General features: G+C 25.5%; 1 protein-coding gene and 2 long non-coding RNA genes across 3 annotated transcripts; 2 read left to right on the forward strand and 1 right to left on the reverse strand.

The window, feature by feature from the left end:
• Positions 1-20,538: 20,538 nt before the first annotated feature.
• On the forward strand, positions 20,539-56,112 carry LOC135925867 (transcriptional repressor CTCFL-like). Its single transcript, XM_065461407.1, has 10 exons — positions 20,539-20,694; positions 20,934-21,051; positions 40,744-40,958; positions 43,221-43,538; positions 44,004-44,240; positions 50,542-50,737; positions 54,261-54,458; positions 55,479-55,657; positions 55,706-55,777; positions 55,826-56,112. Exons 1-10 carry the CDS (start codon positions 20,680-20,682, stop codon positions 56,003-56,005), a joined length of 1,728 nt encoding a protein of 575 aa, XP_065317479.1. The 5' UTR covers positions 20,539-20,679; the 3' UTR covers positions 56,006-56,112.
• Positions 37,985-38,688, forward strand: LOC135926722 (uncharacterized). Its single transcript, XR_010571942.1, has 3 exons — positions 37,985-38,038; positions 38,087-38,293; positions 38,487-38,688. It is a non-coding gene; the product is annotated as an uncharacterized LOC135926722 (long non-coding RNA).
• Positions 56,113-69,449: 13,337 nt separating the features above from the next.
• Positions 69,450-70,020, reverse strand: LOC135927340 (uncharacterized). Its single transcript, XR_010572048.1, has 3 exons — positions 69,944-70,020; positions 69,791-69,895; positions 69,450-69,745 (listed from the first exon to the last, which is right to left on the reverse strand). It is a non-coding gene; the product is annotated as an uncharacterized LOC135927340 (long non-coding RNA).
• Positions 70,021-72,089: the final 2,069 nt, after the last annotated feature.

Here is a 72,089-nt window from a genome sequence, read left to right on the forward strand (position 1 = left end):
AGTCTAATTTTTAGAGCTGAGATTAATTCTATTGTATTCCCACCCTTACGGAAGGATGCAATATTATTATTTGTGTTATTATCAATATTTGTTATTATTAGGTTGTATAGGAAATTTGTTAAAATTTTATAGATAGATAATGTGAGGGTTATGTCCCTGTAGTCGCTTGGTAATTTTGGGAAAGGAATTTTTGGTAGGTTAATGATAGACGAATTCATAGGTGTAGCCAAGATTTTTCTAAGGGGGGGGAGGGATTTAAAAATAACTAGAGGCTTAGCCCCCAAACCCCATTTTGGGCGGGCCTTCGGCCCGATTTTGCCCGGCCTTCGGCCGGGTTACCTTACTCTATATAAAGTCATAAAATATTTTTACAAGATAGGAGGTTAATTTTAATAAAAAAGCTTGGAACAAATATTAAATATATTTTTATTAGTTTACATAAAATATAATAAATTACTTGTATATACATTAATATAAAAGCATGGTATTATTTTTTTCCAAACAAGTATAAGAAATTTGTTTATAAAAAGTAAGTAGACATATAGTTTATATTACTCTATTAATTATATAGAATTAGTTACAAAATACTAGTAAAATTCCTTTACAGACATATTTGACAATTAGAGAATATATTACAGTTAATATTTTAACAAATTTTACTAATCAATGCTTTTGATAATAAATATAGCAATAATTTGCATTTTATTATTTAACGCCATCTATTTATTAAAAAAATGATATTAAAAATTAATCTTCATATTATTCATCCCATAATGTCTTTAAAAGATATTTTCTGATGTCCTTATCAATATTTTATAGTTTTCTGTAAAATATTTATTCGCTATATTGGTAAAAATTACTTGATTGTCATATGATAATTGATAAAATTAGATATACTGTAAATCTACGACATACAATATTCCACTGTTTGTATTGTCTATAATTTTTTTATTTAATTTATGATTTAATTTATCAATAGTTTTATAATTATATTTTACTTTTATTAAGATAAATTAATTAAAATTATTCACTTTATTATTTAGTAATTTTATGGATCTATTATTAATAATTAATGCATTTCACTTTTGTCTTAAGACTTATCTTTGGCTTATATTCCATTTCTTAAAAACATTTTTTATATAAATGCTTTTTTCCAAAAATGTATAAATTTTGATGTAGTTTTATAAAAAATATCAACTTTTACATTATTTCTTTATTGTTTAAAATATATGCATACATTTTTGGGAATCAGGGAGTGGGGGGGAGGACTAAGGGGGTTATTTTTTATTAGCTTAAAATGATATTCACAAAAGGTGATAAATTACTGAAGGGGGGATTTCCCCTTGCCCCCTCCCCCCTGGCTACGCTATTGGACGATTTGCATATTCTGGCGGTACTTGTGTGATGTTAGCCAAATTTTGTTTAATGTTGGAAAGAGGATTTTGGATGTTGTAGAGGGGAATTATTTTAGGATTTCATTTGATATGTTATCACACATAGACTTATAATTTTTTAATTTATTAATCGCATTTGTGATGTCTTCATGTTTTAGAGGGAAGAGGGAGGATGTGTATGAAGTTGTTGGGAGGTAAAGATTTTGTGAAAGGAATTTTATAATTAAAAATATTTCTGTAGTGGTCGATGAAAATGTTACAGAGGCGCCGCTAGCCTTTACAATCTCACGGGGCTTAACTAAAAAAAAAATTATAGGGGGCGTAGCCCCCCCCCCATGCCTTTAATTTGCGGGTTGCCCGGCCTTCGTTCGGGTTTTATAATATATTATACTTATTTTAAATTTGTTAACTCTGAACAATTATCCTGAATTTCATATTTTGTCATTTATTATATTATGCATACAAGATAAACTGGCATATATAATTAAAACATTACAAGACATTTCTAAAAATAATATTTTTTAATACAAAATCTATTTATTACAGTATAAAATATTTTCGATTTGATGTAAAAAAATTTGCGTCTAAAGAATTACAAGTTATAAAAAAGGTTAATTTATTCATACATATGCCTCGATTGATAATAGTTTTTAAAAACCACATAATGCAATAATATAATTCTTAGCAACTTACATTGACAAAAGGTTATGAAACTAATATAACTTCTGTTACCATTTTAGACATGGTTTTATAGAATGGACTAATAAGGAAAATATTATAGGCCTAAACCAAATTAACAATTATTGAAGAAGAGATAAACGACCAATCCAAATCATAAAACTATATGGTGGTTAGAGCTTCTTAGATGACATGATGGAAGCTAGATAAGTAATCCAGAAAATTATTGTGAGATATTAAATTTCTAAACGATTATCTTCCATTTTTAATGATATATAAACGACTACACAGTTGACTAGTATTGTTTATCTAAAATATGCAATCATAAGCTCTCAGCAGCTGTAGTAATAACCTTAAATTACATAAACACAAATAATAGATACTGGTAAATTTGCAGTCACGATGTAAACTAATAACATAATTTATTATGTTAAATAAATTGATAAAATAAAACACTGAAAATCTTTGGAAGAAATAAATAAGCAAATATATTGAAGTCTTGAGTTATTTACACTGCAAGGATGCCATATTAGAAATGAAATATTTTATACCTATAAAATAAGGACCAGAATGATATGATGAAACAATTAAGATTATATATAATATTGTCACACCACCTCTATTTGGCATTTTGTATCTTAAAATAATAGTAGTTTGTAATAATATCAAAAATATATAAAAATTTAAATCAAAACTGTTTTTCAAAAAAGAAAAAAAAACACGTTAAAAAAGAGAGATATCTAATTTATTACATCCATTGTATGATGAATAATAAAATGTTTAATTTAAAATTATTTTTAACTAAATAGATGCCGTTAAATACTTGAATGCAAATTATTATAATATTTATTATCAAAAGTATTTATTAGTAAAATTTATTATAATATTAGCTGTAATATATTATATAACTGTCAAATACGTCTATAAAAGTGACATTTTATCTAATATTTTATATCCAAATGTCAGGGGCGTCGCTAGCCTTTACAATCTCAAGGGGCTCAACTAAAAATTTGCGAGCCTTCGGCCGGGTTTTATATTAATATTTAAAATTTACTAACCCTAAATTATTATTCTGAATGTCATTTATTATTTTGCATACAAAATAAACTAGCATATAAAAATAATATTTTTTAATAGAAAATCTATTTATTACAGTATAAAATATTTTCGATTGTTGATGTGAAATGATTATGCGTCTAAAGAATAATAAATGATAAAAAAGGTTAATTAATTCATATATGCCTCAATTGATAATAGTTTGTGAAAACTACATAATATATTATAATTCTTAGCAACTTACATTGACAAAAGGTCAAGAAACTAATATAACTCCCTATTACCATTTTAGACAATGTTTTATAGAATGGACTAATAAGAAAAAATTTATAGACCTTATCAAATCTACAATTCTTGAAGAAGAGAATATAAACGACCAATCCAAATCATAAAACTATTTGGTAGTTAGAGCTTCCTCTTAGATGACATGATGGAAGCTAGATAAGTAATCGAGAAAATTATTGTATGAAATTAAATTTCTAAAAGATTATCTTCCATTTTCAATGTTATATAAACGACTACTCAGTTGACTTATTGCTTATCTAAAATATGCGATCATATGCTCTCACCAGCGTCTACATGACAGGATTTTTACTGGAAGCAAACCCCCTTCAAAAACATTTGCCTACCCCCCTAAAATATTCCCCACTCCTTCGGCGGTGATGTCTCTTTTTCATTATTTTCACCTATTTATTTATTAATACTCTTTTCAAAAAATATAAAGGATAACTCAAATTAATCTATCTCTACTACCAACTAAAGATATTTTGTGAATATAAAGAATTTATTTTTTAGATAATATAAAACCTCCATTATTTACAATAAATTAATTATTATGGCATTATACGCTTGTTGGAATATCTAAACCTTTTAAATTATATTTAAAAGGATAGTCTATTTGGAAAACAATGTGTATGATTGTTTGCAATATATAGATTTGGTCGATGAATTGCATTATAATAATATTATAATAAAAGTATTAATTTTTACAGCAATAAATTTTGTCCTATTTCATCTCGAAATTTAATAGATAACCCCCAAAAAAATTTATCCTACCCCCATTAAATCAGCTTAACCCCTACCCCCTCAAAAAAATAGGATGCAAACTGTTCCTACCCCTCCCGCTCATGTAGACGCTGGCTCTCACTCTCAGCAGCTGTAGTAATAATCTTAAATTACATAGCCACACAAATAATAGATGCTGGTTAATTTGCAGTCCTATCCATGACACTCACGATGGTAACCCATCACAATTTATTCTGTTAGATAAATTGATACAACAAAAACATTAAAACCGTTAGAAGAAATTATGAAAATATATTGAAGCCTTGAGTTATTTACACGGCAAGGATGCCATATTAGAAATGAAACATTTTGTAACTACAAAATAAGAACCAGAGTATATCACGAAAGCAATTAAGATTTTATATATTATTGTCGCACCATCTCTTGTTGGTATTATATTATATCTTAAAATAATAGTAGTTTGTAATAATATCAAAAATATATTTGTATTAAAGATTTAACACAAATCTATTTTTCGAAGAAGAAAAATATAGTTTTCCTAAAAACACGTAAAAAAGAGAAGAAAAGATATCTAATTTATTACATCTATTGTGGGATGAATAATAATACATTTAACTTTAATTATATTTTAAATAAATAGATGGCGTTAAATATTTGTAAGCAAATTGTTACTTATATTATCAAAAGCATTTATTAGTAAAATTTTAAAAATATTAACTGTAATATATTATATAACTGTCAGATTCGTCTGTAAAAGTGGCATTTGCCTAATATTTTATAATAAATTATATATAATAGAGGATTATATACTATATGTCTGATGTATATCTTATATATATTTAATCTTATTTTTAAATAATTATTGATAAATAAATATAATTATTGATAAATTTAATCTCAATCAATAAAATAATTTGTATTTAAAAAATAATAGATATTTATTATATGATATAATATTATAGATTGATGTCTTTGAAAAATATTAACCTTTTACTTTTTGTGGATTGATTTGATAAAAAATTGAGATATTTAATAAAGAAGAAAAATTATATTGTAATATATTGATATATGAAGAATAGATTTTGAAATAAAGAAATTGAAATTAATAAATTCAATAATATGAGAAATATTTTATTGGTACCGAACGACCAGGATTCGTGAACACTTATTAGGGAAAAAATAAGTTAGAGAAAAATATAAAAACTAAGATATTTAGAGGAAAAAATAAAACAAAAGAGTGTTTTATAAAAATAAATTTCAGACGTTATTAATCAAGAAAGAGATTTTCTAGGACCGGGTTCCTCAAAATAATAGTAATTCTGGATATATATAAAGGTAAGAAAATTTTTTTTTGTATTATAAATTACACAACGCAATAGTAAGATTTTTTGGATTAAAATTAAATATATATGAGATATACATCACGTCCGCCTTACAAAAGACCAAGACATGGAAAAAAAAACGCAAAAATAAATTTTACATTATATGTCTTCTTCTTTATCTTTTAATATCTCCTCCTCTTCAGTTTCCATACCATTATATTTCTCTTGACAATTCGTACTAAATTAGTGATATTATTGTAGGGAAAGAAAAGTGAAAAACAAAATAATTTTTTTTAAAAATAAAAAGATGAGTCGTGCTTTCATGAAAAGTTTCTTTCTTTATATAATTTGCATAAGGGAAATATGTAAATAATGTATGTTATAGAAAATGGAGAAATTATTTTTGTATATAAATTACATAGGGGTCATATGTAAATAATTATGTGGTAAAAAGAGAAAATTAGTTAAGAGTGATAATTAATAATTGTAAAAAAATTTTAAATTATTAATTATATTTTTATTTTCGATAATTATAAAATTTTGTATTAATTTTAAAAAAAAGAATATAATAAGATGAGTTATAAAATCGAAACAAGTGAACAAATTATCTATGTGAAGATAGTTAAAAAAAGAAAAATGGGAATTAAAAAACTGAAATTTGAGGAATTCCAGTGGTGTTTCCTATGTCAATCTTATGGACACCTGATAAAAAATTGTAATATTCCCATTCACATTTTACAAATACAAGAGAGGGAGGAACATCTTAGTGAAATAGATGAGACTCCAAGAACTAGTTATTTTTGTGGAAAAAATAACAGGATAAAGCCGGAGGTTGCTTATCGTAATTACAACAAGATCAATGAGATTGAATCTCGACACATAAAGTATGGAAATGGACAGTGGCCGCCTACGAAATATGATGGAACGTTGGAAAAAATCAAGGAAATTCGAGATAAGACAGTGGGAGTCACAAATACATCGATGGGACATAAATTCAAATATTATGGGAAGATGCTAGCTCCAAAAGAGAAGGATACAAAGTTGGGATCAACAATCGTTAAAGTGATGAACAGTACGAATTGTCAAGAGAAATATAATGGTATGGAAACTGAAGATGAGGAGATATTAAAAGATAAATAAGAAGACATATAATGTAAAATTTATTTTTGCGTAAAAAATAAAAGATATTTATTATATGATATAATATTATAGATTGATGTTTTACTTTAGATATTTTATCAGCGTCTACATGAGCGGGGGGGGGGTAGGAACAGTTTGCATCCTAATATCTATAAAGGGGTAGGGGGTAGGCATTTTGGGGCGGAAGGCTATAATAATCTAGAAAATTTTCCATTACATTTTTAAATTATCTATGGATAACATTTTGGTATAATAATCTATAATATAAATACACTGCTAAATATCGACCGTTACAATCATAATATATTGCATCCCATTTTTTAAACTTAAATTGGTGCGGTTTCATCCGGTGGAAAATTTGAAGTGATAGAACGGTAAATATTATTTTATTTTAATCATATTTATTTACAGATTCTATGAACATTATATCTCAATATTGATAGTAATTATAACTTACACTAAAGAAATTAAGCTTAAAATCAGCCATCACCCACCTTTAAAGTAATTAAATTATACTGTAATTTTTGGGTATAGGCTTTTTCTTTGTCCCACGCCTTTTAAATTAAAGCCTATAAAGGTTTAAGCAACATTTTTCGAAATGTTGTGCCTACAAGTACGTGCGGCTTGCCCACAAACGTGTGGAGGGCTCCTCATATTTTTACTTTTATACCCAAATTAAATTGTTCCAATTAGATGGAAATGATGAAAACTAGCGTAGCTCTGTTGAATCTTCAACGCTAGAGGGCAAAAGCTCTATATATCACGTATCACGTAATTTCCCGTCTACACAATTTCACAATATTTTTTTAAATTATTAAATTATAAATATTTTTAAATTTTACAATATATATAAATTTTTTAAGTTAGATGCCAAGCAATAAAATATGTTACAAGGTAAAATCTTTGCATACAGGCTTTACCTCCAAAAAAATTAGAAAAGATAAAATTAATTTACATTACAAAATAAGACATCCTCATAGTGAAGTAAAGTTTGAGGTTATAGCTATTAAAAAAGATAATATATGGAGCAATATTGGTCTAAATACAAATAATCTCAAAATAACAAATGGAATCAATACCCAATTTAAAAAAAATAAATCAATTGCAACATATTTTCAAAAGGTTAAACTATTTTCTAATTTTAAAACATTCTTATATCACATGTAAATATATTATATAATTTATTTATTTCACTGTTAGATGATGAGACCCAGGTTTTATAATTTTTAATCATTTATTTTTTTTATAAATCAAAATCATTTTCTATATTTATAATTAATAGCAATCTCCTATAGATGCCCCCTATCCAGAAATTTTACCATTGTTAGATGATGAAGCCCAGGTTTTATAATTTTTAAATATGATTCTTTTATAAATCAAGATCATTTTCTATATTTATAATTAATAGCAATCTCATTTAGATGCCCCCTATCCAGAAATTATACCATTGTTAGATGATGAATCCCAGGTTTATAATTAATAGCAATCTCTTTTACATGCCCCCTATCCAGAAATTATACAATTGTTAGATGATGAAGCCCAGGTTTTATAATTTTTAAATATGATTCTTTTATAAATCAAGATCATTTTCTATATTTATAATTAATAGCAATCTCATTTAGATGCCCCCTATCCAGAAATTATATCATTGTTAGATGAAACACAGGTTTTATAATTTTTAAATATGATTCTTTTATAAATCAAGATCATTTTCTATATTTATAATTAATAGCAATCCATTTAGATGCCCCCTATCCAGAAATTATACCATTGTTAGATGATAAAGCCCTGGTTATATATTTTAAATATGATTATTTTAATAAATCAAGATCATTTTCTATATTTATAATTAATAGCAATCTCATTTAGATGCCCCCTATTCAGAAATTATATCATTGTTAGATGATGAAGACCAGGTTTTATAATTTTTAACTATAATTTTTTTTAAAATATAAATGAAACATAATATTTTAAAATTTATAATATAAAATTTATAAGTTTTAATAGTTTGTCTGTAGAATGTTAATTAAATTTCTCTTCAAAATATAGTTTTATTTTTGTTAACCCAGAAGAAATATCTGAAATTTATCAACAAATAAAGAGGTTTATAATTTAAATAATATTTAATAATGTCTTTAAAGGGTAAAGATAATCATATTGTTATCCAATTAGAGTCAATTTATACAGATGAAGTAATCAGTTTAAATTATCAATACATTTTAAATTATACAGTTGCCAAACAAAGCTAAATTAACTCCTTTATCTCAATATAAAAATGAAGAAGATATTATTTCATTATATAAGGAAAAGAATCCTAATGATCCCTTTCCTTTTTTTAAATGTAGAATGACTAAAAATATGATTGATTTTATAATTCAATTTGGCCCACTACAACCAAATTCCAGTGAATTTAGTTATCCAAAAACTCATAACAGGTTGATTTAATGACATTGTTGCCAGTAGTAGTAGATTAAGTAGTTTGAGTTATATTTATTTAATTTTGTACTTTTTATTATAATAAATAAAATTTATTTCCAAAATATTATTTTATGAATATTTTAAAGAATAAGGACTTTTTATAACAAAGTATAATTATCTTATAATTAATATTTTAATTTGCACTAAATATCATATTTTACCTTATATATTATTAATTATTCAACAATTATATATATTAATATATTGCTTTTATATGTAGGAGCATGAAACATATGTATTATAAAAAAATCAATAATGACAAATCATTTTCACAAAGGAAATGGCTATCCTATAGCTCTATTTTAGTTAAAGTATTCTGTAACTTTTGTATTATGTTTGGAAATCATCAAGCAAGCATACAATGGACTCAAAAAGGTGCTGATAGCTGGAATAATTTAATTCGGGATTAGGAGAGACATGAAGCATCCCCTGTTCATGCAAATTGTGAATATGCACATATGGCATGGATTTCTCGGAAGCGTATTGATGACCATCTTTTATTCAACCGAGAAGAAATTATAACCCAAAATCGTTTTATTATCCATAATATAATTGATGCTATTATATATTTAATACGAGGCAATGTTGCTTTTTGGGGAAGCAATTCTAATAATGGTAATTTTTCAAGGCTTATAACTTTGATCTCAAAAAATGTCCCAGTATTAAAGCCATATCTAGAGAAAAATAGTACTTCACGGGGAAAAAATGGCAATAAAATATTGAGACCACATATAAACTTCATATCCTATGGCCATGTAAAAAAATTAGCTGAGATAATGAAAATAAAAATATTGAATCAAATAATTAAGCAAATTATGTCAAATTGTGCCTTTAACTTAATATTAGATGGCACATATGATATTTCAAAAAAAGAATGTGTTGCCTTAATTATAAGGTATATTCAAGATTATCCACATCCAGTGGAAAGAATTATTAATATTTTTACAACTTCTGATACAACCGGAGAAAATATTAAAAATAATGTTTTATCTAAGTTAAAAGCATTACATCTTCCACTAAAATACCTCATTGGTTAAAGTATGGATGGTGTCAATAATATGAGAGGTGTTAATAAGGGAGTACAGGCTCTAATATTAAAAGAGGTTCCTAAAGCAATTTATGTGTGGTGTCATGCTCATAGACTTAATTTAATTGTTATTCGTATATGTGCTCATGGAAATGAAATTAAAAACTCGATGGGAATTTTAGACGAACTCTATAATTTTATGAATGGAGTTAAACGTCAAGGGGTTTTTATGAAATTCCAGTTGCAAAAATCCAAAAAATCTCTAAAAAGAATAAAAAATACAACACGGTAAATGAATATAATTTTTCTAAGAAATTTATTTATTTTCAGAAATTGGGCCTCTTCTTTCAAAGCATTATAAATTTTTTTAAATGTTTATGAATATATTATAGCCTCATTGAATGAGCTAAGCAATTTTGATGACCCAATCACATCTTCAATTGCTGAGGGATTATTATCAAGAATAAAAATATGATTTTATTTTAAGCTTATTTATTTTGAAAATTATCTTAAAATGCACACACGAAACCTGCATTGAATTGCAGGCTATAGGAAATGATCTAGCCTTGGTAAGTAAATTAATACAACATACAAAAAATAAATTTCAAAGATTAATAGGTAAATTATTATCATATATTTAAATTATATTTTGTAATTAAGCTAATGGTGATAATATTTTCTCCAAATTACACCATGATGTTAAATCCTTTATGGATGAAAATAATATTATATCGGATATCTATAATTTTAGGTCAATATTCAAATTGGATCAAACAAAGTTTGATAATTATATTGAACAACAAAAGGAGAAGTTAAGAAAAGTTTATTTTAAAAATAATATTTTATTATTTAGATATAAAAACGATAATTTTTACCCAATAATCAGCATGATAATTAAACATTTAAATGAAAGATTTAATTATGATACACTTCATTTTTTAAATCAAATTTCTATATTTACTCCTGCTGGATTAGCAGACAATGAGTGTATAGAAATTTCCCAGATATCGGAAATTGCTGGTTTATATCATTTTGATCCACAGAAAATAGTGGATGAATATTTCAATTACCGACTTTTATATTTAGATTCCTTATTAATTATTTATAGTAAAGATCTCATGAATATAAGGAAAAATGATACCTTATATGACGAAAGTAATTAATTTTAATAACAACATAATTTTAATATATGTTTACAGATGAAAACATAAATGATAATAAAACCAACAATACAAAAAATTGGCTAAAATATTCGTTTATATTACCATATAGATTATTAGCTAAATTAAATTCTTTTCCATGTTTAAAAAGATTATATAAATATTTGATAACTCTACCAACTACCTCATGCTCTGCTGAAAGAGCTATGAGTAAAGTTAAAATAGTTAAAACTCGCATAAGAAATAAAATTTCTGATAGCTTTTTAGAAAATTTATTATTAATATCTAGTGAAATTGATATTTTAGATACATTTAATACAGAGGATATTATTACAGATTTTGCACTGACTTCTAAAAGACTATCTAGTCTTTTAATCGCATAGTCCATATATTTATATTTATATTAAACAGCAATAAATTTATGAATTTGTCATTATAATTTCCTTTTTTTAAATATTTAAATAAATTTATAAAATTAAAACTATTTTAAAACTTTAATTTACTAGTCCCTTTATAATTAGTCATTTTTAGGTAGCCTTTTGCTCCACATTTATTTATATTCATCATATTATTTTAAATATATTCAACATTAAAAAGTATTGTTACAATTATAATATATTTTTTTTAAATTTCGATCATTTTTATAATAATTATTCTTTATAATAATTCCCTATTTTCGATATAATACTAGTATATAATAAATAATATATTGCAATGTTATATATGTCGTTGTTTTTTTTGTAATTAAATTGCGAAGTCATTCATTTTTGATAAATATTTTTTTTGATTAAATTGTTAAGTCATTCATTTTTGATTATAAATATTTTTGATGATTATTTTGCACAATCATTTTGTTAAAAAAAACATAATTATATTATATATATTTATTTTGTAGTTAATATAAGAGAAAAAAAACAATATAAATCATTATTCTATTTTTCTTCGAAACTATTCCGATCATTTTATTGTTTTCTTGTGTTGATTTTGAAAATTTAAGACGAGTTTAGTGAAAGAGGAAAATAATAAAAAGCGAAGGTAAGTTATTAATAAATAATATATAAGCAGGACTCTTCAACCGGTATAAACCTGAAAGCAATCATTTAATAAAACTAGTAGCCTTTTATTTAAGCATAAATTAATCATTATGTAATAATAACGCCGCCGAAGGCGGCGAAAATTTTTAGGGGGGTAGATATATATTTTTGAGGGGGGTTTGCATCCAGTGAATATGCTGTCATGTAGACGCTGTATTTTATAATAAAGAAGAAAAATTATATTGTAATATATTGATATATGAAGAATAGATTTTGAAATAAAGAAATTGAAATTTAATAAATTCAATAATATGAGAAATATTTTAATGTCTACATACTTTTTATAAATAAATCTCTTATACTTATTTTAGCTCAAGGAGATATTAAGGAGCCATTAAAAAAATTTTTTTGCTTCAGGGGGCTATTCAAATTTTTTAGGGGGCTCGAGCCCCTGCGCGACCCCACCCCTAGCGACGCCACTGCCAACTGTATATAATAGAGGATTATATATATGTCTTTATGTATATTTACTTACTTTTTTTAAAGAAATCTCTTATACTTATTTGGGAATCCCGGAAAATAATTCCCCGGAAAAAAAATCCCGGAAAAAAATTCCCGGAAAATAAATCCCCGGAAAAAAAATCCCCGGAAATTAATTCCCCGGGAAAAAATCCCCAGGAAAATAATTCCCCGGAAAAAAAATACCCGGAAAATAATTCCCCGGAAAAAAATTCCCCAGAAAATAATTCCCAGGTAAATAATTCACCGGAAAAAAAATCCCCGGAATAAAATCCCCCTGGAAAATAATTCCCCGGAAAAAATTTCCCCACTATATATTGAATTGCTACATTGCTAAACTGCTTTGCTAAAAAGCAATCAATAAATTGTCTCCCGAATCCAGAAAAAGACTTCCGGAAGAGAGTATCAAGAGGACACTTAGAAATCGCAAAATAAAAAGGTTTCCTCCTATTCCGGCCACATTGGAAGAATTAAGCATTTCAGGTTAAATCATATTTATCTATAAATAACTTTTAATTGGAAATATCTTTTAATATTAGAGGAGTGGGCTACAACCGGATCTCCCACAAATGAGAGATTTCTTTTGCATGATAATGGCGGAGATTCTAATGAACGGATAATTATATTTGCCACCGATTATATGCTTAAAATGCTAGCCGAAACGAAAACTTGGTATATAGACGGGAATTTTAAATTGGCTCCTCATTTATTTTTGCAGCTATATGTAATTAGAATACCCTTTAAAACACTGTTTATAACAGCGGCATATTTCTTGTTACAAAGAAAAACGTATACAACATATGAAGAAATTTTTAAGATTTTACTCGAAAAAGCCCAAGAACGGAATTTAGTCATAGATCCGATAACAATTTTTATGGATTTTGAAAAGGCTGCAATCAATGCCGTCGAAAATACTCTAGGTTTCTTTTTACGATTTAATTACATCTATATACTATCGAGATATGATAGGACCTTGATTTTAAAATGTATTTTGGACCGTGGAACTTGAATTTTTTTTTAATTCTAATTTCCCTTTTCTGTTGTTTTTAAGAATATTTTAAACGATTTTTTTATGAGTGTAGGATGAACGAACCCATTTCTAGTAACACTGTGTGACAAATTTTGACTTGATTTTTTGGGAGAAAATAAAATAAACATGTTTTAAGACAGTAAATTCTTAGAAAATAATTCTTCAGAATTAATTTTATCAAAATTTTTAAATATTTTATTTGTGAATTATTATTTCGTTGATTTATTTATAGGGAATTTTTTCTCCTAATTTATTAATTTTGTAATTTTAATTATCTTATAAACGGAGATTTTTTTTCCGAGGAATTATTTTTCTAGATTCTTTTTTAATATAGCTTACATTTAATATATTTATTGTGGCTTTCGTTCTCTTCGCTACACTGCACAAAGTATGATTCCCAAACAATTTATTTTAAATGAAATAGTTACATTTCTCATATTTAAATAAATATATTATGCTAAGCTAACCTATCTCATATTTTATTTTTAATAAACCTTTTATCGGTCTGTTGTCTCACCCCCTCCTTCATTATTATATAGGATTTAACTTGTAATATACAATAAACTTATTGAATTTAAAACAAATTAAACAATAACTTAAAATTTATCGAATTTAAAAACATTTAATGGTAAATCTAAATATATTTCCGCGAATATGAAGTTGATGATTTATTTTCAAAAAAGATAGTCCAGCAGTAGTCCGTCAACATATTTATACGATTCTTGCCGGGAATTTAAATTGAAAACTTAAGACCCCCAAAACGAAATTCTTTACCATTTTTCTCAAAAAGCAATCGATAAAAAATTATAAAAATTAATAAATTTATAAGGAAATATAAGTCTAACACTATCACCAATTTTCAGGGATTTTCATTTGATAATTTTTAAAATATATCCGTATAAAGACCTAAATTTTACCATTTTTGAGATTTCGAAAAGTAGCCTTTATACAATAATATTTTTAAAACTTGACGTGAAGGGAAAACTTAGAAAACGAATTCTATCTCAATGTCAAATTCTGCACCAAAACTTGTTTTTATTTATTTTTTCTCCCATTTTTCTTGTCACACAGTGTAATTAATAAAAATTGATAAAGACATAATAATCTATATTTTTTCAACTTTTAGGTAGAGATATCAACATCCAAGGATGTTTTTATCATCTAACTCAATCAACTCATAGAAAGATTCAGGAATTGGGGTTAGAATCATCATATCGGAATGATCCAGTGTTATGCTTATTTGCAGCTATGATCGATGGATTAGCATTCTTACCTATACACGATGTCAAACGAGGTATGGAGTATTTAAAAACCATTGTATCGGATGAATACAAAGAATTATTGTTTTATTTTGATAAAAATTATGTGAATGGAGAATTGAGACATGGGAAAAACTCTCAAAGGCAAGTAGAGCCATTGTTCCCACCAGAAACATGGAATGTGTTCAATGTTACGATTGCTGGGGAAAATCGAACAAACAATGTATGTGAAGGATGGAATAACCGATTTAAGCATATTGTAGGCAACAAAAAACCGAAGATATGGGAACTACTCGAAAAAATAAGGATGGAAATAGCGGTTGATATGGGAAAAATCGGCCAATGGAATATTGGGACATACACTCCCAAATAAAATCGTATTTATGCAACGAAACAAACTATTTTAAAAAATTTATGCATTGATTATTTAGAAGAGAGAAGGGACTTGCCCAATTTTCTCTCTTCAATTGGAGAACATATACGTTCTAGAATTGTTTCTTTTGAATAATATAATTTATTATTCTATATATCATTTAATAAAATTATAATTATTTCTTTTCTGTAACTTTTGAAAAAAATTCATAAGCAAAATAATAATTGTTAGATTAGAAAAATATAATACTCACTGCTGATAATCACCTCTGGATGTATTTTGATTAAAGTGGTCAGCATTTTCATTACTTCTGGCAGTATTTAATTAAAATTGGGCAGTAAAAAATATAATTTTGCAAGTTTTATAGTGATTTTGTATTCAGTCAGTTAAATTCTTAAAGTAGGTAAATACTTCAGTAAAATAATTTTTATCAAATAGAGGGTATCAGATTGAATTGCTAATTTCCTATTTCGCCACAAAATTTATTAAATTATATTATTTAATAGTTTATCCTTGTAAAAACAAAAGTGGGCGCTATTTAAGAGTCAGTAAACTGTGAAAAGCCTTTTATCATATTTCTAAAAAAATGATTAAAATTTGTGTAAAAATAATTTTTCAATAAATACCTAAAAGTTGATGAAAGTGTGTAAAGGTGAACTAGATTTATTTAACTTTCGTTTTATTATTTAAAATCTCAAATCCTCGAAGAAATTTGACTTTAAAAAACATTTCTATTTAATTAAATACTGCAGAGCAGATCTGGGTCACGGGATTTTTTTTCCGGGGAATTATTTTCCTAGATTCAAATTTACTAGTAATATAATTTGAAAATTGTTCATTTTTGTTTTATATATCTATAAATACATATAAAACATAATCCCAAAAAATTATTTTCAAAATATTTTTTAGGATAATGCTTAGCACGTAAATATACACGTATAAAACAAAAATGAAGAGATTTTGATAAATAACGCCAGCAACATTTACTTTAGAAAATTTCCATTGTTTTACTATTCTAAACCTACTCATAAATTAAACATTAAAGAAACCTAAAATTTTTTTTTAATTTTTAGGTTTTTCATATGTATATATACCCAAATATAAAAAAAAGTGCTATCCAATCATCATTCCGTTTCCTAAAATGATACATATTAAAACATATAACGCCCTCTTACGGATATATATTTGTTAATTTTTAAAATTGAATAAAATGTATATTTGTTTTAATAAGCTAGAAAAATAAATTTCTTACTAATAATATTAAATAAAAATAAAATTATATACTATATCATTTAATCAGTATTCTTCATTTATAATAAAAAAATGATTTAAATATATTTTTAAAAAAGTTTAAAAAATTATCATTAAAAAAATATACGTAATAAATTTTTGATTGATTTATAATTGATTATGATTTATTGCTTTTTAGCAAAGCAGTTTAGCAATGTAGCAATTCAATATATAGTGGGGAAATTTTTTCCGGGGAATTATTTTCCAGGGGGATTTTATTCCGGGGATTTTTTTTCCGGTGAATTATTTACCTGGGAATTATTTTCTGGGGAATTTTTTTCCGGGGAATTATTTTCCGGGTATTTTTTTTCCAAAGAATTATTTTCCTGGGGATTTTTTCCCGGGGAATTAATTTCCGGGGATTTTTTTTCCGGGGATTTATTTTCCGGGATTTTTTTTCCGGGGAATCATTTTCCGCTTACCCTTATTTGGACCTTGAAAATATTTTTAGGAATAGGTATGATAATTTAATTTAAAAATAAATATACAGTTGATTAGTCATTTTGAACTCGGCTAATTACAATATTAAATTTGTTAGTTTCCAATTAATAATTGATTATATTTATTTAATCAGGGTTATATAATAATTTAAATAATAATAGTCAATTAAGCTTCAACTGTTAATGCTAAATTAATATTTAGTGAGTGATATTGATATTCTATTTTTAACACAGAATTTGATTGCAAGCTGACATAATGAAAATATAATTTATGTGTATTAATCTAATCTAATCTAATATTTAAAATTATATTCATTTATTAAAAATTTAAACATTAATTTTTAAATAATAAAATTAAATCTATATATTACTTAATAGAATTATAAAAGAAATCGTTCAGGGGCCAATCAAAAAAATTTATTTTTAGTTCAAGTTCAAGGGGTTAAGTTCCATTTAAAAAAATTTTTTTTGCTTCAGGGGGCTATTCAAATTTTTCAGGAGTCTAGAGCCCCTCCGCGCCTCCTCCTAGTGAGGCCACTGGTTAAGTTGGTCTCAGTGACCCCTATAACAAGGGGGGGTCCGAAGCAACTGCTTCTATAAATTTCTATGGGGGTACTTTTTTTTTTTAAAAAAAATTTTTTTATTTATTTTTTTTAAAAATTTTTATGGTCGATGTTTAGCAAATTAGTTTGTTATCCGATATTTCCTATCATAAAATTATTTTTCCACTTTCAAGATTTGGCGCAAAATTAAAATTTTATCAAAGGGAATAGTAATAATTTAAATATTAAATCTTTATATGATCATTTATAATTTTTAGATCATTGTCAAAATATGCCCAAAAATATTAACCAAAAAAAATATAAATGCTTGATTAAAAATTGTACATATCATAATATAATAGATGATAAATGGACAGATCATATTAGAAAAAGACATGGTGGGCTTAATTTTCACGATATAAAGAAAAGCTTTGAAATAGTGGCTTTTAAAAATATTTCTCAAAATTGGACAAATAGCAAAGTAATTTTTTTAATTGTTTATACTTATTTATAAAGGGTATTAAAACACAATTTAAGGAAAAAGAAGTAAAAATTGGCAAATCAATGCTGTTAGTATAATAAATATTTTTATTAATATGATTATTTTTTTAAAAGTGTACTAATAATGAAAATATGTTAGAAGAAAATATTATATCTGACTCAATGATCATAAAATTGGTGAACCAGAAGTTATTTTATTATTCTTATTTTTTATCTACTTTAATATTTTTTATAGGCAGACATAGAGCAGAGATTTGACAATGATGAAGAACAAGTAATACCTTATCTCTCTACTGGTAATAAATATTAATTTATCTTAAAATTTTAATGAATACAACAGGAAGAAAAAGAACTTACACCCATTAAGATTAATCTGAGTATGGCTATGGAACAAGAACAAGGTGAAGAACCACAACCAAAATTTTTATTAAAACACAAAAGTAATACCATAAAGAATTATTTTCAAGTACAACATTTAAAAAAATATTTATTATTAGATTATATTTGTTTTAAAATTAATAGGCAAAAGATATTATTTTAAAAGATACTTCAATGTCAATGTCTACTCACTCTTTTTCAGCTAAAGAAAAAGTTCAAGAAAAACAAGTAATATAATATTTAAATAAATATAAATTTATAATTATTATCATGTCAAAGATAAATATTATGGACACTACTACAGTCACAGAAGAGGATCAACATCAAGAAGAGATGCCATCTGGATCTGGTGTTGTGGGATTGATAATAATGGAGAATAATGAGTTATCAAAATCAGCAAAAGAAGTTAAACCCCGATTTAATGTGAAATATGTTATGTTTATTTTATCTTCCCTTCCCCTCCCTTTTCTTAGGAATTAAATGATCCCATCAATATTGTTGGAAAAAGAATTGACAAATTTATAATTGATAAATATCTAGAATTAGGAGCTCTCCAACCTAAACATTATTTATTCCCCAAAGATATTAATAATAGAAACAGACCTTTAATTAAAGTTTTTATTTTACCTTATCGTCTGCTTATAAATTTTTCTGCTTTCCCAAATTTAACAATTTTATATAAATATTTATTAACTATTCCTACTACATCATGTACTGCCGAAAGGGTCATGAGTAAAATTAAACTAATTAAAACAAGACTTCGTAGTGTCATGAAAGATCCATTTCTTAATAATTTAACCATTTTATCAATGGTAAATAATTTATTTAAACAATTAAATATTGATGAAATTATAAATTCTTTTGCTTTCTCTTCCCCTAATTTATCTAAATTATTAATTTAAAAATAATATTTTTAAAGCATATATTTTTTACATTATATTTATATTATAATAAATATTGATGCAATAAAAATTATTTTTGAAATTTATTGGTGTTAAAAAATAATTTACAATGGGGGGGGGGGTACTTTAGGGGGTATTCTGCTTCTATACCTCAAAAAGTATAGGGGTCACTGGTTGGTCTTATGGGTGTTTATTGTAAGGCGGCCAATTTTTAGATTGTTAATTTTTTATCGATGTTAGAAAATTTAAGGTTTAAAAGCGTTATAAAGATTATTTTTATTTTTAAATTATGTATTTAGCTGATTCTTCTTTCGGCATGCTAATTATTCAATTTTTTTGATCTTTAAAAGAGCAAGATATTTGAAGATTTTTAAATTTTGAGGAAATGTTAAATCCTGTATAAAATCATCAGAATAATTCCACCCCACAACCAAATTAGTCAATTAATTGAATTAATCAGAGCTTTTATTTAGTAATTTTTATTTGTTTTTGAATACCATTCATATTTTAATGTATTTTGGGAATCTGTGTATAAATTTAAAATTTTGTTTTATAAGTATTTAAAAAAATTATTTATTGAATTGAAAAAGCTTTTAATTATTATTGACGGATGGCATGTCAAAATTGATGCTAAGTTGATTTATAGAAAATAGATATTTTATCGTCAATTATTATATCCTGACACAGGTTATTTTTACTTTTGTTTTATCTTCTTTATTTTACTTTTGCTCCCTTTTCTCTCTCCTTATTCTGTATCGAACTTTTCCTTTCATCTATTATTTGCTATCAATTTTCTCATCTTAAAATTAGGTCCCCCTTTGCCTTTAAAATCTATTATGTATATAAGCATCTTATGGGTGTGGGCTGTGCTTATTTTGTCCTTTCCTCATCAGCCCATAGACGTTTAAGTAATAGTCCTTGGACTATTACGCGTATAAGTACGTGCGGCTTGCCCACAAACGTGTGAGGGGCTCCTCATTTTTATTCCCTTTTTAATTTGTCCAGTCAGATGGATTATGAGGAAAACCTAACGTAGCTCTGTTGTTTCCACAACTAGAGGGCGAAAACGTTCTATATCACGTATCACGTAATTTAGTATTTTCAAGCTATTCCCAATTTTTCTTATTAGAATGAATTTAGCAAAGGTTAACCTTATTTTTCTTATAAGTTACCTTCATATAATATGTTAGTTTAATTTATTTTGGTAATTAAATTATTTATTATGCCTAATTAAATTTAGCTATATATAAATATTTTATTTGAATATAATGAAATTTATATAATATGGAAATGGAGCTTACCACAATGAAATTAATAAAAAATAATAAAGTTTTATGATTTTTTGAGATTATGGTTAGCTATATTTTTGATAAATTATTTATAGCAAGAAAATAATTACATGGTTATGAGTGAAGAAGAAGCAACAAAATATGTTACACAATTAGCTGAAGATGCATGTACTAAAGGGGATTATAAACCAATATCAATTTCTGCTTACACAAGTATGATTATAAATTTTGAAAATCACTCGATATTTATTCAAATATGTAAATAAATTTAACATAATATAAAAGTTGATATTATAAGTATATTTTATAGAATTTTATTTTATAGTATTTTATATGAAATTTGTATTTTTCTTAATGCAAATAAAATATTAAAATGTTGGTTATAAATATTTATTTGGGCTAGAAAATTTTATAATTATTAAATAAATTAAGAAACTTTATACAATAAAAGTGTTTATCAAAGTTTAATTCATAAAAATAGAGAATTCTTCAGGTCAACCCAGTAGATTCTCATCTCCCCTTTTTATATTTTCCATAAACCTAGACATTACTACTTCAAACCTATTGCAACTTGTAGGTCGACCAGATTTCCCATCTTTCTTTTTGTCAGACAGATGAATATGTCCCTGAGATAGTTTGGCTATTCTCCACTCATATTTTGTCATAAGTTTATGGCAAACTTGAATCTATCCAAAATTTATAATTATCTTAATAATTTTTGACAAAACAATTTCGGATTAGGCAGTAATGGGATGTGAAATTACTGTCACACCTGAATAAATTTTTAATTAGGTGTGATGGGCCTTGCCAAAAATTTTGCCAGGTGTGATATGGAAATTTTAATTTTTAAAATTGATTTTTATAAATATAAATTTGCAATTTTATAATTTAATATAGTTCTTTTTGAATAAAGAATAATTTTTGAAAACAAAAAAACTTTGCATATAAACAACATTGTCATAAAAATTAAATTGAATGATAAAAATTAGATTGAATGAAAAAAAAATCTCTCAACTCTCGTTCAGCAATGGAAATCTGAGAATAAATAAATTTAACTAAATATATTTTATTTTCATTTATCTTTACTATATAAACTAATCATTTGCACTCAAATTATAGTTAGTCAATATTTATAGGAAGATTAAACATCTTAACTTATTGTTTAAATTTTCTCATATTTACCTACAAATCTAAAATACTCAATTATAATTATTTAATGTATAGATAACAATAGTTTTTCCTTTATATATAGATTAACAAGTTTTTTTAAAAAATGTACATTTTATTAATTTATCTTTTCTCTATATGTTCTTAAGGTATATTTTTTTAAGCCTTTCCTTTGCCTCTTAATTGTTTGAAAGGGTTTAACCTTAAGACTAAAGTTTTTGAATGATTTACCACTGATCATAATAAATGTACAATGATTGTAGAGTCTTGCACATACTTAATACTTAAATTTTTATTAATATTCAAAGAATGTTCGGTAATCTGAGCACAGATTATTTTCCCACAATAAATCAAGTTGATATATATAAACAAAAATTAATAAAATTTTGACAAACTTCTGAAAATGATACAATAATTATCAAAACCCTAAAAAAACAGGACAAAATTTCTCAATAAAGAAAAGATGCCACTACATAAGGTAGGCTTAATTCTAGATCTGAATAAAAGTTTTATGTTTTTCATAGATGAAGAAGTGTAAGATATATAAACCAACCTTATAAATTCTAAATGATATGAAATTAGATGGTATGCATAAGTCAATGGTAACTATTATTTATAACTTTTCTAATTCATCCTACACACATAAAAAAAACCGTATATTTAAGATGAAACATTTAGAGAATTTCTAGGTGATTCTGATGAAGCATCAACATCTAAAAATAAAAGTAGATTCATACTTAAACAAATAACAATGACAATATTTTGCAGTTTTAGAAGCAGGAAAGTTCATTTTCTTTCTTCGAGAAAGTTAGCTACTAAAATTTTGTTAGCTGCTGCATAGGCTTCTAATGAAAGGTTATTTTCTATAGCCAATCGCTTATCAGAGGAAGGGCGAACACAATTGTGGATTTGGAATTGGCCTTGAGCGATTATTTATGCATATTTTACATATAGAAAATATTCGGATGTTTCTCCTTTTCTAAGATGACATCACAACTGCAAATTATAATATTTTATTTATCAAGCTTCATTGCTTACGTGTGATTTGATTAAAAATTTAAATTTTATAAAATAAAATTCCAATAAAATTTCAATAAAAAAAATACGTCATGGTAAAAATAATATTTTTTTTTTCCTTTTTAGCTTTCACCTTTTCTGGAGGTAAGCTCCTTCACTAATCTATTATATTATTACTCATGCTATCTATTTTTATCTTTGTATTCTGATCGATTTCATTTGTATCGATCACCGGTGTATCATTTTCGAGGTCAAAGTATCTTGATCTCCCACCGGTGTATCAAATCAGTATCGACCAGATATCTCACCTGAGTATTCCCAACACGGAGTTATCAAATCGACAGATATCCCAATCCTGATTTCCCATATATTTGTATTTCTGATCGATTTCATTTGTATCGATCACCGGCGTATCACTATCGAGGCCAACTTGATCTCCCCCACCGGTGTGTGAAATTAATATCGACCAGATATCCCACCTGAGTATTCCTCACACTGAATTATCAAATCAACAGATATTCCAATCCTGATCTCCCACTGGTATCAATCCCGATGGATCTCCCACCGGAGTATCGTTATCAAGTCCATTGCAACTTGGTAGACATTGAGCTTGAACGGCCCCCGAGGTCACCATCATCCCATCATCCTAGCGCTTGCCAAGTAATCGTTACCATTTGACCCACGAGTTCAGCTGGCCGTCTTTTTTGGTTTATTGGACAAGTATCCTAGCACCCGGCTGTCCAAGCCTGTCGGTGACCGGGTTTGCATTTCTCAGCTCAGAAATTTATCATATCATATGTCTAAAGCCATACATCATCGAAGAAAAATCCCAAAATTTTTAGCTCCTTACCAGGATTGAACCTGCGTCCTCTGCATTCTTCTGTTTCCAAGCATACATCTAACCCATTAGGCCACTCCAATAATTCTTTGTTAATGATTTCTTTTTTAAATAAAAATTTTGATTTATAAATTGTCTTACTTTGTGTTATTAATATGAAATTAGAGAAATAAAAACTATGATAGAATAAATTCACAAAGCCTAAAAATATAGTAATAAAGTTTTGAGACTTCGAATTTTTTTCCAATAATTTATTTATTTTTCCATCTGTTACTTTTTACTAAAATTTATAATTTTTATAATTAATTAATTCAATTAATATTTGATTAATATGTTTTGTACAAATCCATAAAATCTCCAGATTATTTTTCAAGAAAAGGATTGCGTAAATTGACAAATTGGATGACTATCATAAAATAAAGAAAGAAAAATATATTTGTCCTAAATGTCGCAATTTTATAGGAAAAATTTTATAAATTTGTGTTATCAAGTAAGCTTCGCAATCCCAGTAGAGTTACATTTCTTTGTTACTAATCATGGGAAAAGGGCATGCGACGGAATAGGGGGAACCGATAAACGCTTGGCTCGTGGGCCAGTTTACAGCGACCTTATGATAATTAAATAAAATCTCCCCATGAATTCCTTAAATTCGCTAAGGAAAATATAAAAAATATTTATTTTCCCTATAAATCATTAAAGAATATCAAAATGAGCAAGAATTTTTAGAAGAACGATTTTCAAGAGTTCTTTCCATTCCCGGGACACAAAAAATTTATGCAGTCTATCCTGTTATTTTATCACAAATAAATACAAAAATATATTCCTGTGCCATTCAAGCTAAACTAGAAAATATCCAAAATAGAGGCGAAATATCAACAAATAATATTAAAGGGTATGAAACATGTTCTTATCATAATGAATGGTGGGTGGCATATATTAAAGACATTATTAGAAATGCTGATTTTTACATCCAAGAATACTTTCTCAATCCTTTTATTATCTATCAATACCAGATATTCTAATTATCCCGAAAAATGATATTATCACTATTGTTTACTTCTTGACAGCCACGGGAAGAACCTACATTTTAACTAATGGTAAATCCAAAATGGCAATCTATAAATTAAATTCAAGGAGATTTAATTAAAATTATTTTAAATATTTTATTATGAAATATAGTGATGTTAAAAGTTACTTTTGAAACATAACTAGTTACAGTTACTAGTTACATTGGCAAAAACATAACTAGTTACATTTTTACAAAAGTAACTAGTTATTAGTTACAGTTAGTGTTGCGTAATCGGCTAAAAACTACGCCTAAGCCTAATAAGGCTAAGCCTAAAAATCGGCTAAGCTTAATTAGGCTAAGCCTAATCGGCTAAGCCTAATTAGGTAAGCCTAAAAATCGGCTAAAACTAAAAATCGGCTAAGCCTAATTAGGTTAAGCCTAAAAATTGGCTAAGCCTATATATATCTGCTAAAATTAAATTAGTCAAAATTCTGCATCGATGCTTAGTATTAATTATTATTTATTTATTTTAGTAAAATAATTTATTTTATTTATATTTAATGTAAATATTTTATTATTATCAACAAATAAACATGATATGATTTAATATTTTTTATTTATATTATTATATTTTGAAATGAAAATAAATTTATTTATTTGATGTTATTTTAATAAAAAAAATAATATGCTGCTATATTGTAAAATTGTAATATTCTTTTTAATATAATTTATTAGTGATTTTTACAATCTTCTTTATAAATACATCTTTTATTGAGATTGTAAATTTTATTAGATAAATAAACAATCTTTTAGGTGAAATCTTTTATAATTTTTTTATCATTTAAAATTATCTATTTTTTATTAAATGAGGTGGATTTTATGAAACTTTTTTGATGATTTTATATTATCTTTTTAAGGATAATATTTTAATGTGACAATTGTCATAATCGTTATTTTATAAGTTTTTTGAATTTTTTTGAAGAAAATAGGTTAAAAAAAGTATTAATAACATGTGTAAATATAAATTTAGTGAAGATGTACCAAAGAAAAGTGACAATTGTCATAATCGCTATTTTTAAAGTTTTTTGATTTTTTTTGACGACAATATGTTAAAATAAGTATTAATAACATGTTTAAATAAAAATTTAGTGAAGATGTACCATAGAAAATTGGCAATTGTCATAATAGTTATTTTTAAAGTTTTTTGAATTTTTTTGAAGAAAATATGTTAAAATAAGTATTAAAAACATGTTTAAATAAAAATTTAGTGAAGATGTACCATAGAAAAGTGACAAATGTCATAATCGTTATTTTATACGTTTTTTGAATTTTTTTGAAAAAAATATGTTAAAATAAGTATTAAAAACATGTTTAAATAAAAATTTAGTGAAGATGTACCATAGAAAAGTGACAATTGTCATAATCGTTATTTTATACGTTTTTTGAAATTTTTTGAAGAAAATATGTTAAAATAAGTATTAAAAACATGTTTAAATAAAAATTTAGTGAAGATGTACCATAGAAAAGTGACAATTGTCATAATCGTTATTTTATACGTTTTTTGAATTTTTTTGAAGAAAATAGGTTAAAATAAGTAGTAAAAACATGTTTATATAAAAATTTAGTGAAGATGTACCATAGAAAAGTGACAATTGTCATAATCGTTATTTTATAAGTTTTTGGAATTTTTTTGAAGAAAATTTGTTAAAATAAGTATTAATAACATGTGTAAATATAAATTTAGTGAAGATGTACCATAGAAAAGTGACAATTGTCATAATCGTTATTTTATACGTTTTTTGAATTTTTTTGAAGAAAATATGTTAAAATAAGTATTAAAAACATGTTTAAATAAAAATTTAGTGAAGATGTACCATAGAAAAGTGACAATTGTCATAATCGTTATTTTATACGTTTTTTGAATTTTTTTGAAGAAAATAGGTTAAAATAAGTAGTAAAAACATGTTTAAATAAAAATTTAGTGAAGATGTACCATAGAAAAGTGACAATTATCATAATCGTTATTTTATAAGTTTTTGGAATTTTTTTGAAGAAAATTTGTTAAAAAAAGTATTAATAACATATGTAAATATAAATTTAGTGAAGATGTACCAAAGAAAAGTGACAATTGTCATAATCGCTATTTTTAAAGTTTTTTGATTTTTTTTGACGACAATATGTTAAAATAAGTATTAATAACATGTTTAAATAAATTTAGTGAAGATGTACCATAGAAAATTGACAATTGTCATAATAGTTATTTTTAAATTTTTTGAATTTTTTTGAAGAAAATATGTTAAAATAAGTATTAAAAACATGTTTAAATAAAAATTTAGTGAAGATGTACCATAGAAAAGTGACAATTGTCATAATCGTTATTTTATACGTTTTTTGAATTTTTTTGAAGAAAATATGTTAAAATAAGTATTAAAAACATGTTTAAATAAAAATTTAGTGAAGATGTACCATAGAAAAGTGACAATTGTCATAATCGTTATTTTATACGTTTTTTGAATTTTTTTGAAGAAAATAGGTTAAAATAAGTAGTAAAAACATGTTTAAATAAAAATTTAGTGAAGATGTACCATAGAAAAGTGACAATTATCATAATCGTTATTTTATAAGTTTTTGAAATTTTTTTGAAGAAAATTTGTTAAAATAAGTATTAATAACATGTGTAAATATAAATTTAGTGAAGATGTACCATAGAAAAGTGACAATTGTCATAATCGTTATTTTATAAGTTTTTTGAATTTTTTTGAAGAAAATATGTTAAAATAAGTATTGATAACATGTTTAAATAAAATTTAGTGAAGATGTACCATAGAAAATTGACATTGTCATAATGGTTATTTTTAAAGTTTTTTGACAAAAATATGTTAAAATAAGTATTAATAACATGTGTAAATATAAATTTAGTGAAGACAATGAAAAGTGACAATTGTCATAATCGTTATTTTTAAAGTTTTTTGAATTTTTTTGACGAAAATATGTTAAAATAAGTATTAAATTAATAACATGTGTAAATATAAGTGAAGATGTACTCTAGATAAGCGACAATTTTCATAATCATTATTTTTTAAATTTTTTGATTTTTGTTGACGAAATAATAACATGTGTAAATAAAAATTTAGTGAAGATGTACTATAGAAAAGTGACAATTGTCATAATCGTTATATTTTTAAAATTTCTTTGATGTAAATGGGTAAAAATATAGATTGTAAAATTAAAATTGCCTGAGTATATGCCATAGAAACACATATGGTAATAATAGATTCTTCCCCAAAAACAGGAGCAAATTGGCATTTTATTACATTTGTTCATCGGGTCAGAAATTAATATGCAAAATTTATATCATAATATCTAATCCTAATTTAGAAATTATTATTTTTTTACCAATTTTCATCAGACAATCTTGTTTAAAATTTGGGTAAACTTTTTTTTCTATTTTAAAATCAATATCGATGCAAGTTAATTTTCGTCAAAAAAAATCAAAAAACTTTAAAAATAACGATTATGACAATTGTCGCTTATCTAGAGTACATCTTCACTAAATTTTATTTAAACATGTTATCAATACTTATTTTAAAATATCTTTGTCAATAAAATTCAAAAAACTTTAAAAATAACAATTATGACAAATGTCACTTTTCATTGGTACATCTTCACTAAATTTATATTTACACATGTTATTAATACTTATTTTAACATATTTTCGTTAAAAAAATTCAAAAAACTTTAAAAATAACGATTATGACAATTGTCACTTTTCTATGGTACATCTTCACTAAATTTATATTTACACATGTTATTAATACTTATTTTAACAAATTTTCGTCAAAAAACTTTAAAATTAACCATAATGACAATTGTCACTTTTCATTGGTACATCTTCACTAAATTTATATTTACACATGTTATTAATTCTTATTTAACATATTTTCGTCAAAAAAATTCTAAAAACTTTAAAAATAACGATTATGACAATTGTCACTTTTCTATGGTACATCTTCACTAAATTTATATTTACACATGTTATTAATACTTATTTTAACAAATTTTCGTCAAAAAAATTCAAAAAACTTTAAAATTACTATTATGACAATTGTCACTTTTCATTGGTACATCTTCACTAAATTTATATTTACACATGTTATTAATTCTTATTTTAACATATTTTCGTCAAAAAAATTCGAAAAACTTTAAAAATAACGATTATGACAATTGTCACTTTTCTATGGTACATCTTCACTAAATTTATAGTTACACATGTTATTAATACTTATTTTAACAAATTTTCTTCAAAAAAATTCCAAAAACTTATAAAATAACGATTATGACAATTGTCACTTTTCTATGGTACATCTTCACTAAATTTTTATTTAAACATGTTATTAATTCTTATTTTAACATATTTTCGTCAAAAAAATTCGAAAAACTTTAAAAATAACGATTATGACAATTGTCACTTTTTTATGGTACATCTTCACTAAATTTATATTTACACATGTTATTAATACTTATTTTTACAAATTTTCTTCAAAAAAATTCAAAAAACTTTAAAATTAACCATTATGACAATTGTCACTTTTCATTGGTACATCTTCACTAAATTTATATTTACACATGTTATTAATTCTTATTTTAACATATTTTCGTCAAAAAAATTCGAAAAACTTTAAAAATAACGATTATGACAATTGTCACTTTTCTATGGTACATCTTCACTAAATTTATATTTACACATGTTATTAATACTTATTTTAACAAATTTTCGTCAAAAAAATTCAAAAAACTTTAAAATTAACTATTATGACAATTGTCACTTTTCATTGTACATCTTCACTAAATTTATATTTACACATGTTATTAATTCTTATTTTAACATATTTTCGTCAAAAAAATTCGAAAAACTTTAAAAATAACGATTATGACAATTGTCACTTTTCTATGGTACATCTTCACTAAATTTATATTTACACATGTTATTAATAATTATTTTAACAAATTTTCGTCAAAAAAATTCAAAAAACTTTAAAATTAACCATTATGACAATTGTCACTTTTCATTGGTACATCTTCACTAAATTTGTATTTACACATGTTATTAATACTTATTTTAACATACTTTCTTCAAAAAAATTCAAAAAACTTATAAAAGAACGTTTATGACAATTGTCACATTAAAATATTATCCTTAAAAAGATCATATAAAATAACATCAAAAAAGTTTCATAAAATCCACCTCATTTAATAATAAATAGATAATTTTAAAAAAATGATAAAAGATTTCACCTAAAAGATTGTGTATTTATCTAATAAAATTTACAATATAATTCCTCAATAAAAGATGTATTTACAAAGAAGATTGTGAAAATCACTAATAAATTATATTTAAAGAATATTACATTTTTACAATATAGCAGCATATTATTTTTTTTTATTAAAAAAACATCAAATAAATAAATTTATTTTCATTTCAAAATATAATAATATAAATAAAAAATATTAAATCCTATCATGTTTATTTGTTGATAATAATAAAATATTTACATTAAATATAAATAAAATAAATTATTTTACTAAAATAAATAAATAATAATAGGTTTAGCCGATTTTTAGGCTTAGCCTAATTAGGTTTAGCCGATTTTTAGGCTTAGCCTAATTAGGCTTAGCCGATTTTTAGGCTATACCTAATTAGGCTTAGCCGATTTTTCCACCTAAAATCTCGGCTAAGCCGTTTTTAGTCGGCTAAAATTAGCCGATTACGCAACACTAGTTACAGTTATTTTCAAAAGTAATTAGTTACTTACTTTATACATCATTCATATGCGCATTATTTATTTATTGAATGCATTTATTTAATATAAAAAAAATTAGGATAAACAAAGTATAATCAGTTATTTAAAATAATATACAATTTATTTATATAAAAAAATATCGCAAAATTGAATATTTACATCGAATATAAAAATATATATTTGCATTGAAAAAAAACATTTATTTTTCATAAAAATTAGAATCTAATAAATGTTTATTTGCTTTTAACAACAAATTAATTTCAAAGTTATTATCTAGGAGACATGCTCGTTTATCTCCAAAAATGAGCTTACCTAGACTGAACAAGCCCTCTACGGGAGCACTGGATGTTAGAACAACATTATATTTAATAAAGAGTAATTTTAACTTTGGAAAATCGTTATATAAAGAAAAAGTGTTGTTATTAGATTTGATAAAGTTTTCTATAAGTTCATTATCCAGAATATTTTGGCGTTTTAGGTCAAAAAATCCAACTACATCAAGTGATGTTGGTTTTAAGCATGATTCATTCGTCTGGGATTCACTTTGAGGTATTAAGGTAAATTTGAACGGGAAATTATAACAATCAGACATTTTCATAAAATTTTAAATTAATAAATTTAATTTAAAAATAAATTTAATTTAAAATTAATTTATCACAACATGATAAAAATAAAATTAATTATTTGAATATATATTTAAAAGTAACTAGTTACTTTTGGCAGTTACATTTCAAAAATTATAACTAGTTACAGTTACTAGTTACAATTTTAAAAATATAACTAGTTACAGTTATTTTTTAGCCAATAAAGCCATATAAATAATTATTAGCGCCACCTGGCGAATTTTACAAAAATGGGATTTTTCCTAATTATTTTTTTTGGGCCACTCAAATTTTTATGAACAGTTCTTTGTACTCCTTACAAAATAACTGAAATTTAGGCAAAAAATTATTCTAGCATTTTGAGTTTACTTAGGATAAAAAATGAGCCTAGTGCATTTATAAAGTTATCTCAATTTTAAATAATCATTTTTTTCGAAAAATGACCAAGCACGGCTATTTTGAAGCCCTATATCTCCGATTCTAATAGTTAAGAGGCTAATATTTTGGATTCGTTAATTACAACACTTTATTAACTTATATACCAAATTTTAACAAAATTTGAGATGGTCGGGTTGCAATCGATTTGATATGGAATGAGCCTGGAGATTTTGCTCTTAGATGGCATGTTTGGACATTTATTTGCCAAATCTCGAGGCTTACATAATGTTATTTTGGCTAAAATCTTAATAAGGCCGTTTATAAAATTAATCCAAATCGAGCTTTTTAACCACACTATACCCGCGATTAAAAATTCGATATATTTTTTTTTAAATTTCAAGCTAATATTTTGATTAATACAATTAAAATAAATTACAATATACGCTTATTCTCTGTCTAACTTAAATACGAAATCTGTAAAAATTAAGCAAATTATTTATGATTACGGCTACACCGATCCACATTCTTTTTCATTCTCCGATCCGATCCAGTATTTATTTCAAAGAGCACCGATCTGATACCGATATTTACATTGATTTTTTTTGTCATTAATTTTTATAATGAATAGAATAGTAAAACTCTGTGTTCCAATTTAAAAAAAGGGTTTTAATCAGAACATACACTTATCCCAGCTGTTAAAAATCAAAAAATTCTAAAAATAATCTTATGTTTAAATTTGTATAAAGGGTTATATTTATAAGATATATATATAATAAATTTTATTTTATTAAATCCAGAGTTGTTAAAGTAGCGCGCTACTTGTAGCGCGCTACTTAGCGCGCTATCTTTTTTGGTAGCTATAGCTAATAGCCGCTACTTTTTTTAAATTATTTAATTTTATAGCGCGCTACTTTTTTTAAAAGTAGCTAAGTAGCGCGCTACTTCGCTACTTTTAAAAAATATAATGAATGTAAGTATAAACATGAAAATTTAAATATAATATCATAATTAATTATAATTTTTATAATTTATTATTTAATTTTGAAATTTAAATATATTTTCAATTTTTAATTTATATTTTCAATCTGTGTTAATAATCTAAAATGGCATCGTCCATGGATATCCAAATCCTTGAAAGTGATTCAGATATGGAAGATTCAATGGAAGAAAATGTACTTAATAGCTCTAATAACGTTTTTCCATTCCCTAAATTTGAAAAATTTTTTAAAATAAATATTAAACAAAATCTGGATTCAAATTCATGTGCTTAAAATGTAAAAAAAATATATCATCAAATCAATCGAGTAGCTATAATCTGAAGAAACACCTAAAGGTAAATTGTTATTTTTACATTATAATATTATTTATTTTATTAGACTGTTCACGCCAATTGCTATAAGGAAATAGAGAAACATATAAAAAAATTTGGTATAGGAGAATCTTCATTCAAAAAGACATACTATCCAAACCAAATTAACTGAAAATAAACATGCCAATATTTCACAAAAATTGGTTGATAAAGTTATTGTTGATTTTATTATTGACACAGTTCAGCCAGTGTCTTTGGTTGATAATCCATCATTTACTCTGATGATTAAAACTTTATCCCCTGGCACAACAGTTTTATGTTGCCAGACACTTATGAATAAAATAGCCGACAACTTCAAAGTGATGAAAGATGCTCTAATAGTAGAGTTATCATGGTAAGCGGAAAATAATTCCCCGGAAAAAAAATCCCGGAAAAAAATTCCAGGAAAAAAAATCCCCGGAAATTAATTCCCTGGAAAAAAAATCCCCGGAAAATAAATTCCCGGAAATTAATTACCCGGAAAAAAAATACCCGGAAAATAATTGCCCGGAAAAAAATTCCCCAGAAAATAATTTCCAGGTAAATAATTCTCCGGAAAAAAAATCCCCGGAATAAAATTCCCCTGGAAAATAATTCCCCGGAAAAAATTTCCCCACTATACATTGAATTGCTAATGCATTGCTAAACTGCATTGCTAAAAGGCAATCAATCATTATCAATTATAAATCAATCAAAAATTTATTACGTATATTTTTTTTAATGATAATTTTTTAAACTTTTTTTAAAATATATTTAAATCATTTTTTTATTATAAATGAAGAATACTGATTAAATGATATAGTATATAATTTTATTTTTATTTAATATTATTAATAAGAAATTTATTTTTCTAGCTTATTAAAACAAATATACATTTTATTCAATTTTAAAAATTAACAAATATATATCCGTAAGAGGGCGTTATATGTTTTAATATGGATCATTTTAGGAAACCGGAATGATGATTGGATAGAATTTTTTTTATATTTGGGTATATATATACATATGAAAAACCTAAAAATTAAAAATTTTTTTTAGGTTTCTTTGATGTTTAATGAGTAGGTTTAGAATAGTAAAACAATGGAAATTTTTTAAAGTAAATATTGCTGGCGTTATTTATCAAAATCTCTTCATTTTTGTTTTATACGTGTATATTTACGTGCTAAGCATTATTCTAAAAAATATTTTGAAAATAATTTGATTTGACCGATTGCCGAGCTCAAAACCGATCACTCACTAAATATTTGATTGATCAAATTTGCTATTAAGATAAATTGAAAAATGTTGATTTTTGTTTTATGTATCTATAAATACGTATAAAACATAATTCCAAAAAATATTTTAAAAATATCGTGATTTGACCCGAAAACCGACCGAATGACCAAATACTGCATTGCTGGCGTTATCCATGGAAAAAGCTTCATTTTTGTATTATACGCGTATATATATACGTGCTCAGCATTATCCTAAAAAATATTTTGAAAATAATTTGATTTGACTGATTGCCGAGCTCAAAACCCCACTTACTAAATATTCGATTGATAAAATTTACTAGTAATATGATTCGAAAAATGTTCATTTTTTGTTTTATATATCTATAATTACGAGTAAAACATATACGAGTCGGTTATCCGCCAAACCACGATATTTTTAAAATATTTTTTGAGATTATGTTTTATATGTATTTATAGATATATAAAACAAAAATGAACAATTTTCAAATTATATTACTAGTAAATTTGAATCTAGGAAAATAATTCCCCGGAAAAAAAATCCCGTGACCCGGATCTGCTCTGCAGTATTTAATTAAATAGAAATGTTTTTTAAAGTCAAATTTCTTCGAGGATTTGAGATTTTAAATAATAAAACGAAAGTTAAATAAATCTAGTTCACCTTTACACACTTTCATCAACTTTTAGGTATTTATTGAAAAATTATTTTTACACAAATTTTAATCATTTTTTTAGAAATATGATAAAAGGCTTTTCACAGTTTACTGACTCTTAAATAGCGCCCCTTTTTGTTTTTACAAGGATAAGCTATTAAATAATAGCATTTTATAAATTTTGTGGCTAAATAGGAAATTAGCAATTCAATCTGATACCCTCTATTTGATAAATATTATTTTACTGAAGTATTTACCTACTTTAAGAATTTAACTGACTGAATACAAAATCACTATAAAACTTGCAAAATTATATTTTTTACTGCCCAATTTTAATTAAATACTGCCAAAAGTAATGAAAAATGCTGACCACTTTAATCAAAATACATCCAGAGGTGATTATCAGCAGTGAGTATTATATTTTTCTAATCTAACAATTATTATTTTGCTTATGAATTTTTTTCAAAAGTTACAGAAAAGAAATAATTATAATTTTATTAAATGATATATAGAATAATAAATTATATTATTCAAAAGAAACAATTCTAGAACGTATATGTTCTCCAATTGAAGAGAGAAAATTGGGCAAGTCCCTTCTCTCTTCTAAATAATCAATGCATAAATTTTTTAAAATAGTTTGTTTCGTTGCATAAATACGATTTTTTTTGGGAGTGTATGTCCCAATATTCCATTGGACGATTTTTCCCATATCAACCGCTATTTCCATCCTTATTTTTTCGAGTAGTTCCCATATCTTCGGTTTTTTGTTGCCTACAATATGCTTAAATCGGTTATTCCATCCTTCACATACATTGTTTGTTCGATTTTCCCCAGCAATCGTAACATTGAACACATTCCATGTTTCTGGTGGGAACAATGGCTCTACTTGCCTTTGAGAGTTTTTCCCATGTCTCAATTCTCCATTCACATAATTTTTATCAAAATAAAACAATAATTCATTGTTTTCATCCGATACAATGGTTTTTAAATACTCCATACCTCGTTTGACATCGTGTATAGGTAAGAATGCTAATCCATCGATCATAGCTGCAAATAAGCATAACATTGGATCATTCCGATATGATGATTCTAACCCCAATTAATGAATCTTTCTATGAGTTGATTGAGTTAGATGATAAAAACATCCTTGGATGTTGATATCTCTACCTAAAAGTTGAAAAAATATATATTAAAATTATTGTATAGGTTTTATTTAATATTTATGTCTTTATCAATTTTTATTAATTGTACTGTGTGACAAGAAAAATGGGAGAAAAAATAAATAAAAACAAGTTTTGGTGCAGAATTTGACACTGAGTTCGAATTCGTTTTCTAAGTTTTCCCTTCACGTCAAGTTTTAAAAATATTATCGTATAAAGGCAACTTTTCGAAATCTCAAAAATGGTAATACGGATATATTTTAAAAAGTATCAAATGAAAATCCCTGAAAATTGGTGATAGTGTTAGATTTATATTTCCTTATAAATTTATTAATTTATAATTTTTTATCGATTGCTTTTTGAGAAAAATGGTAAAGAATTTCGTTTTGGGGGGTCTTAAGTTTTCAATTTAAATTCCCGGCAAGAATCGTATAAATATGTTGGCGGACTACTGCTGGAGTATCTTTTTTGAAAATAAATCATTAACTTCATATTCGCGGAAATATATTTAGATTTACCATTAAATGTTTTTAAATTCGATAAATTTTATGTTATTGTTTAATTTGTTTTAAATTCAATAAATTTATTGTATATTACAAGTTAAATCCTATATAATAATGAAGGAGGGGGTGAGACAACGGACCGATAAAAGGTTTATTAAAAGTAAAATATGAGATAGGTTAGCTTAGCATAATATATTTATTTAAATATGAGAAATGTAACTATTTCATTTAAAATAAATTGTTTGGGAATCGTACCTTGTGCAGTGTAGCGAAGAGAATGAAAGCTACAATAAATATATTAAATGTAAGCTATATTAAAAAAGAATCTAGAAAAATAATTCCCCGGAAAAAAAATCTCCGTTTTTAAGATAATTAAAATTACAAAATTAGGAGAAAAAATTCCCTATAAATAAATCAACGAAATAATAATTCTCAAATAAAATATTTAAAAATTTTGATAAAATTAATTCTGAAGAATTATTAGGATTATGTTTTATACGTATTTATAGATATATAAAACGAAAATCAACATTTTTCAAATTATATTCCTAATAAATTTGGTCAATCGAATATTTAGTGAGTGGTCGGTTTTGAGCTCGGCAATCGGTCAAATCAAATTATTTTCAAAATATTTTTTAGAATAATGCTTAGCACGTAAATATACACGTATAAAGAGATTTTGATAAATAACGCCAGCAATATTTACTTTAAAAAATTTTCATTATTTTACTATTCTAAACCTACTCATTAAACATTAAAGAAACCTAAAAAAAATTTTTAATTTTTAGGTTTTTCATATGTATATATATACCCAAATATAAAAAAAATTCTATCCAATCATCATTCCGGTTTCCTAAAATGATACATATTAAAACATATAACGCCCTCTTACGGATATATATTTGTTAATTTTTAAAATTGAATAAAATGTATATTTGTTTTAATAAGCTAGAAAAATAAATTTCTTATTAATAATATTAAATAAAAATAAAATTATATACTATATCATTTAATCAGTATTCTTCATTTATAATAAAAAAATGATTTAAATATATTTTAAAAAAAGTTTAAAAAATTATCATTAAAAAAATATACGTAATAAATTTTTGATTGATTTATAATTGATAATGATTGATTGCCTTTTAGCAATGCAGTTTAGCAATGCATTAGCAATTCAATGTATAGTGGGGAAATTTTTTCCGGGGAATTATTTTCCAGGGGAATTTTATTCCGGGGATTTTTTTTCCGGAGAATTATTTACCTGGGAATTATTTTCTGGGGAATTTTTTTCCGGGTAATTATTTTCTAGGGGATTTTTTTCCGGGGAATTAATTTCCGGGGATTTATTTTCCGGGGATTTTTTTTCCGGGGAATTAATTTCCGGGGATTTTTTTTCCGGGATTTTTTTTTCCGGGGAATTATTTTCCGGGATTCAGTTATCATATATATCTTATGTATGTACCACGGCAGATAGTTGGACACATAACAGAAGGTAAAAACTTATTTATATTTATAAATTGATCTGATTAAATATTTTTAGAGCTTATTTGGGAATCACAGGCCATTGGTTAGACCCTAGGACTTTAAAAAGAAGATCTGTAGCCTTAGCCCTTAAAAGGATTATAGGATGCCAGACATATGACGTACTTGCAAATAAAATTATTGACATCCACAAGTCTTTTAGGATTCATAATAAAGTTTGCAAGATGGTTACTGATAATGGGTCTAACTACCTGAAGGCATTTAGGTTATATCACAAATTTATTTATAATATTTATTTTAAGTTATGATTTTTATCAGAATGGAATGGTTATTATTTAATCTATAAAATTAGTATTTTAATATTTCACATTATTTATAGAATTTTTATTAACTAAATACACACATATTTTAGTAATATTATGATTATCATAATTTATATCAAATTATAAATAAGATAGGCTAATGGCGAAGCTGAATAATCTTACTCCAACAAACAGAGATTGCCGAGTATCTAGCACGAAGACATCCTCAAATAATTTTTTTGAAATTAAAGATGATTTAATAGAAAATCCAATTGATCTTTTTTTTCAATCAAAATATATTGAGATGAATATTTTTGATAATTTTTCATATATTAAAAATTTATATATGAAATTTAATACCCCCTTGCCCTCAAGTGCTAGTGTCGAGAGATTATTTAGTAAAGCAAAGCTTATACTTTCTGATCGTCGCTCTAGACTTGGGGATGATAATATTGAAATGATATTATTATTAAAATGCAACAAATTAAAATAAATATTTATTTATATTGCTTATTTTTTTATAATCTAAACTAACTATTAAATGTTGATTTTTATATATTATTTATTATACATTTACATTATAAGCAAAAAAAAAATAAAAAAAATTTTTTTCATTTGTTTCTAAATTTTTTTTTATAAAAGTAGCTTAAAAGTAGCTAAAGCTACTTTTGAAAAAAAGTAGCTAATAGCGCGCTACTTTTTTTGACAAATAGCGAAAGCGGTAGCGCGCTACTTTTTTTGACAAATAGCTATTACGGTAGCGCGCTACTTTTAGAAATAGCGTTTAACAACTCTGATTAAATCACAACCTTTAGAGAATAATTATACATATAGTTCCATATTATTTTTTTTGATGATGATCAGAATTTTCACTTTTTTCAAATAAGTATAAATTTATATGCTAGCACACTATTATTATACATATATTCATATCAAATTTTTTATATAACAAACTATGTATCTTTATTTGAATAAAAAATAAATTAAATATCAACATCAAATAAAATATTATTAAATGTAAAATTAAAATTATAATATTGGATATTTTTCTTTATAAAGATAAGAGCCTCAAGTTTATGTGTAAATAGTTTCTCTTATGAGGGCTACTATATTTAGTATTGTTAAATAAACAGCTCCATTTGAGAAGATTTTTTAAAACGGCTAACTCATCCGTAATAATATTACGCAAGCCTTTAGTCATGGATGGCACAAAGGTTTGGACATTTATTAGCAAAATCTCAAGGTTTTAAACAATATTTTACTGGTTAAAATATTGAGTTAGCCGTTTTTCAGCTAAAATCGAACCTTTTAACAACATTAAATCACCAGCTATGCTGAAAACTGATTCTGATGGAACACATGTGTAGGAGATGCCAAATACTAACATGCAATGTTTGCCAAATACTAATGTACAAGGTTTACCAAAATCGGAAACCTTTGAGCATTAACCCACTAATAATCCAGAGGATCGATCGGAGATAAAATATTGACATCTTTGTTAATTAATCAAATTTAAATTCGCATTTTTATTTACTATAAGTTCTTCATAAAAGCTATGAAATAAAAATACACAAAAATTTTGGGTTATTTTCTTTATATTAGTTTATTAATATATTTTACTTCTATAAATATGTAAAAAACATTAAATAATTTTATTTTCACTTTTTATAAAATTTATGAAGATTTATTACGAGAAAGGGAAATTAGTTCAAAAATAAATTAAAAAATGTGATAAGAAATTTAAAAAAAATGCATTAAAATCTGTATCGGTTAAATTTTTAAAAACTATTGGCCGATCCGATATTTTTTCTAAAAGTTTAATATCGGTACTGATCCGATACACAATACAGATATTAAAATAATTGATATATAAAACGATTGTTATATAAATAGATAGTCATAAAGTAGAGATATAAGAGCCTTAGTTTATTGGGAAAAATTAGTTATAGACATTGAAAATGGGCTGGCCAGGAGCTATTCGTAAAATTTTAACAAAAAATTATCGAGCCAAATAAACATTTAATGACGCCCTAGGTCAAACAACTTGCGCAAAAAATAATAAATTTATACATTTCAAAATGTGCTAATCATTTAAAATAAAAGTATATAATTTAAAGGACTGTTATGAACCAGGTTAAACCGGGTTCTCTCTTTCATATCCACCGATAGATCGGACGGTTATAAAATTTTATATTCACGTCATTTTAAGATCACGGCATATGATTGAATTGCGTTCTAAATAATAGCAGTTAATTTTGAAAAATAATTTAATTTCTTAAGACGAAACTAATTATTTCTTTAGATTACACAAATTTTTAAATAATTTCTTAGAATTTATTTTATTCTAACTAAAGATATTCGGAAATTACTCCCTAAGCAATACATAATAATTAATTTATATAAAATTAATTAGCTGAGGGCATATATCAAAGTTATTCACTTATTCCAACTAACAACGAAGAAGAATATATGCTTTTGATTTCCCAACAACCACAACAAAATTTAAATATTGAAAATATAAAGCAATCTCCCCAAAATCACCCCAAAAGCTTGATTGATCTATTCAACGAAATGGAGCAAGAGGGCATCTATGATACTGAGCAATTAAGGAAAATTCGCATAATTTTGGTAATATATATTTATACTTAATTTTTGGTTATTCTACACATTTGTATAAATGCATAACGGGGATTAGTTTATTTCCAAATTAGCTACAGCTCAATAAACTTACAAAAATTAAATTATACTGCTGATGTTGCTTTTGTTTCAGGTGATACCATACTTTAAACATAAACAATTTTCTATACCTAGACTAGAGGTTTGCAATGGGCGGGTAAAATATTTTAAATGATGGCCGGGCAGGTTAAAAAATATTTTTATGACAATGGGCGGGTAAATTTAAAATATTTTTCGGAAATGTAAGATAATTTTTTTATTTCATAATATTACATTTCTTATAAGCTTAATTAAAAATATATTAAAATAAATAAATAAAGAGCCAAACCAGCCTTATAATTTTTAAACATTGAGCGGGCGGGTTAAACAAATTTCTTATATAAATAGGCGGGTGAATAAATTTTTAAGAAAAAAACTTAGGTTAGCGGGCAGGTAGGTTAAAAAATTAAAACAACTAGTGGGCGGCTTATTTACTAAAACCCTCTTATTGCGCACCTCTAACCTATACCTCTTTTTGACCACGCCTCTGCCAAAAATATATTGGCGTGCTGCTGTTATGATTTTAACATTATAAATTAATTGCATTCATATGATAAAATACATTAATTTAATTTTGTAGTAATGCTATTTTATTAATTTAGTTATTATTTTCTCATATAAAAAATCATTTTATTTGTAAAAACATAGTTCAAATTATTATGTATTATATCAATAAACAAGTTTAGATATTATTGATTTTTTAAAATTTAAAACTTGTAATTTTGAAAACTATTTTAAGCAAGCAGTTGCCAAACTTCAGGTATCTTTATCTGGTTGATGATTCTTATGTTTTTAGCGTTTTAAATTTGGTAGTTAAGAAAATGTACAATATGTGATAAAAAAAACAACATAAACTTTAAAATTAAATATTCCAACATGGCATATTATTTTGACGATTAGTAAATGGAGCTAACAAACTTTCCGATTAATATAATGTTGATATGGAGAACATTATTTAATTTAATTTTAAAAAGATTGAAAATCTCTTTCAATTACTAAACTCATGTTGATTTTTAATTCTTTCAGAAACAATATACGCTTTATTTAGCCCTCCTGTTTCGTAATGAAGGTCATTTGATCGTCAGTGATAATTATAACGCATATGCTCATTTGAATAAAACATGCTTAATAAGTTTGATTCTATATTTTTAATGACTGATCTTCAAGTATTTAAAAATAATCTTGTTTTTCATAATATTACATTTATTTTTTAAAATCGGGTGTTAGCAGAATTTTTAAGCCATCGATTTTAAAAGATAAATATTGTAAACAATTATGAATAAAAATATACAACAGTTCAATTTATATTTTGTCTAATATGGGGATGAGAAAGATGTTTAAATCAAATAATATACAGAAATTAACAGATAAACATCGCCAAAAGCTATATATGCATCATCTGGAACTAGAGCTTATTTATTATTTTATCCTCTATTTACCAAGAGACAATGGATTCGACTTCTATGAGCCTGATAAATATTACTTGTCCTAGTTACAAGCACACCTTTTGGTAGGTGGAATCACATTAAACTCGAAGATCCTCATTATATCCTTCAAATTTAAATAATGTTATACATAGATAGCATAATATAATATATCTCGACATGAATCTCAAATAATATTAATAAAAATTATATCTAACTGAAAAAAAAAATGTAATAAAATTGTTGAATTTTTAATTATATTGTAATTTTATGAACCTATAAATTTTATTTAGAAAACGTTGTTTTAAATGAATTGTTAATTTTGATTATTTTTTAAAATTAGAAAAAAAGAGAGAAATATGGCGCTGGTACAAATGGCGGTATAAAAATCAGCATGCCACAGTTTATTGATAGTTTTAAAGTACAAAGTCGCTGGCTGATAAACTTTTTTCACTAAGCACAGGTCTATATATCACAAGAAATTAAATTTTTTTTAAGTTTGAGTTCTAACAATTTATCGATGATTTTTTTTAAAGATTAACAATAATTTCTTAAATTTTTATAAATTTTTAATCACATTTTCACTAACCTTAAAAAATGGATTACACTTTAATAACATATTCCAATTTATATAAAAAAATCCCTATTATTTACCCATTCTTTGATATTTGCTTAAATGCCAGTGCCAAAATAAGTATATTGATTTCAAAATATTTATACGTACCAAATTTAATATTTTTACATTGCATAGCCTCAGAAACGGGGCAGACGTAGTAATCAAGATATTGACCGGGTCTCCTCAGCTCCAAATGTATCAATAGATAAAATGCGATTCACTTGTGCACAATGCGCATACTCTTCAAATAGAAAATCGATTTACGAGAAACATTTGTTGACCCATCGCACTGAACGGCCTTTCCAATGTCACTTTTGCGAAAAGGCCTTTAAGACACAGGTTGCCCTCAAACAACATATCAATAGTCATGAGGGAAAGAAACCTAACAAATGCACTGACTGTACATCGGCTTTTACGACGCCTGGCGAATTGCATCGCCATATCAAATACATTGTAAGCACTATAGAAAGAGATTAATTAAATAAAATAAAAGACAGATCAAAACCTTTTTAGTTACAAATTATTGAAATTTGATTTAACACAATATACAAGAAACTGCATTTACGTTTCTACATATTAAATATATTGTAGTTTAACATAAAAGAGGAAAAATAAATATGACTAAAGAATAAGATAAAGAATTAATTACTAATTAAGGTAGGAAATTTAAAAACTTCTATAGTTTACTAACTATATCTTGATTTATAATATAAAATTTTTTTTTTTTTTAGCTCATCTCGAAAATGTAAAAAAAAATCAAAGACATGGAAATAAAATATTATTTAAAAATAAGGTCGATGAAAAGTTATAATATGATATTATTGATTAAGTAATTCATTATAAATTAAATTTATCTATAGTACAATCAATAAAAGCCATCAATGTATAAATAAAATGCTCTTTATAATATATTTATAGCATACTCATGAAAAACCTCATAAATGTACGGAATGTAATTACGCGAGCGTTGAATATTCCAAACTAAGACGTCATATGCAAGCTCATTTAGGATTTAAGCCGTACGCATGTCCTCATTGTAGTTACAGAAGTGTCGATAATTTCAAACTCAAACGACACTTAAGAATTCACACTGGCGAAAGACCATACAAATGCGATATTTGCCAAAGCTCCTTTAACCAGAGAACCACTCTTAAAGTCATATTCATAATATATATAATTTATTTTTAGGGCAGTACTGATATTAAATATCGGATCGGGGCCGATATTTCGCGTTAAAAAAATATAGGATAGGGGCGATATTTTAAAAAAATATTTTTTGTTTATTTGATAAATTTTTAATACATAATAATTTCATAATAATAATAAATTAATAAAAGGAACCAAAATTCAATTTATATGTGATGTTTATAAAAAATCGAATTGTTTAAAAGAATATGATTTTACATTATCTGCATCACGAACAGGATTTTAAGTTATATAGTTGTTCATATTTAGCTATAGTGGTATTAAATAGATTAGCCGAAAAAAGGCGAAATTAAGATTTTAGTTAGGGCTGTGCCGATATTAGATATCGGATTGGTTCGGCACTGATATTTAGCTTTTTCCAAAAATATCGGATACAACCGATACTGTAAAAAAACCGATCCGATCTTTTTACTTTTATTTTATTTATTATTTTATGTTATTAATTTCATTAATAATATTTTCTAAATAATTTTTTTTAAAAACAATGCAAATGCACAACGCCCCTTAAATTTTATTTATTAGGCTGTGTCCTAAATCATAAAAAAAATTTCTCAAAATTTTTGCGAATCGCAAAACTTCCGGGAGATTTGAGAGATACGAAATATGTCCCGATTTATACATTTATTTTCAATTTTAAAATGTTTGATATGAATGATTAACTATTTCTATTTTTTATATTATTTGTTTACACGACTGAGCGTAGAAGAAGGCATAGATTTTTAGAAAGCCGGTATATATGATATTATTTATATTATATGTATTAATTCTAGAGATCAAGGACTTTTTAAAATATTTGATAGTATTCCATCTTATCCTGTCAAATTTCGTCAGATGTTCCACATGCATGTGGAAACATTCAACTACATTCTTATAAATAAAAACTCTATTAGTATAAAGCATCGACTCTATATAACACTCATGTATGATGATGATTTTTTTTTTATAATCTGTATATATTTATAGATATTTGACAACTGGTATGAGCTTTAGGAAAATCGCATTATATGCAAAGATAGGAAAAACATCAGTAAGCACAATTGTCACAGCAACATGTAGGTTATTATGGGTAGGTCTACAGCCCAAGCATCTCTGCTTACCAACAGTTCAACAGATGCTTGAAATATCAGCAGGATACTTCAGGAAATCAGGTTTTCCTCATATAATAAGTGCTATTGATGCAAAACATATCAAAATAAAACAATCTAAAAAAAGTGGATCCACATTTTATAATTATAAAAAATTCAATTCCATTGTGATTCAAGGTATTTCAGATGATAAAGCTAGGTATTTATATATTTTCTAATTTTTAATTCTTTTCTAGATTCATGTTGATAGAAGTTGGGTTTCCGGGATTTATATCAGATAGAAGTATATTTTCTAAAAGCCTATTTTATGAAGGGATGATCAAAAAAATCGTAAAGATTCCCAATCCAAATTTTTTACCCTCAACAGATATATTATCACCTTACTTATTTGTAGGTGATGATGCATATCCTTTAATGGATTTTATTATGAAATCTTAAAACAAATTTGAATGATAATAAATTAAATTTCAATACAAAATTATCAAAAGCCAGAGTATCTATAGAGAGATGCTTTGGCATCATGAATGCCAAATTCAGACACCTTTATAAACCATCAGAAACTAATATTACTAATACTATACAAATAGTTAAGGCTGACTGCCTATTGCACAATATTATAATTGAACTTGAGGGAAATAATTCTACATCAATAATTCATGAAGATTATCCTATTCCAAATTTTACCCAATCTCAGTTCCAGCCAGGGTTGCCAGATATTCTTCACTTGAAAACGTGAGTTTTTCTTATATAGTAATTAATGGGGGACTTCGCTCCCCATATCAATTTGCTGGCCTTCGGCCCGCTTTTGCCCGGCCTTCGGCGGGGGTAATTGATGTAGCATACTCATCTAAGTTCATATGTTATATTTAATATAACAAGATTTTAAAGACAATAATAATTCTTTATTGATTTACTAATAAAAATTATGATATATAATTTTCTCATGTTTATAAATATAGCATAATATTAATTATTATATTTTATGGATGATTTTAAAAGAGGCAATAAAGATTTCCCATCGGCACTGTGGAGATAGGCTGAAAATTCTTTGCATGAATAGTTATATTTTGTCTAACCATAAGTTCAGCTTCCAATGATGACGTTCTTTTCGCCAAGCAGTAGTCATTAGACTGAATATTCTCTCTGATGAAGCATTTGAATGTGGAATAGAAAATATAAAATTGCATATTTTCTATATCAATGGTGAGTTTTTATTAGAAAGAAAATCCATCCATTTTTCTTGGGTAATTCATGTGATTGTTTTTTGATAATTTTTCTTCATAATAGTAATAAAATTGTGATTATTCATCAAAGAGAATTTCTGTATCTATGTTTGGTATTTTATAATTACTAATAATTTTTTGTAATTGTTCAAATTCTGGACATTATTTTAATGTCATAGGGCTAAGATATTTCCATATATTATCTATAATATCATAACATTTTTCTACATATTCTATAATATTTTTTATAAATATCTTTGATTCATTTTTGAAATTTATTGCCTTTTCTACATCATTATTATGTTGTAATTAATATTTTTAGAAATGCTCCCATAAAAATTTTGTTGAATTTTTAAATTTAATGAATTCTTTAGTTTTAGGATAAGATCATGATATATTGCTAATACATCTTCAGATTGCAAATGTAAATTTATGTTATTGACTAAAGTGTCAACGTTGAGGACAACACCTAAATATGCCTCTACAAAATCATCTCCAAAAATTATTTTAAAAATTGGTGGGGTTGCTGATAATGATAAAAAATATTCTTTAAGGGGTTGAAAATACTTAAGCATCCGCTTAATCGCTGGGATTAATGTAAGCCAGCGTGTTGGAACATGGCGAAGTGATTCTGACCATTCTAAATTGCACCATTCTACGGCTAGGGCCACTTTGTTGGAGGAAAACCTCTTCTCGTGGTTCTCTTGCGAGTTGACTGATTTGAGTGTCTATATTTTTGAAGCTAGTGCAAGCTTACCGAATTTGGTAAATGTGGTCGAAATATTATTATGAAACAATGGTCGTTCAAAATTTCTGTTCATTTTGAAATTTTATGTTTTTCTTTGTGATCCAAAATAGTGGGGGCTTGATTGGAGGGGGTCAGGGGGTCAATACATGATTAGTCTTATCTGAATGGTGATCCCATCAGGAAGTTAACCGTCGGATCAGAAAAGACCAGGAGGTTCTAGTTTGGAGGGTATTTGTGATTTCATGGCTCTGGGTGATTGAGTTACATTGTGTGTGCCTTAGTATTGAAAACGGATGTTGTTTTTTAGATCTTTTATAATATTTGCCCTTAATTTATTTCATTTAAATTTTTTTCGAGTTTTAATATAAGATTTATAAAATCCATAAAAGAAATATATAGTTATTTAAATTCATATTATAATTACACTTGATAAACTTTCTAAAAATTGAATTTCTGTTGTGGGTAATTGATCAATGAATATGATTGGTTAGTTGGACTATTAATACTACAATTTTTTTAAATATTTTAAAAAAAAATTAATTTAAAATTTTACATTTGTTTTTAAAAATATTTTGAAAAAATTTAAAAACGTGAGAAAAAGTGTGAGACTAAGTGTGATTATTTTATTTATTCAAAAAATCTGAGAAAAGCTTGAAGTGTGAGAAAACGTGGTAAGTAAAAAATTAGGTATGAAATCGTGAGAATCACGGCTAAATTTTGACATCTGGCAACCCTGGTTCCAGCGATGGACTGAGAGCTCTAATAATATCAGAGAAACATTTAACTTATTTGTAAATAATTATATGTAAAATTTTTGTATACATTTATTTTTTAATTCCCATAACCTTATATCTCTTATGAATGTTTTCATTTGTCAAAGTTATATAATTTATTTATAAATATTCAATAAAAAGTGTTGTTTTGATTATATTGTATAAGTAAGTTATTTAATTAATTTAATGAGGAAGACTGCTTAAATGACTAAGTTTACATTTTTAAATAAATCATTAGACATAATAATTTTTATTATAAAAATATACAAAATATGTTAAACATATTGTAAAAATGGTATTAAAAATAAAGATATAAGATTACATATAATATATTATCTGAAAAAAATTTCAATTTCATATCATATATTTCTTTTTCAGTCATACGATTAAAAGTTGTTTGGAAGGATTTAAAAAATGCCTGAACATGATGAATATCATCATCATATGATATTTTTTTTTGCAAAATCTATTTCAAAAATAAATAATTATTAAATATAATAAATGTTTACCTCCAAATATATCCATCTTCTCAGTATCATATTTTTAAATTTTGTTGATTCTTTTAGATTTAGATTTTTCAAAATTTTTCCTTTTAGAGGTAAAAGGATAAATATTTTCTATATTAAAATTGTCTAACTATTATTAAATTATTAAAATATATATAAATATTCAACTTCTAATATTTCATTCTCAGACATATTCATGTCTATAGGACTAAATGAATTAACTATATCATTTAAGATATATTGTGCATTTGGTTCATCATTCTATAATACCTGTGAATGTGATGATGTTTGAACATTCAACACATCTTGGATGATTGGCTCATAATCCTAAAATATAGATTATTATATAGTCCTAATTTCATTGTGAAGATATTTGTTTATGAGTAGCATCCTTGGATAGCTTCAAACTGAAACTACCCTCTGAATGCTTGCAGATATCAACCACATTTTCCTTAAGCCAATGATAATCCTCAATAAATTGGAGCTGCTTGCTATTCAAAACATTAGCACCAGAACCTTAAATATAAAATATTTATAATTATACATGATTTTGTGGATATAGCAAAATTTTTATTAAACTTTGCCTTTATTCCAGTTTTTTTAAAATTTCATCATAAGTAAGATCATATCTCTTACCAATCTCCTCCCATTTTATTTTGCTACCAGCGCTGTCTCTGTATTTAAGGTCACTAATACACCATAAATATCTATAAGGTCTTATAGTTTCCATCAATTGAAATTCGTTAGCCATTTTTATTCCCTCAATTCGCAAAAGTTTACGGAAAAAATGATTAAAGTTTTACGAATATAATTTTTAAGAATCACGTAATTTGCGCAAAATCGAAAAAATCATTTAGGCCATTTTATATTATTTTATTAATTAGATTCGCGCAAATTGCGCGAGATAATTTTTATGCAATTTTTGATATTTAGGACACAGCCTTTAAGTAGATTTATAGTATTTTAAAAGTTTTTTTATAAAATAGAAAGGAACACTCAAAGTTTTATTTATCTTAAATCTTTTTAAATAATAACGCCAATTTTATTATTTATACCTTAAATAAAAGAATCTTTTTAAATATGGTATCTGAATTATGGAAATATTTTACAAAAGACATAATTTTGCAAAATGCGTTATCTGCGGAATTCTAATTTCACGGGGAGGAATAATGATAATGAAAAATTCATTTAATAGTACCAATATCCATAAACCTTTTTTAATTATTGTAGAAATAAAAAAATTAAATTAAATGCATAATTCGAATTTTTGCATAAAAAATATTGATTTCTTAAATTCACAGTGGGGGGAGGGTGAAAAATCAATATAAATATCGGATCTGTTTTGAACCAATATCCGAAAATATCGGATCGGTGAAAAATATGTGGATCAGCACAGCCTTAATTTTTGTCAAAAATTACCTAGGCTTGGAGATTTTGCCTACAGATGGTAGAAAGCTTAAGACATCTATTGATGAAATTTCAAGGTATATGTAATAATATTTTGAAAATCCTGATTTAGTCGTTTTTAAAAATCGGCGGAATTGGTGCGTTTAACAACACAACATTTTACAATAAACATTGCCCATATTTTAAATGTAATTATTATTTTGGAGAATAAAAAACAAAATACACTTAATCATTTTTTTTAAATAGAAAATAAATTTTTTTATGATATTCTTTCAAGGATAGACGGTAAATAAAAATTAATATAAATATTATCGGATCGGGTTTGTAGTATTATCGTGTCGGATCGATAAAAAATTTGTTGATCGGCACAATTTATTTATCTTCTATATATTTCTTCAAAATATCTGATCTTCATTAAATCCTTGATTATTTTACTTTATCTTTCAGTCTAATTGGACAGAATATTTTTTTAAAATCACATTGATTAAATTGAATGTAATAATTTTAGATGCATATATTGACTCACTCAACTGAAAAACCAAAATACAAATGCCATTTATGTCCGTCCACGTGTGGTAGAAAAACAGATTTAAGGGTTCACTTTCAAACTTTACACAATTGCGATATACCCATCTTGTGCAAAAAATGTGGCAAATTTTTTCCTGATCGATACACCCATAAAGAACATGCTAGAACTCATAAAGGTTTTTAATATTTTTGGTTTACATTTTTTCAGTTTTAAATCTGATTTCAAAATTATCTATTTTTAGAATTATTATTAACCCGTTTTTGACCAAATTAATTTTTTTAAATGATTTCTATTGATATGAATGAATTAGTATCATTTATTATTTCTTAATTCTCTAGAATTGTTATTTCTTTAGACGAACTAAAACAGTGCTATAAAGGCTAAAAACATCATAATCAGAGGTCAGCAAAGCCCGGCCCCTTAAGAATTTTTGTATAAATTGTAAAACCGGTCCCATGTCAATTCGGTGAAACACATTTTTTCGAAACTTTTATCGCAAATATTTTATAGGGAAACTTATATAGCGAATCAATAATCGCGAAAGTTTTATAGCGAGGTCAATATCGCGATAATTGTTAATAGGGATTTTTATTTTGAAACATTTATTTTTATGATCACATTAATTTTTTTCTAAATATATATTAAAACAAATGAGGATATATTAAAAATTAAATTTTTTTAAAAAATATATGTATAAATCTATGAAGAAAAACATAAAAAAGAACTAAAAGAAAAAAAATATTAAAATAAGGGTACATATCACCCTAGAGAAGAGTTTTAAAAAATTGGACTGGCAGTTTTCCAGGGAAATCGACGAAAAGAAAAACATAAAAAAGAACTAAAAGAAAAAAAATATTAAAATAAGGGTACATATCACCCTAGAGAAGAGTTTTAAAAAATTGGACTGGCAGTTTTCCAGGGAAATCGACGAAGGTAAAATCTTTCCTTGGGGTCCCCTAAGATCTGTCTCATTTTTATGATTTTAATGAAATTGAAGGCCTCACTTCCAAACATGCCTAGAGTATTGGTAACGATTGGTATGAAAACAGTGTTGGTGAGGCCAGCATATTTGTTTTTTTGGTTTTCTGCCTTTTCGATGGCAGAAAATGAGAGGTTGGAATCTGCTGCAAAATCGACACAGGTAAAGTCCTAAGCGAGCGGGAGAGCATAAGTCCAGGGAATGAGGGATATACCATCGGGGCTTTCGTTTGAGAGGCCCACTGGTTCGAGAGTGGATGGAATTAACTTTTTAAGGGCAGCTAGGAGAATGTTGTTGATAGATTTATGACGAGATTGTCATCCATGGGAGAACTTGCAGTGCAAGGAATGGTAAGCTTTTGATTCAATAGGTTGGCCACAGCCGATACAAATAGAGGGAACTATAGCAATACAGCCAAGACGTAGGGCTATAGAAATGCGTAGCTATTCGCCAGTCATGAGTAGGCCAAGATTGGAACTGATGGCTTCCAACCATTCGTAACCTGAGTTTGCATATAATACTAAGTTATAAGGATTGTCCTCAAAGGGCCTTTTTGAAATTACGTATTCAACGGAACGAGCGGTCAGAGAAGCATTCCAGCCTTTTTGAATGTGGAGGCAGGACGACAAAGTGGATGGGCAATTGCTGCCCCAAAAGGTGAGGGCCTGAGAAAGGTCTGGATCTAAAGGAGTGGATTCATTATTGATAATAGATTGAACGCCAAACGAGATGAGATAAAGGCTGAGAGGAAAAGTTGTATCGGGGATCGGATACTAATACCCCCAGACTTGCTGGGGAGGGTGGCCTAAAGGCAGGATAAATTGAAAAATTTTAAGTTTAATTTATTTTCAAGGAGACCCTTGATTTGGGTTTCATGGGAAACAATCAAGTCGCTGCATTTGAAGATCGGAGAGGATCTCAGGGCGTAGAGGATTTTAGGTATATTGAAATAGTTTTATATTAAAAAAAAAGATTGATGGGCGGGGAGGTAATCAAATAATGTGTTTAATTTAGATAAATTGTTAAGGGATTTTTTTAAAAAAGTTTTGATGGCCTTTTCACCCCCTATCAGTGATCCCATCATTAAATAATATTTTGAAAAAAATAAGTATAAGTTTGATTCAATTGGAGTTTTTAATTTTCTTTTAAACTTATTAAATTTATATAATGATTAATGAACATAAGTTGCTATAACAGTTAGTAATGAAAATTTTGCCAAGATATATTCGCTCTAAAGTATTAGCAGAAATAAATTCGCGATAATGAGTTCAATATTGTCTTCGCTACAAATGTTTCGTGAAAAAAATTTGCGGTCTCGAAAAAGTGTTTCGCGATAAAATTATTACTTAATTAACCTTATACGGCCCATCCTGCTAATTTTTTGTCTGGCCCTACATTTTTAAAACAATTTACCCGAAACCTGGCTCAAATTTTTAAAAAAAATTTGCCACAAACTCGACCTTAAATTTTTTAAATAAAAATGTCAATACCCTTATTTTTATTGTTAGTTTGAACAAAATATCATTCAAAACGAACATTTATTAAAGAATAATCTTTTACATTAAACTTATAATTTATTAATTAAAAAAATTCTAAATAAATTTATTTGCTTAAAATAATTTTTTGCATTAATGGTATTGCATAAAAGTATATTATTAAATAATCGAAATGATCTTAAAAAATTAATTTATAGCTTAATAATCATATGAAAATTTTTTATATATTTTTTTTACATGATAAAAGTATTCTTCACAATCTTGAACAAATATCTATAGATTTAAAAGGGAAAAAATATATTGCAATAATTTTATCAAAATGTTGAATTATTATTTACCTTGCATTAGAAAGTTCCAACTAATTATGCACATGCGATTTACAATTTTATTAATATCGAAAAGGGAGCTTTTATTCTGAGAAATTTTATTAAATTAAATGTCTATTTCAGATAATTGATTAAACTCAATTTAATGGTTCACCAATATCGATATTTCAGTACCCCTCTTCATATTACAATTTTTATCAAGCCATCTTGCCATTCTAAATGACCTTTTGACGGTTCATGTTTTAATAGCCCTTTCTTTGCAGCTAAAGCGTTTTCCCAATTGCTAAATCCTTTTTTTGCGATTTCATTACTTTGTACACAAATATTTCCTACAAGAAAGGCATCATCAGCTTCAACACCCTATTTAACCAGTCTCGACTCTATATTTTGTCTTTTGAAAGTATTTTAACCTTTTGATTTGTTAGAATTTTTTGACATGAACTTATTATATTCAAGAAGATGCTAAGAAGAGTCATTACTGAAACTATCATATTCTAAAACACTAGTGTAATTTTGACAAGGAAATAAAAAGGTGGATATCGTTTTTTTCTATTAAATGGTATATGAGCGAATGGATATTTTTAACTAATATTTTTTATAAGAATCTTATTGTTTTTTAAATTTAGATTTAATGACGAATAAGTATATTAATAACTAATAAACATTTTTTAGAAAACCTGGTGCCTGGAAATATTTTTAGGACAAATATAAAAATTCGAAGGCCAGGCTCTTGGGGCAGGGCTGTTCCCTTCTGGTTACATCCCTGAAAATGTAAATAGTAACCAGCCATTTATAGTTTGCATATTTTAATTATTCTTATTGCATTATTTTTATTTAGTCTGTGCTTATACATTTTATGCTTCTATAATACATGTAATTAGCATAATCATTTTTTAGGTGAAAAATGTTTTAAATGTGAGCTTTGTAGTTATGCTACCCATTTACGGCAAAATTTGGATATGCATATGCTTGTCCATACTAACCAAAAACCTATCGTTTGCAAGTTTTGCGACAAACGTTTCAAACAAAAATCTCAAATGACCAAACATATGGAAGCCTTGCATATCGATAAAGAGTTTGAAAACTTTAAAAAAGGTTTGTATTATCTAAACAGGGTGTTTAAAGCCATGAACCCGAATTATACTGTAATTTTCCTAACCGTAATATAACCAATGGAGTGAAGCGAACCGTTATAAATACTTCTGAACCCATTTATACTGGATTTTGTAATTTTACTAATTTTAAATGATAGGCGTAATTTAAAATATTATTAAAAACATTGGTTTAAATTTTTGTGTGGTTATGTTATTTTACTTTATTTGTTATTTCCTATGGGTTTTATATGATTTTTATTAGGGCTGTGCTGATATTATATATCGGATCGGGCCGGTTATTTCTGAAAAACCGAACCTATATTATTGTTTTGATTATTTTATGATTCAATATTATTTATAATATCTTTTATTTTACACATAATTTCCTTTCCTAATAATAATGATAAAAGGAATCAAAATTCAATTTATATATAATATTTTTAAAAAATCGAATTATTTTTTTAAAAGAAAGAGTGCTGAAATGTGAAATTATTTTTTGTTATATTATTTGCAACAAGAACGGAATTTTAAAATGTATAACGAGTCACATTCAGCTATAAACATTGTTCATATTTTAAATAAAAGGATTAAACAAAAAATTTTAAGTTTTTTGTTTTGTCCATAGTTTACAGTTAATTATTTTTTATGACATTGCTTTAAACTCAAAGTTAGATGATAAAAATCATTATTAATACCAGAATGTATCAGATCAGGTTTGTACAAATAGGAGAAAGAATCGGATCGAACAAAAATTTGTGGATCGGCATAGCCATAGTTTTTATCTAAAAAAAATTTAATATTTTTATTAGATTATTAAATGTCAACTAAATAATATATATGATGATTAATTTTAAAAAAATTAATATTTAAAATCCGGAATGAACAACAGATAGATTTATAAATCGAAAAGAACCAATATAAAATCGTTTAAATAGAAACTAAACCGTTTTAAATTAAAATTAAACCTTTCCTTGATCCTAAACCCATCATTTTAATATTTTAAAATACCATACCTAAAAAGCGAAAATGTTTCAAGATCAACATATTAACCTGGGCATGGAAACCGATGATAATCAACCAATTTTTGAATCTATTGATGTTGATTTAAGTTCTTCAGTTCAACCTTTAAATATCTATAATATTATGAACCCAGAAAATTTAAATGAATCGATTAAAGGGAAGAACAAATACTGCTGTCAGGTATAATATAATAATCTACATATAATATAACTTCCATCATAAACTTAGCATTGCTCAAATGTCTACACTACAAAATGTCGGTTAACTAACCATATAAGGACCACTCATTTTAAAAAAAAGGTTAATGTTAATTTATAGTTTTGGGTAATAATCTTTACATTTTGATAGGTTGCAATTCAACAAAATCACGAAAAAAGAAACAACGAGATCGATGTTTTGCCCAATATTGATGATAATATTATGGGAGAAGATATGATAAAATTTAGCATAAAAGAATTATCCGGACTAAAAGAAAATACTCTTATTATGATTTTAGAAAATGATCTTGCAACAACCAACGAATTTTAGTTATTTCAAAGTTGTTCCGTTTTATAGAATGTACATTTTATATTAGTAATTGGTCTTGTTTCTCTTAACATAACAAATTAGTGTGATAAAGATTATGCATTATAAAAATGATGTGGGAGTAAAAGAAAATTACTCATGCTTTTAATAAAATTATTGTCCAATGCGAAAAATTTATTATTTTCAAATTAACTTCCAGTATTTTTTGTTCTATTTTTTTATCACAATATAAAACAATATTTATACTCAGATAAGAGTTGGGCAGGTCCTCCGAAAATGAATCTAGATAGAGATTCTTTATAAAAAAAAAATCTTAGATACATATACTAGTATCTTATACTAGTATCATTTTCAAAATATCAAAAAGATACTAGTGTCTTTTGCTAAATTAGAGTATCTTAAATACAAGTTACTTTTAAATTATCATTATCAATGAAATTAGAATAGTTTATGAATTACAATTTTTATTATTTATTTGTGAAGAAGATAATATACGCATATAATAAGAATGTATATTTGCAATAGTTAATAAAATATTTAAGATGAAATAATAATCAGGCATTATAATATTAGTATTAGCCCATTCTTGGCATAGATAGAGAAGAGAGTAGTTTAATTAATAGGAATTGAAATATTAATTTGCAAAAGAGTACTTAAAATAGATTCATTATTTTATATGATAATCAAATTTTTCAAATAATTTATCATTAGACCTTTGCCGTTTCGGCGCACTTAACATTGTGACAAAAAAATAACCTTTCAATTGGAGCTGAAAAGCTATTGCAGTATTATATTTTAAAAAACATTACCTTAATGGAAGGATATTAATTAAGCATTTATAATGTATTTCGACTTTCTATAATACAATTTAAAACCTCCAGTTCAATGTTATTTGTATTATTAAACTCAGCAACATTTGTTTCACCAAAAGAAAAATAATCATCATTTTCTTTATTAAATGTTAAATCTATTGATGTTATAGTTTGAGCTTGATCAGGTACTCATTTAGGACTTCTTTTAATAATATATTTTGAGTATTTTTTTATCAGCCAACTCAATTCATAAGTTCTTAAATGCCAAAGCCTCATTATATTCATATCATAGGAAAATTTTTTCTAAAAATCTTTTGCCCATACCATCTTGGGCAGCTTTTAATAAAGGTAGAGAATATTGTAAACTTAAATTTTTAAGATTACCTATGTCCCTTTTAACAACTTATAAATAATATACTTTTATGTTTAACAAAATTTGTGTTTAACCCTTTTTTTTTGTTTATTTATACAGGTTTTACATTCAATCTGTATATTATCTTTTTTAACATTTATTTTTAAAAATTTCCATCTAAAATTTTGAAATTGGGTTTTGATTCAGGAGAAATTATTTTAATAATTTATATTTCACTACCATGAGTGTTAATCATCCTACAAATTAAATATATTACATAAAATTGGTAATGATATTCTATTGAGTTACATTTTATATAAAATATAATTTTTATTTATTTCGTTTTGTATGGACGTTTTTTGAATGATATTACATTTATCAATCTTTGTTTTAAGATTTGTATCACGTGAGATTATATATATTATTGTGAAATATATAAATAAAATTATGGACATGAAATAGTGGTTTGGAGTTGTAGTGTTTAACAATATACTTTATATATATAATAAAAAGAATACATTTATTACTTATGAAATTCCAGAGTATAAATATTGCTACCAACATGAGGGCAAAAAATATGGAATATATTGTGCTAAATTTGTAAAGAAATAAAATATTAAAAATCTCAAAATTATGAAACCCAACAATTTAATAAAAGAAAATCTATTTGGACGGAATTATATTTTTGTCGCATATCCTTTGCGAACACAATAAACATTTAAACAAAATTTTTAATAAATTAAATTTATCATAGCCTTGAATCGGATTTCCCAACTGTTAATTTTATTGTAGTGAACAAAACTAGTTTTGCCTACCTAGGTTCACCTATTGAAAATGTTATATTTCATTTCAGAGATGAAATTTTGGCCAATTATTTATGTAATTATAATCATCATCGGGTATTGACATATTACCAGAATTACCATCGCCCCATTAGTCATAAAACGATTCAGTTTGTTTAACAACAGTCGTAATTTGACTGGTCGATGGTATTTCATTTACTTCCTGAGCCTCTTGTAATTTAATATAATCTTTTATATAGTTTTCCGTCATTTAGCGATCTGTCCCTGACTACATACGTAATTGCTTGAATTTGGGACAGAGAAAAAGAGAAATAAAATGATACTTGTGTAAAACAAATTTTTCAATTAAAAAATGCTTTATATTAAGTAAAATCAATTTTATTTCTCCTTTTCGCTTTGGTATTACAAACTTTAAGAAGTGATATTCCTTTATTTGATTGTTTTGGTAAAATATATTCTAAAAATTTAGATATGAATTATAAAAAAATATATTAAAAATACTTGAATATTGGGGCTTATTTAAGATATTCCTTTATTTGATTGTTTTGGTAAAATATGTTGTAAAAATTTAGATATGAATTATAAAAAAATATATTAATACTTTGAATAAATTTGCAGGAAATTAATAATTAGATCGATCTGTGGGTTGTTAGGTAGTGTTAACCATCACCCAATATTATATTAATCATAACTATAATATAATATAATCTTATAATCATTAACTCATAATGTAAAAATTTTTATAAAAAATATTAAGGCCCGGCCCGGGTTTAACAATCTTAGGCCCGGCCCAGATATATTAAAAAAAAAATTTTTTAGGCCCGGCCCGGATATGTTTAAAAAAAATTTTTTTAGGCCCGGCCCGGGTATATTTAAAAAATTTAAAATACGGCCCGGGCCGGCCTGCAGGTCTCTGATAAATATCAAGCTAACATGATAAGGTGATAAATCTGATAAATATAGCTATCTTAAATGCCTTAATAAAAAAAAAATTATACAAATTTAATAAAATATATTAATTCTGCACAATTTTTATTAGTTATATCAACGTCCGATTTGGTATTATATGTAGTCTAAATGTTGGAATGATTTAAGCTGGGAATTTTTGCTATTTTTATCGGAGATGGATTTACGCTAAATGCATCCCTAATTATCTTCGAAATGATGAAAGATTGGGCTGGTTGTAAGGAAAGTTTTATTATATGCCTCTTATGTTATAACATAAATGAAGCTTTACCAAGATTATTAAGAATAGAAATATCAATTGCGCATTAAATGGCTTGAGATTATTGGAAATTCATTATAAAGTTTCTGAAAAATATTTAAAAAACAAATTAATAGGCAAGGAAGACATTTATTTAAAATAATAGGAGTGTTTTAACCCCAAATTTTATGTCAATACTTACCGAGATTAGCTATCCACGATGGTAACCTTCTATCGCTCTATGTCTTTAGCTATTTATGGACACAAAGATGAGCATTTATGTATTCATCTTCTAACAGGCATTGAAATAAATAAAAAAAATTATGATATAAATTCAAAATTTTAACACTAAGAACAGCTATTAAATGATTTTTGCAAAACTCCAATACCACCAATTTTAACCTAATCCGTAGTTTCTTAAAGCGCCATCTATTTTCTTTCAATTTTTTGCAAGAATGTATATTTCGGATTGACATAGTATATATTTATAAAACGTGTCTAAAAAAGGGCAAAAAAAATTTCCGAGAACAAACTTCCTTTATTGCTTAATAAAACGGAAAAGCAATATAGGTAAACATGAAGTTAAAATCAGGGATGTGAACCCTTCGACAAAAAAAAGGCTCTGAGTACAGGAATAAAATTTGAAGACCCGGGTTCAGGGAAAAAAATAATGACTCAAAATAAGATTTTTTTTCATTCATTTATTATTCATAATTTACAAATGAAAAATGTAATAATTTATATTTAAATGATTCAATCGCACAATCATAATATCTTCTAAAATATCATCCCTGAGATTTTTACGTAGAGACAATATATATTTCAAAGATGAAAATTCACGTTCTACCCTTACCCAAAATAGAAAGTTATCTTTATAAAATTATTGTACTTGCGTCGCCGATACAGCCATGAAGATTCTAGACAAGATATATAATTCTGGATATATTGAAGAATTTTAAAATATTTGTATCCTTATTTATTCTCTTAACTTCTGAGAACTTATCTATTAAAGATGCAATAGGCATTTTTTGATCCTCCTTTCTATCTGATGATAATTTGATTTTTTTTTCTCTATCTAAAAGTAAAATTTCAAGATCATCAATGTTGCTATCATTATTATCATTACAACCAGTAGGTATTATTGTCGAAGCCTCCAATATATTTTAAATAATAGAGTTTTGCGTAGTCATAAATCCTTAAAATGGTCTTTAGCCATTTGTTTTTGCTCAATACTCAATAAAACTTGATATCGAAGGTCTAAATATATAGAAGCGTATACAACACAGTTTTGTAAATATTGTTGCTCTCGAATTTTTATGTTTTCTAATATTTCTTATAAAAAGGACTAGTAAATCTTTGTAAATCTAGTCGGCATCTAATCCATATGCCATAAAAATCAGATAAACATAATTGTTCTGATTGTAATCTTAATATTGTTATTTTTAAAGAAACTAATACACTAGTAAGGTCCTTTATTTGGCACCAATCATCTTCCGACAAAATGACTTCACATGCTCCTATAAAATCATTACAGAAATCTTTCAAACTTAATAATTGTTCTAGCATCATACAAGTTGAGGATCAACGTGTTGTGCATTATCATTTAAATTAAAATATTATTACACAATTAAAAAATTCATAATAAAATATTATTGCCTACACTAATGATATCAATCTCTAAATAAAATGGAAGTCCAGGAAGAAAATTGAAGGAAAAAGGCGAAGATAAAATAAATGATTCCACAAAAAAAGTTAACAAAATTTATATTATTTTTTAAAAATTTTTATGACACCTAGAACCCTTCACTTTTAAAAAGGGTCCGGGTTCAGCCAAAATACGAGGGTCCAGAGGGGTCCGGGTTCTGGTTCACATCCCTAGTTAAAATCTCAAGGCCCAAATTTTTTATTTTTTCGACCTTTGGAGATTTGTTTTACCTACAATTATGATATATTTAATTTTTTCTATAAATAGACTTTGAGATATAATTTTAAAAATTTTACAGGTTGCAAAGTGGCTCTTTTTGCATCTATGAGCCCCAATATCTCGAGAACCAGGTTTGTTAGCATGTTTAAATAAACGGCTTTCTCATATTTTTACTATCTAAATAATTACAGAAATTTTTAACAATTTTAAAAGGGGTCGGCCGATCGTGATCTATAATATATTTAAAAATACTCTGTATAATTTACAATTATATATTTATAGTTTTAATTTTTTTAATAAAGAATACCGAATGCTCAAGTAAAATGATAAATATCACCCTTTATATAAAATTAAATAAATGATGTTCTTAAATCAGTATAGTTTCTTTTATTTCTATTTTGCTAGGAGGAAGCATTATAAACTGGTAAATAGAATTCGGTTTAGAAATAAGACAGATCAGGACATAGTTTTAGGGTTTGTCTTAATTCGTATTTAACATATTCTAAGAAATATTTAATTTTAATAAATGGTTAAGAAAAGTTTTAATTTGAAATTATTGTTAAACAAATATAAAATAATAATTATTATTATTCATGAAGCAGGCAAGGCTATATATAATACATTACAGTATAAAAGTCCAAATCATTATTTATAATATCAAAATATAAATAATCATAATTTATAAATAATTGATCTTTCTGTAATTCTGTAGTTGGCAAATAGAATGTAAAAGATTTTCAGTATATCTGTATAATGAATAATTGAACTTCACTAAATTTTTGCAAATATTTTAAATTGAGTTTGGAATTCCCTAGGATAAATATATAAGTATTACATATTTTTAATTATATTTAAAAAATGTATTTGTAACAAAAAAGCAAATTATTATAATTTAATTTTAAATACTTATGACCTTTGCGTGAATTATGGCTTTATAGCTAAATTTCCCAATTAGGCTAATATGACAAGGGATGAAAAAAAATTGTTTTTTATGGAAAAACTGTTTTTTCGTTTATAATATTAATATTTAATTGCAAATATTTTATTTTTACAATCATTTAAATAAAATTTTAGAATACAAAAAGACAATTAAGTATCATGAACATTTTTTCATTGAAATATAAGTTGCATTGAATTTTGTGAACAAGATGGGTTAGTGCATGCTCACGATGTTAGAATTAAAATATCGTCATTTTCTGCTCGAGAATTTATTATTTAGCACAGTTTATGTTATATCCTTTAGTCTGCTGCTACTTGAAGAAGAAATGTATTTTGAGCAAAAATTTACATTCATTCTAATATTTCTATATTTTCTTTACCAGTAAAAAGTTGTGGTGTACATGATGAGATTTGTACCATGTATATTTTAATTTAAAGAGTAAATAAATTATTATTTTCTTTTAAAAAATTAGAAAAATTTTAGTTATAAAAATCTGCTAATTTTAATTTCCATTGTTTATTGAACATTCTCATCCTACCCTTCAGAGTTGTTAACTACTTTAAATAGAGTGCTACCGCTATTGCTACCTATTAAAAAAAGAAGCGCGCTATTAGCTACTATTTTTAAAGCTTCGGCTACTTTTTATTAAATAAATTTGTTCTATTTTTTGCTTTAATACACAAAAATCAACATTTATAAATATTTAAATAGTTAGTTATTGATTATAAAAATTTTTATGTAAAAACTAAAATTAATAATGTTATAACAATATTTATTGTAATATTTATTTTGTTGCATTAATAAAATCCTTTCTATACTATCATTCCCAAGTCTAGAGCGATGATCAGAAGGTATAAGTTTCGCCTTACTAAATAATCTCTTATAGAGCCTGAGGGCAAGGCAGTATTCAATTTTATATACATATTTTTAATATAAGAAAAATTATCAAAAATAATAATTTGAGTATTTTTAGATTTAAAAAAAGCGTCTAGGGGATTTTCTATTATATTAGTATTCTTTATTTCCAAAAAATTATCAGTGGAAGTCGTTTTTGTGGTTAAAACTCATCTTTGTTTGGTATTAGACTATTCAGTTTTACCATGAGCCTAACACGTTGATTTTTAGCATCATCGATTAGAGCATCGTTCATCACTTTAATATCTTAATCATTAATGTCTGGTGACAAAAAATTGTTGTACCAGGGGGTAGAGTTTTAATCATCATGGTAAATGATATTTTATTAACTAATGACATGGAATAAGCTTATCAGCCAGTTTTTGAAAAATATTGGCATGTGCAATATTATTAATCAATTTAGTATGAATTGAATTGGTTTTTTTGGATATGGTCTCCTGTTGATGTCTTTCTATCTCTTAAAACTGTTGGCATGAACATTCTTACAAAATAAAAATACTATTAAAATTTAAAAGTGGCAATTACCTTTAGGTGCTTTTGAGGTTATATAGCTACTAGATTTATAAGGATATTTTTTTTAAAATTTTGAACAAATAAATTTGTAGCCCTCTTTTGTTTTTACATTAATTTAAAAATATTTTCAAATTTTGGAAATGGAAAATTTATATTATTGTTATCAAAAACATTTTCTTTCAGGGTACCTTCCCCTTCATTAATATTATCATTTTCTGACTCAATTACATCGATTTCAATATTCATTTGCGATGACATATTAAATCATTTACAGCAGATGATTTAGGTTTATAATAATACAAATTGATAATATAAATTACAAATTGAAAATATAAATTTCAATATCAAAATTAAATAATAAAAATTATAATAATTATATTCATTCATTATATTTTTTGAAAGTAGCTAAAAAAAGGAGCGCGTTAAAAAAAATAAATAATTGGGAAAAAGGTAGTTATGCTATTAGCTATCCCTGCCAAAAAATATAGCTTGATACTTTAACAACTCTGCTACCCTTACCTAAATATTTTTGCTTGTTTAATAAATAAAATATAGTTATTTTATAATAGATAAATTTAAAAAAAATTCTATTGTTTTCCCGATGTTGGTGGCATTGTTTTTTCAGTATTTTTTTTTTAAAAATTTCTGTTTTAAACATCTCTTCATTGTTATAAAAAAATGTTTTTTAATTTTTGTTTTTTATATGATGTTTCTATAAAAAAATTGATGTAGGTCTAAAGTGCTTTAACATATATATAAAATTTTAATATTTAATTTTAAACTGGATATAATTTTTTTGTTAGTAGACTAGTTCGAAAAACCTTTTGGGGTAGCTTGAAATTGATAGTGTCAATTTTATTTACTCCAAAGAGGGAAAAGTTTTTTTTAACAACCTGATTGCATTTTAACGATCGCCAGTAGTTTTCATTGTTTATATTCATGCATTTAAAACATCAAAAATTTGATAATTCGAGTAATTTTTTTTAAATTAAACTATTTTTTATGTATTTAAAAGTAAATTGTAATTTCAAAAATATAATATCACATAAATTAAGATGCAATTTTAAACAAAATGCATTTATTTAGACGTAATAAAAATTATTTTTCTTATATTTTTAATACAAATTTAAGCTATTTTAATGTAACTAGAGTTCTTAGTGTTTTTTTACTTATTATATATAGCATAAGGACGCTTTGGAAATGAAATTATTTATAAATCAAGAGAAGACTAGATTAACATAATGATATTAGGTCCTGAAGAACAGAAGGGTTTGTTTCTAAAAGGACAAAAAACAAAGATTTCTTGGATTGTATGCCGTTTTTTAACCTAAAAAGGACACACAAATTTACATAATGAATAAAATATTTGCTATTTATTTCTAATTTTACATGTTATTTAAAAATATATCTACATTAATATAACTAATTTATTTAGATTAATCTTTTCAAAAAAATGGAAATATTACCATAGCTCTATAAAAATTAAATGTTATTATAAAGCAATTAATCTGTGCAAAATTAAAATTTTATTCCAACATTATCAATATATACAGAATATTTATAGCAAAAGAGAAATGTGTAAAGCTTTTTGAACCGGGAATCTTTTTGTGAATCTAAAAGATTAAATAAGAAAACTTTGCCATCAGGTATAAAATTAATTTTAAAAAAAAGACCCAGATCATCATTTAATATAAAAAATAATTTACCTAATGTAATAAATATTAATTAAAATTGTGTAATTATGTATTTTTTTAAATTATATATATATATATAATATATATTAAATTTGTAAAATGAGTATGGCAAATTTTATAGTTATGTAAGCAAAATATAATTTTTATTGAATCATGTTTTGTGTTTTCTAAGATTCTTGGGCTCAATCAAGAAGTTTTGATCTTTTTTACAATTGTGTATTTAATTACTTTTGTCAAAAATTTAAGATTAATATATCATTTAATATGTTATGGATTGATAAAATCAAAATATTTCATGTTACTCTTAGACAAAAAAAAAGGGTCCGGGTACAGTAATATAATTTAAAAAGGGTCCGGGTTCAGGATTCTGGGAACATTAAAAAAATGACTCAAAATAAGACTTATTTTTTATAAACATTCATAATTAACAAATAAAAAATTTTAAAATGAAATTTATATTTTAAATGTTTTATTCAATTTATATTTTAAATGTTTTATTCAATCGCACAATCATAATATCTTGTAAAATATCATCCTTGAGATTTATACGTTAATTAGTCAGTATATGTTTCAAAGATAAAAATCTACGTTCTACGCTTACCTAAAGGTTATCTATATAATACATAAATTATTGTACTTGTGTGGTCGGTACAGCCATGACGACTCAAGACAAGATATAGAATTCTGGATATGGTAAATTCCATATCAAATCAACAAAAAAATCGATTTTCAACCAGACCACCTTCAATTTTTCTTAAATTTTGTATACTGGTACTATATACTATAGCTAAGAAAAAAAATGTACTTTCCAACACTGTTTACCCGCTAAGATATGGTGGTTTAAAGCGCGGAAAAATGGTATATTTTTGACAAAATGCACCTCATTTATTTTCAAATATCTCGATAAATAATTATGTTAGAAAAATAATTTTAATTTTATTTTGTAGCTTAATAAAAGTTCTTTAAAATGACATAAAAATAAATATGATGGACAACCGGATGTGTAAAACCGGAAATAACCATAGAAAAAAAGGTATTTTTTTTCTATAGATAGATATAACACTGCTTTATATTTGTAAAAAATCCTAGACTGGGATGAACATTTTTGAAACCGCACAAGGTAAAAGTCCATGCGACATTTTGGGGGCCGTTACTAAACGGTTAGCAGCTCGAGCAAGCTTGCAACGTCCATATGAACATCACATATTGACAACAATAGATTTATTTAACTATGCAAGAAATAATATCTACGGGGTAAATTATATATTTATGAGCAATAATGAATATATGAACACAGAAAGTCATCTTGAAAGCAGATTTTTGAGAGCAAAGAGAATTTCTGGAACACAAAGTTCCAAGCTTTTATTCCCCTAGACGAAAACAAAAGTCATAATTTATCAAAATTCCTTGGATGATTATAATATATGATATATTTTAATTATAAATTTTTGATTGTATTATATGTAATGCAATTTGAGGCAAATAAATTATAAATATGTTTAGAATTATTTTGTCAAGTAACTTCGAGACAAAATTTAACTAAAGTTTTAAACAAAGATCATTATTCCAGCCACTTCTCAAAAATTTTGATAAAGATAAAAAAAAGTAAGGGCTTGTCATTTAGACATAATTTTTAAATTGACATTATTTCATAACTATTCATTAAATTTAAAAATGATGATATCTTGGGTTAAAATTGTTCAATTTTAGCCATAAACGCCTAAACCCATGTTCATCCCTGTCTAGGATTTTGTACAAATATAAAGCAGTGTGATATCTATCTATAGAGAAAAAATTTTGAAAATACCTTTTTTTTCTATGGCCATTTCCGGTTTTCGATATTAATCAAATGTCTATCATATTTATTTTTATGTCATTTTAAAGAACTTTTATTAAGCTACAAAATAAAATTTAAATTATTTTTCTAACTTAATTATTTCTCGAGATATTTGAAAATAAATGAGGTGCATTTGTCAAAAATGTACTATTTTTCCGCGCTTTAAACGGCCACATCTTAACGGGTAAACAGTGTTGGAAGGTAAAATTTCATTTTTTTCTTAGTTATAATATAACTACCAGTATACAAAATTTAAGAAAAATTGAAGGGGGTCGGCTTGAAACCTTGGTTGATTTGATATGGAATTCACCATATGAAGTATTTTTTTCCCAGAATTTTAAAATATTTGCATCCTTATCTTAACTTCTGAGAACTTTTCTACTAAATATGTTATAGGAATTTTTTGATCTTCCTTTCTATCTGATGATAATTTGATTTTTTTTCTCTATCTACTCCTTTCTATCCGATGATAATTTGATTATTTTTTCTCTATCTAAATGTAAAACTTCAAGATCATCAATGTTGCTATCACTATCATTATTATCACTACAACCAGTAGGTATTATTGTCAATGGAGTTTTGGGTATGCCATAATTCCTTAAGATGATCTTTAACCATTTGTTTTTGCTTAATACTCAATAAAACTTGATATCGAGGGTCTAAATATATAGAAGCGTATACAACACTATTTTGCAAATATTGTTGATCTCGAATTTTCATGTTTTCTAATATTTCGTATAAAAAGGACTAGTAAATCCTTGTAAATCTAATCGGCATCTAATCCATATGCCATAAAAATCAGATAAACATAATTGTTCTGATTGTAATCTTAATATTGTTATTTTTAAAGACTAATACACTAGTAAGGTCCTTTATTTGGCACCAATCATCTTCCAACAAAATGACTTCACATGCTAATATAATAAAATCATTAGAGAAATCTTTCAAACTTAATAATTGTTCTAGCATAATATAAAATGAGGACCAACGTGTTGTGCAATCTAATATTGCCATTGAGCTTTTCATTGATTTTAATATTCTTACAATTGTGGGAAAAATTTTACAACATCCCCTGCTTTATTGGTGGTAGTTTTAAAGTGATTAATTTTTAGGCAATCATTAATAGCCAATTGTAGAGTATAGTCTGCACATCTGATGCAATATATATGTATGGAGAAATCTATTAATAAATTTACATAATAAAATACTATTACCTACACTAGATGATATCAATTTCTAGATAATATGGAAGTTTAGGAAGAAAGTTGAAAAAATAATTCCACATAAAAAGTTAATATATTTTTTAAAATTTTTATGACACCTAGAAGCATTGGACCCTTCACTTTATAAAGGGTCTTCGGGTATAGCAAAATACAAGAGTTCAGGTTCGAGTTCACATCGATGTTTTATATTCTTAAGTTTATAATTTTAATTTGTATAAAAAATATATAAATTAAACAAATTTTATTAAATAAATACTTTTTTTACACACATTAGAAAACATCAAATAAAAAAAACAAAATATTTTGTTGATTATATTTATCTAGCCCAACATTAATGTTTAGCTTTTCAAAATTAAATCAGCATTTAAATTTTCCTATATTAAGAACATTTTTAATATAGTATGTAGGGCTGTGCCTATATTAAATATCGGATCAGATCGGCACCGATATTTAGCGTTTCCCAAAAATATCGGATCGGGCCTATACCTGTAAAAACCGATCCGATCTTTTACTTTTCTTTTTTTTGTTAATTTATGTTATGTATATTTATTTTATATTATTATAATATTTTCTAAATAATTTTTTTTAAAAAAATGCAAATGCACAACACCCTCTAAATTTTATTTCCTTTTTAAAATAGATTTATAGTATTTTAAAAGTTTTTTTTATAAAAATAGAAAGGAACACCCAAAGTTTTATTTATTTTAAATAATAACGCCTATTTTATTATTTATACTTTAAAGAAAAGAATTTTTTTAAACATGGTATCTGTATTATGGAAATAAAAGATAATATTTCAAAATGCATTATCATCTGAGTCTGCCTTCAATACGGCAGGGTAGTGTTTGCAACGGTCCGGTCCCGTCCGGTTTCTTTTTTCCAAAATAAGACCGGACCGATGGACCGTTAAGTCAAATGAGACCGGACGTGGGACCATCGGTCCGGTTCCATCTAATTTTTTTTATTAAGCTACAAAAGTTTATTCAGCATTAAATTTATTTCAATATTTTTAATTATATCAAAATCATTTTTATTATATTATACAATACATGCCTAATATTACAAAAGAATTAAAATACAAATTTATTGAATACAATTTAAATCAATTTGATTATAATTAATTAATTGTATATATATAGCGATAGATATTTAATTATAAATAAATTATATATAGATAAATATTTTAATTATCTTCTAAAAAATTTAAAATTTTTAATCCAAAATTCAAGTGTCATCATAGATTGAACCATCTTCGGATACATTCTATTTCGTTTTTTTGTTATTTTATTATTAGCTTTGGAAAATATCCGTTCACATGCTACAGATGTAGCCTGCTGTGGGAGATAATCCATAGCTATTTTGGCTAGAATTGGATATTGATTCCCGTCCCATCAATCTAGCATGTTGGAATTAATAGGATATAAAATATCAGATAAATAGCTTTGGATTTCATTATCATCTTTCTCTGCTGATGTCCCAGTTCCCATGAGCCTATCCCTGGCTATTCTCTCCCTCAAGGATATTTCCTTAAATAATAATGGTCAATAAAATAACTAAATATTTTTATATACTTTGTTTGACTTTATGCCACTTGATAAAATGCTTGCATATTTTTCAAATATTTATTTAAATTGAATAAAATTTTCATGAGTATTTAATAAATTAAACATGTGAACCTAAATAAAAAGAAATTTTGTAATATACTATAAATAATTAGGAATAACTTTTTTTAATTCTAGGGTCTAATAGACTCCCAATATAGGACTCCATACTTAAAAATGTATGAATATAGTGATTAATTTTTTTTGTGACTTTCAATGCAAAAGGTGCATCAATAAAAGAGGGGAAAGAATTAGAAGTAAAAATACTTTCAATGTGTATTTGTATATTTTCCATTAGCATAAGACAAGAGAAAAACTATTTAAAATATTAAATAAAATATATTCAACCAATGGTTGGATATGAGGATTCAGATAAATCCAAGGTAGTTTCATAGAATGGCTTTAATAAAGGAAATAGTTTCTCTATTTTATTTTTGTCACCATTAGTCAAGGCAATGTTGCCAAATGTTTCATATTCAGAATAACAAAAAGTTATTATTGAAATTCTAATAATAAAAAATATATAATCCTATTTAAAAATATAGATAATTTACTGTTAGAACCTTCTCCAACATCATATATATTGAATTCCAGTGGGTTTCAACATCAATTGGAATTTTTTGTCCTTTATCTTTAAGTAATGCTCTATATTTTTGAAGTAATGGACTTTGAGAAATGTTTGTTGTAATTGATCTTACTTTCACAATAACTTCATCAATATTTTTTAGAATATCCTGGCAAATGATGTTTATCACATGAGCCATACAGCCATATGCTGCAAATGGGTTTGGAACAGGGTTGCCATGCCTCCCCCCATCAGTGGGAGTCTCCCACAATTTTTTAGTTTACCCACATACATCTCACTCCCACAAAACTCCCACAATTAGAAATCTCCCACAAAAATCTCCCACAATTTTTTAATTTCTCCCACAATTTTTTTTTAGCATTTTAATGTTTTTAATATATAAATAATAATTTTGAGAGACAGTATTTGATTATTTTTATATTTTTAAAATAAATTTTAAATATTTATTCGAAAAATATGTCTAGTTCTTTTATTTTATTTTTCCGCTAATTTTAAATTCTCCATCCAATCCAATCCATTCGACATTTTCAAAATTTGAAGTTAGAATAGTATGGGAAACTAGTGCTTTTTTTATATTTTTATTTATATATACCATGATAGTTATCTTCTAGGTGAGATTTAGATTGTGAGGTTAAAGCACTAGTTTCCAATACTGATGTTGTTTTTTGGACAATAAAATGTTATAATTAAATATATAAAAAGAAAAATTATTTTCAATATAAATTGCTTATGTACTATTATATATTAAAAAATATATTATTAATATTAGAAGTAATATTTTTAAAAATTAGCAATGAAAGTGGAACTCATCTTAGAAAATATTATTATCCTAATCATCTTTAATCTAAGCTTAAAAAATCCTAAATATTATACATATTTTATATTTTTATTTATATATACCATGATAGTTATCTTCTAGGTGAGATTTAGATTGTTTTGAGGTTAAAGCATTAGTTTCCAACACTGATGTTGTTTTTTGGACAATAAAATGTTATAATTAAATATATAAAAAGAAAAATTATTTTCAATATAAACTGCTTATGTACTATTATATATTAAAAAATATATTATTAATATTAGAAGTAATATTTTTAAAAATTAGCAATGAAAGTGGAACTCATCTTAGAAAATATTATTATCTTAATCATCTTTAATCTAAGCTTAAGATATCCTAAGAGGCCGAGTTAATGGTTAAACAAAATTATAAAATGTCATGCCAGGATTTTTATAAATATCTTAATAACGACGGTAAACGTTTAGTTCCATTATTTAAATCTCATATAAAATATAATTAACTATAACTATTTGACTTTCTATATTTTATAAAATCTTATTTATACATTTGCATAAAATCAAATAAATTTATTTTTTACATTGTAAAATTAATATTTTGAATATTTTGGCAAATCATAAAAATAAAGAAGCATTACAATCTCCTCAAACATGACATCATATTAAATCTTATTAATAATTATCCGATAATAGTAATATTCTTACTTTGGTATTTCTGCAGCATAATTTAGTGAGCCTTTATTAAATTATATTCTTCTGATTGCAACTGCATATTAACAGCATATAGTAGATTTCCTATATGTAAAATTCCTAAATATACTTCTGCCATTTATTTTTGAAAATTATTTTCAAATAGGACAGCTTTTATAATCTATTTATTTTTTAAAGGTT

Source organism: Gordionus sp. m RMFG-2023, chromosome 3 (assembly GCF_954871325.1).
Source record: "Gordionus sp. m RMFG-2023 chromosome 3, tfGorSpeb1-WG-v2, whole genome shotgun sequence".
NCBI lineage: Eukaryota > Metazoa > Nematomorpha > Gordioida > Chordodea > Parachordodidae > Gordionus > Gordionus sp. m RMFG-2023.

Excerpts from the sequence above, each read along its gene's own strand:
- LOC135925867 (XM_065461407.1), top strand. Across the intron at positions 54,459-55,478 it reads GTTTGAAAACTTTAAAAAAG|CGAAAATGTTTCAAGATCAA; the intron begins GTTTGTATTATC and ends ATACCTAAAAAG. Across the intron at positions 55,778-55,825 it reads CCACTCATTTTAAAAAAAAG|GTTGCAATTCAACAAAATCA; the intron begins GTTAATGTTAAT and ends ACATTTTGATAG.